This window comes from Pinus tabuliformis, chromosome 4_1 (genome assembly GCF_031772625.1).
Source record: "Pinus tabuliformis cultivar Carrire ecotype Pingquan chromosome 4_1, CPIR1, whole genome shotgun sequence".
NCBI lineage: Eukaryota > Viridiplantae > Streptophyta > Pinopsida > Pinales > Pinaceae > Pinus > Pinus tabuliformis.
Genome location: NC_142303.1, coordinates 230565619 through 230637707, shown reverse-complemented (window position 1 = coordinate 230637707; position 72089 = coordinate 230565619). Strand labels below are relative to the sequence as shown.

At 39.7% G+C, this 72089-nt stretch overlaps 2 protein-coding genes across 2 annotated transcripts; both read left to right on the top strand.

Moving 5' to 3' along the window:
- Positions 1-19722: 19722 nt before the first annotated feature.
- LOC149175084 (RING-H2 finger protein ATL60-like) lies at positions 19723-21610 on the top strand. Its single transcript, XM_089422758.1, has one exon. It carries the CDS (start codon positions 19771-19773, stop codon positions 20779-20781), a length of 1011 nt encoding a protein of 336 aa, XP_089278884.1. The 5' UTR covers positions 19723-19770; the 3' UTR covers positions 20782-21610.
- Positions 21611-49522: 27912 nt separating this feature from the next.
- LOC149175083 (RING-H2 finger protein ATL3-like) lies at positions 49523-51335 on the top strand. Its single transcript, XM_089422757.1, has one exon. The coding sequence runs from the start codon at positions 49697-49699 to the stop codon at positions 50705-50707; it is 1011 nt and encodes a 336-aa protein (XP_089278883.1). The 5' UTR covers positions 49523-49696; the 3' UTR covers positions 50708-51335.
- The last annotated feature ends 20754 nt before the right edge of the window (positions 51336-72089 follow it).

The following is a 72089-nucleotide window of genomic DNA, read 5'->3' as shown; positions in this document are numbered from 1 at the left end:
AGCCCTCGAGTGACAAAGGAACGCGATGATGGAAAACTTTGACCAGATCCTTCAATGGCTACCCAGGGGCGAGTCATCGGCTTCCAACAGATACTCTGGAAATGCCAAACCCTTTAAGGTACAAGTTAATTTTGAAATCCCCATATTCTAGGGTCAAATAGACGTAGATGCTGCAGATAAATGGTTAAATCTACTAGAAGGGTATTTTTTTGTTTATGATTTTTCCATTCAGGAAAAGATTATTTTCGCTCTTCTCAAAGCAGCCCCCCACATCAAGGATTGGTGGGAAACCTACTGTGACCAGAAGGATGAAATTACGGGCTCACTATTTTCAGCCGCACCCACTTGGAATGCATTCTGGGATGCCATGAAGGAGGAGTACTATCCCGTCAAAATCTATGAGGATAAATACATAAAGTGGACCACGCTGCGGCAGGGAAGGGACCAAGATGTGCCGGAGTTCACAAACATTTTTCATACCCTTCGTACACAGTTAGGTATCAAGGATTCTGAGCTGCATTTGGTGCTCAAATGTTGCGACTGCCTACACAGGTACATCCAAGACGAGATGGAGTTCCTGAACATCTCCTCACTAGGCACGGCATACCGATATGCTGTCAAAATCTAGCAGAAGTTTAAACAGAAGAAGCAAGACTTTGGATCTACGAATCGGAAGCAAGGGAAAGGATTCCCCAAATCACAGAACCAAAGACAAAGCCAAGACGAGGCAACCTAAGACAACCCGTGGAAGCCACAAGAAAAGAACAACACCACGAAGTCGAAGAAGGACATAGGAAAGTGGTGTGAGTTCCATAAGAGCCCCACTTACAAGACAATTGAGTGTTGGACCAAGCAATCGCTAGTGGCCAAGTTGAAGGCTTCAGAATCAGATGCATATTCCAACCCTCAGTCAGACCCCGACAAGGGGAATGGCAAAGGGAAGCAGATCATTGACATGGAACCCAACGCCACTGTTGCCACCGCCAAGATCCAGAAGAATGAGCCCGAAGATCCAGAGGAGGGGTAGCGTCTTTTCCACTCACAGATGTGGGTGAAGGGTTCGCCGCTGCAATTCATTGTTGACAATGGGAGACAAAAGAACCTCATCTCAGCAGAGGTCATGAAGCGGCTGGGACTACTGACAATACCACACCCGCAACCATATAGCATCAGGTGGCTTCACCAAGGACGAGATCTCCGAGTCCGCCAGCAGTGTCGCCTTCCCTATAGCGTCAAGCCCTTCACAGATGAGGTATTGTGTGATGTTGCACCTCTGGATGTTTGTGATGTATTATTAGGCCAGCCATACTTGTGGAGGCGACATGTTGTGTATGAGTCAAGGCCTCGTGTTGTTATTATTTCTTTGGATAATTCATTATACAAGATACCAGAGGTAGCCCCACCTATAGCCACTTCTTTGATCTCTGCTAAGAAATGCAGCAAGATCATCTCCCAGACTAGGAAATTCATTTTCTGTCTAGTTCACTCCCAAAGTAAGGGGAAGATTCTTCGCCACATCCATGACCCCTGCGAACGGTTCCTCCACGCAGTAGCAACAGCAGAGAGATACGGTCATGAAAGAAGACAGGGACATCTTCTCCTCACCCACAAGGGTACCATTGCACTGCCAGGTCAAGCATTCGTTTGATCTAACTTCTGAAGCACCTCTACCCAACGGGCCTATAGATCACCACTCCATTCTGGAAAATGCCAAGTACAAGTAGCGACATGACTAGCATCAACTACCACACAAGTTTCAAATAGGTGACAAAGTTTGGTTGCATCTGCAGAAATAATGCCTTACCAGAGCCCATCGGAAGCTCAAACCACTCCGATATGGTCCTTACACCATTACCAAGGCTATGGGAAACAATGCTTTGGAGCACAAAATTCTCCCATTCCTTTGCTTACACTGAGTGTTCAATGTGGACCGCCCTCGACCATGCTTCCCACCATTACTGGACACATCAGAGGTTACAAAACAGTGCACCAAGGACCAAGTTCAGCAGAAGTTTCCTCATCTCATAGAGGAACTCAACGCAATGGGGACCATTTCCTCTTAAGGGGGGAGGAATGATCTAGGTGGATGTTGGTGGCCGCCCACCAATTCCACTTGGACCCCCACAACTGTCTCTTTCAGTTTTTCAGTTTCCTTAATTGCAGCACACTTTACTATTTTTAGCAGTTTTTCGGGTCGTGAACTTCCGGAGCCGTTTTGAGGCCCTAAATGACATTTTTGGGAAAAATGGGAGCAACATGGGTCCATGGATTGATGTTGTTCTTCCCAAATTTGTATTCCTTGGATAGAACTTTCTAACGAGCTATGGTGCACGTCAAACGGAGATCGTATGCCAAAGTTACGACCCCCGGAAGTTGATGTACCAATTTACCCAAACAAGGCCCACAAATTGGCGTTTCATCTCCTAGGGTTAGGTTTTTAGATGTTTAGGGTTTTCCATTGTTTCTCAACAATAAATACGGCTTCGAGCCTCATTTTAACACAGTTCAGAGGCATGTAGCCCCCACATCTCTTCTAAAAAATATGCTACCATCACCCTAGCTGAATTATTTCCATTTCTGTTTGTAAGCATATTTTAGTATTTTACATTAATGAAATGAAGTATTATTTCCATTACATCTCTGTATTTATGGTTATTTTTGTACTTTATTGCGTTCTTGTATAAATCCGACTCATAAAAATTCAAAGTGTTCGAAAGAGTTCGAAACTTGTACGATTGGATAGATCTCGGCGATCTGAATCCAACGCAACTCGTTTCACTCAAAACATTTATCATATGCTCCCGATATCGTGTTTTGGTTGAATTCTCAAATAGTAAAAAATTTGTAGAATTGATAGGGTGACTGTACATTTTGGGCCAGTAGCATGTTGTCACTCAGCCACTCTTTATTAGTCCAAAAATTTGAAATTTGATTGGCTCATAATTTAATTTAATGTTGTGGATTCGAATTCTTTATTAATATAATTGGGCTAATTATGCAATTGGGTGGACCAATGGGGGAGAGCCACGTGGGCCAATTGGAGGCTACCACGTGGCCTGTTGTGATAGGTCAAAATTTGTTGAGGGGCCAAGCTGCCCACCGAATTCGAATCCGCGACCAAGCATCAAGCACAACAGGCCTCAACCAATGCGCCAACACATTGTTTCTTCATAACATAAGGTTTCAATTTTTATTTAAAATGGAGTGCAAATACATTTGGAGGTTGGGGTCGGGGTTAAGCCCCAGCCCTGGTCCCCACGCCCTCAGAACCAAGGGGCAGGACCAAGGGCTAGGGCTTAGCCCCAGCCCCATGGTCACAGTCCCAGCACCATACTAAACCATCACGAAGAACCGTGGTAAGTTAAATGGGGGCAACCCCAAGGGGCCAGCCCTGTGGTCACATGAACCTCAATAGAACCGTGGGCGGAGAGCAGAGGGGGGTCAGTTGCAAGCACTCCAACAAGGGGCCAAACAACAGTCACATGTGCATTCACATGACCAAGTGCATCAGAGATAAGCCCTCAGTGCTAGTTGGCAACAGGCTCGGGTTTTATGGGCATGATATGACCAAGCGCCAAGTGTTGGGGGCATGGCCAACGGGGGTAGGTAGTTAGCCCAACCCCTGGGCACATGGCCCCCATAAGACCGCGAATTTAAGAACTGGGGGGTTAATGAACAGTTTAACTATCTGATAATTTTACCCGTCGGGCGGGATTGTAGGGCAGGTTTGCGCGCTGGTTCCAGGTTTGGGGTGCTCAAGCCATATTTGGGTCGAATTGTAAAATGGTTAGCTATGGAATTGGGAAAAGCTTGTAACAAACATAACTTTCTTAATATTTGGTCAAATGAGGTGCAGAAAGAACCTAGATGGGGGTTTTTGACAGTTCTAGATCCATTAGAGACATTTGTATTGCATTCTGAGCATTGTAAAGCTATGAAAACACAAATTTGAGCACTTAATAAAAGAGGCCCTACATTGGAAGCTGGACCAAGAGATGTAACCTAAGAGAGGGGTGAACTCCTTTATCATGTTTGTTGTTATGTGTCTCTAATATGGTATTTTGTCTCTATTTTGGCTATTAATTGTGTTTGAAAATCAACTGTTTATGCGTTTAGTAACTTGATCCATTACCCAAAACACACATAAAATCTCACTTGCAATTTGTTCAAATCTTCAAGTTTTCAATTACAGATCATTTGGGTATTAGAGCATCAAGTTATTGTGAAGGTTTGATTTTGTTTGCAAGTGTTTTTTGGATGCTTACAAGGTTGAAGATTAAAATAGGAGAATGAGAACTTGTGGAGCCAAGATCTCAAACTGTTTCAAGGATAGAAAACACACCTCAAGCTTCAATAGTCATGGCACATGAAGAAGGTCTTGAAGGGATGTCTGAAGATGAAAGAACTTTCAGAAAATCATTCTTTGAGATGTCTGAAATGGTTAAGGTTCTTTATCAAGAGAGGAATTAAAGGTTATCTGGAGAGAGCTCAAAACCTCCAAAAGGATATGGAGAAAAAGGAGACAAACCTTCAAAAGGGAATGGAGGGGATGGTGACAAACCACCACCTTCACCTCCATCCTCATCCTCATCCTCTACTTCTTCTACCCTTTCACAAACACCTCTAAATTCTCCAAAAGGACATGTTAAAACTCCTTTGTTAAAGCTTGGCATTAAGTTTGAATTGCCTATGTATGATGGAGAGGTAGATGCTAAGAAATTAGATAATTGGATTAGTCAAATTGAAGTGTATTGCAGGTGACAAAGGATCAAAGATGATGAGACCAAGATTCAACTTGCTTCTCTTAGATTGGAAGGTGCAACACTAATTTGGTGGGAATCCAAAACTAAAGAGGACATGAAGAAACATGGTAAGATTTTATCCCATTGGAATGATTCTGTTGTCACAATAAAACAATAGTTTTATCCATTAGAATGCATGAAAAAAGCTATCATGGATTGGAAAACATTTAGGCAAGCTAAAGGTCAAAATGTGCAAAATTATACTCATGAATTCAGAAAAAGAGCTTTGATTTTGGGTATAGATTTGTCCTCTCAAGATACTTTGCTCAAATACATTGGAGGATTATATAATTACTTGAAACACATCATTCTCATGTTTAACCCTACAAAACTAGATGAAGTTTGTGTACAGGAAACTCGTTTAGAAGCAAGAGGGAAATTTTTTTATGAAGAAACTAGTGAGAAGTCATTCAAGTCTGGAGAAAAAGGAAAAGGGAAGTTTAAAGGCAAAGATAAGAAGAATGCTTCAGTCAAGAAATAAGGAGAAAATCTCACATGTAAACACTGTTCTAAAGAAGGCCATGATGAAGACCATTGTTGGAAACTTCATCCTAAGATGAGACCCAACAAGTTTAACAACAAGGAGAAAGAAAAGATTGTTGTAACTACACAACAAGATCTAGGATCTGATTCTGGAGATGAAACAAAAATCATAGCCATGGGATTGAAAGGTAAGGATTCAATTGCAAGTAATAGTTCTTCTAGCAAACCCATTGAAACTAAAAATGAAAGAGAAATAATAGAGTTGTTACATATTAGAATCATCACAAAACATAACAAGGTAGATGCTTTGTTTGAGAGTGGTTCACTAGAAAACCTCATTTCAAAAGGCATGTCAAGAAACTAAATTTGGAAACCATTCCTCATCCTAAACATTATCCTTTGGTTTGGGTATGTGACAATGCCAAGTTGCAAGTGACAATAAAATGCATACTTACATATTCCATCACCGCAAATTTTATTAATGAGGTAGAGCTTGACGTCGTACCACTTGACATTTGTGGGATTGTTTTGGGAAGCCCATACTCATATGTTAGAAAATCCATCTTTCATCACCATGAGAAAAAGTATCACTTGTTTAAATATGGGATTGCTTACATTGTTAGAGAACATAGCAAGAAGTTGAATTGATCTCTTGTGAATGCTAGACAAATGAAGAGGTTTTTAAATGCTAGTAAGATTTTTACATTATTGATGATTAAACATAAGATGTTGACGAATCTGAAGTATTTCAAGGATATGAATCAAGTTTGAAATATAATTTCATTGAGGTCACTAATCCATGTGATAAGATTTTTTATGAGTCTAACATGTTTCCTCCTAAAAGAGGAAAACAACATGAAGTTCATTTTCAACAGAGTGCATCATTGTTGAACATGGGTATGAACAAGATGCCAGTGTTAAAGAATGCAAAGATCAAGAAGCAAAAGTTATTTGACAAAGAGGACATTGGTTCTAAAATATCTTCTTGTGGGTTTCATAATGTTTTGGCATTGAAGAGGGATAGTGCATGGTGATGGTGATCACATTTGGCAAAGCGTTAAAGCCAAGTGCAAGGCTAGACATGCTAGCATCATTATGACTACAGTGTTCAAGGTGAAGTGAACTTGAAATTGAATAAGTCTCCTTTGATTGAATATCGAGGAGAGAATATTTAGATTTCTCTAACAAAATTTTTCTCATCTAAACATCTTGAAGAATTGCAACAAGGTCCTATCTTTGATAGAAAGAAAAAAACTTCAAAAGTGAAGTACCTTCATGAGGAGCTCAAAGAGACAAAAACAAACAAAGTCAAATGGATTGAAATTGGAGGGGTGAGGGAATTGTACCCTCATCTATTTGTTAACTGAAAATGAGATTTTGGAGTTCCAAAAGCTTCTGATGGGGAGGAGTGATCCAGGGCATCAGTTTAGTGCTCAAAATACAAAGTGCTTGAAAGAGATCGAATTCTCAAACAGGCAAAAATTTGCAGAATTGACAAGGAAACTATACATTTTGGGTTAGTGGCAGGTTGCTACTTGGCCACTCTTGATTGGTCCAAAAATTCAAAATTTGATTGGCTCATAATTTAATTTAATGTTATGTATTCAAATTTTTTATTAATATAATTGGGTTGACTGTGTAATTGGGTGGACCATTGGGGGAGAGCCACGCGGCCCAATTGGAGGTTGCCATGTGGCCTCTGGTGACAGGTCAAAATTTTGTTGAGGGGCTAAGTTGCCCACCAGATTCGAACCCGTGACCAAGCATCAAGCACCACAAGCCTCAACCAACGCGCCAACACAATGTTTCTTGATAACATAAGGTTTCAACTTTTATTTAAAATGAGGTGCAAATATGGTTGGAGGTTGGGGTCAGGGCTAAGCCCCGACCCTGGTCCCTTTGCCATCGGAACCCAAGGGCCAAGGCTTATCCCCGGCCCCATGGTCACAGTCCCAACACCATACTAAACCATCGCGGAGAACCGTGGCGAGTTAAATGGGGACCAGCCCCAAGGGACTAGCCCCATGGTCTCATGAACCTCAACAGAACTGCGGGCAGAGAGCGAAGGGGGACCATTTGCAAGCACTCCGACAAGGGGCTAAACCACAGTTGCATGCACATTCACATGACGACACGCATGGTTCTTAGTGCTAAAGAGAAGGCGCTAACGACGAGGGCCAGTCCCAGGGCCTATGGCCTGTCACATGACCAAGTTCACCGGAGATAACCCCTCAACATGCATTCGTACCATGCCCAGGTTTTATGGGTGGGGGTTAGTGATTAGCCCCAGTACCTAGGCACGTGGCCCCCATAAGACCATGATTTTTGGACCTAGGGGGTTAATGGACAGTTTAACTGTCCGAAAATTTCACCCATCGGGCGGGATTGTAGGTCAGGTTCACACACTGATTCCAGGTTTGGGGTGCTCAAGCCAGATTTGGGTCGAATTGTAGGATGATTAGCTATGGAATTTGGAAAAAAACTTGTAACATGCATAACTTTCTCAATTTTTGGCCAAATGAGGTGCAAAAAGAACCAAGATGGGAGTTTTGATAGTCTTGGATCCAATGGAGACATTTGTATTGCATTATGAGCATTGTAAAGCCATAAAAACACAAAATAGAGCTCTTAATGAAAGAGGCTCTGCATTGGAAGCTAGACCAGGAGATGTAGCCTAGGAGAGGGGTGAACTCCTTTATCATGTTTGTTGTTATGTGTTTCTGATATGGTATTTTGTCTCTATTTAGCTATTAATTGTGTTTAAAAATCAATTGTTTATGTGTTTAGTAACTTTATCCATTACCCAAAACACACATAAAATTTCACTTGCAATTTGTTCAAATCTTCAAGTTTTCAATTCTAGATCATTGAAAGAAGCTTAGACATGGATGAGAAGATTGTTTGTATGTCAGTGCAGAAGGAGGTAAATCTAAGTAGCCTTCAGCAACAAGACGAGAAAAAACGACCAAACTCTTCCATATAAAGATATTGGTCAAGAAGACAAAGATTGATGCTTTATTTGACTCAAGACCACAGGAAAATCTCATTGTAGCAGAGCTGGCCAAGAAGTTGGGGCTCGAAGTTCCTGATCATCTAAATCCATATCCACTAGGATGGGTAAATAAGGATGTAGAGCTAAAGGTACCAAAACAACACAAAATTAGATTTTCTATCAATGTTGATTTTATTAATGAAGTAGATATAGATGTGGTTCCCTTTAATGTGTGTGGAGTTGTGTTTGGACTCCATACATGTACACGTGCGATGCAATATTCATGAGGAGACCCAACCAACACCGGATAATCAAGGATGGAAAATCATTCATAATCAACACACATAAAGGCAAATCGAAAATTTCACTGGTAAGTGCCAACCATGCTGAGAAATTGATCAGTTCTAGTAAGAAGTATGTTTTAGTGTTTTTAAGAGAAATTTAGTTTGAAGGGGAGTCAATAAGAGGCACGACATCCCTGGAGGGGTGTACTAAGAAACATAAACAACAATTTGAGGAGTTGTTACAGAAATACATGGATGTGTTCCGAGAGACTAAAGGGTTACCGCCTAAGAGAGAAGTGGAGCACAAGATCCAACTATTTCCAGACTCCCCATTGCCAAATATTGGGCTATACATGTAGTTTGTTATAGAAGTAAGTGAGGTGAAGAAATAGTAGCAAAAATTTCTAGAACAAGGTGTCATTCAACAGAATACATCACCTTGTGGGTCATCCATCATCATTGTGCCAAAGAAGGATGGGACTTGGTGGATGTGTATAGATTACATGGTGTTGAAGAAAATCACGCTCAAGAACAGATAATCCCTGCCTAGAATATATGATCTGCTGGATCAATTGCAACAAGAAAAATACTTCACCAAGCTGGACTTGAAGTTTGGATATCACCAGGGTTGAGTCAAAGAAGAAGATATCTGGAAGACCGCCTTCAAAATTAGGCAAGGTTTGTATGAGTCGTTAGTCATGCCATTTGGCGTATGTAATGCACCAACTATGTTTATGAGATTGATGAATGATGTATTACGCCCTTTTATAGATTCATTTGTTATTTTCTATTTGGATGATATATTGGTATATAGTTATATTTGGGAGGAGAAAATTTGACATTTGACAGAGGTACTGAAAACATTGAAGGAGCACCAACTGCTAGAAAATCTTAAGAAGTGAGAGTTTGCGCAGTAGCCTTTAGTGTATCTAGGGTATGTGATCAGTGGAGGAAAATTGAAGATAAATCCATCCAAGATGAAGGCCATCATGAAATAATATGTGCCTACTAATGTTTATGAGGTCAAGAGTTTCATTGGGGTAGCATAGTACCCAAGGAAATTCATAGCCTCATTTTCAGTGGTAGCAACACCACTCCATGCCATAACAACAAGTGGAAAGAGTTTCCAGTGGGGAAAAGGTTAGTAGAAGGCTTTCGAGGAGCTAAAGAAGAAGATTAGTCAAGCACAAGTTATGGCATTACGAAACTTGCAGCAACCCTTTGAAGTGGAGATAGATGTGAGGGGGTATGCTATGAGAGTTGTCTTGATCCAGGGAGGAAGGCTTGTATGCTACCATTTTGAAGTATTTCATGGTGCAATTCCTTAACTACCCTACCTAAGAAAAGGAGCTCTATGCCATGGTGCAAGCTATGAAGAAGTGGAAGCATTAACTAATGGAAAAGGAGGCAGTAATCCACACAGATCACCAGTTGTTATAGTACTTGCAAGCCTAGAGTAAACTACAATAGACGAGGCATTACAAGTAGATGGGGTTTTTAATACAGTGTCATTTAGTGATCAAGTATAAGAAGGAAATCACAAACAAGTCGGCCAACATGCTTTCAAGGCCACCCACATCAAAGATCACAACTTTGGGGAATCTTATGCACATGGAGCCATTCACCCATGATGCATATAGAGAGGCATATTCAGAGGATGACGACTTCAAGGAGGTGTATCAGCAGTTGTATAGCCATAGTCATGTGCAGAATAGCAACAACATTGTTGTCTAACATCTCTAGGAAGGGTTACTCTTCAGGTTGGTTAAGCTATATGTTCCTAAAGGTTAGTGATTATAGCTCATTAGAGAGGCTCATACCTCCAAGGTTACAGGGCACTCTGGTGTAGGGAAGACCGTGGCTAACTTACAAAGGTATATTTATTGGCCCAAGATGCAAGAGAAGGTAGCTAGGTTCATAAGAGGATGCATATTTTGTTGTACCAACAAGCCTAGCAATAGGTAACGAGGTCTATATCATCCCTTACCTTTACCTACTCGTCCTTGGGAAAGAATTTCTATGGACTTTGTTTGAGGTTTACCAACAACCAGGAAGGGACATGACTACTTGTTCATGGTAGTTGACAGGTTCAACAAGATTTGTGTTCTAATGCCCTATAAAAAGACCATCAACGAGAAAGAAGCAACAAACTTGTTCATTGGATAGGTCTGCGTGCACTTTGGAATACCAAGGAGCATAATTTCAAATAGGGATACAAGATTTATCAGTGCATTATGTACTACATTGTGGGAGAAGATGGACACAAATTTGAAGAGATGTACAATATTTCATCCATATATAGATGGGTAGAAAAAAGTAGTCAATAGGACTTTAGTGCAACTTCTAAGGGGATATAACCAAAAGCATCCAAAAACCTGGGATGAAAATCTAATATATATACAACATCCTTACAATATAACAGTCCACACTTCTACATGATAGTCCCCATTTCAAATTTGTTTTGAATATTTTCCACCTTCACCTTTGGATATTACATATGGCTAGCAAGGAGAAGTGAGGGAAGATCTTACAGGACATGCTTTAAGGGCTGAAAAAAATATAAAGAAGATCAGGTAGATCCATCTACAGGTACAAGAAACATTACAGAAGTCGCATGAGAAGTATAAGGCCAGACGTGATCAACACGGAACAGAGGAATTGTTTAATGTTGAAAATGCAACAAGATGATGGAGCTTAGTGGAAAGGAGTCGCATTCACTAAGTGGGCCCGCAGGCTATTTTTGGCGCAAAGTCTATTTTTAGACTATGTCTATTTTTAGACATATGGATCATGGTCTATGAGTTGCAGGATGCTATTTGTGTATGATTGGTCATGTTGTTAAAAATAGATGGACTTCTATTTTTAGACATATGGGCGGAGTCTATTTTTAGACTGCCAGGCTAAAAATAGAACAATCAAATATTATTAGCTCTTAATAATATTTGGACTATAAACATTATCTTATCCTCTTGGAGCACTTCAGTTTGAGCTACGGATGTGGCACATGCAACTGCCAGAAGGAAATACGCTTTTCTTATGGGTCAGTTGAGCTATTGCATGATGGACTTCAGTTAGAACTCAAGTGATTGAGTTTGGTGGAGTTGATTGAGGAGTTGATGGAGTTGTGTTCAGTTTGACTTGGTTGAACTAGTTGTATTTAGTCTAACTGCAGAATACACTAGTGATGAGTGATGTGAATTAATTATTAATTAATTCACTAATTATTAACTCATAAATCAAGTAAAGAATACATCAGTTAACTCAGTGCATGGACAGTTCAGTGGAGACAAGTGTTAGAGGTGAGTGAAAGGGCAAGACAGCTGTCAGTTGTGACTATAGTTGTGCATGAGATTTGCACAATCAATGGATTGAGTATTGCCAATGAGGATTGCGTGGTTCAACCAAGGGGAATACGAGTTTGGATCAGCCATTCTCATTCATTCTTTCTTTGGATTGCGCAGTAGAGGCAGGCAGACAGCGGAGGAGATTTGACCCTGTGACTTGATTCAGATCTGAGCAAGTTTGTGTGTAGCAGGTGGAGATAGTACTGAGTACTTGTGAGGAGTATTGTACTATGTATTGTTACATGTTCTCAATCAATATAATATACAGATAGTTGGGGGTTTTCAGCTGTATGCTTTCCCCGTGATATACTGTGTTGATATGTGTGATTGATGCTTCAATGTGCGCATGCGATTGTTTCTGAATACTACAAATTGATGATCAATGGTAGAGGAGGTTATGTATTATGCATGCATTTTGCAAATAGTGTATAATCAGGATAATCTATGTGAATAAGTGTTATATTATTCAAAATTTCTACATGGTATCAGAGCAGAGTTGATCATCAGATATATTATTCAGAAAGTGGTTACATTTTATTTCTTCAGGCAAAGTCTGTAGTCGGGATTCATCCTTCCTTTGGAAGGTGAGATATCCGGTAAAAGCCCATACAGTCAATCTCTGTACGAGAAATACTTTGTTCTCACGAATTTTAGATCGGAAGCGGTTGATTTTTGAGCTGGTGGAATTCGAATTTGCAGCAGTTCTTTCTTGGTGTCAAAGTTGAAATGTCTTTCAACGGATTGCGATTGGAGTATGCTCTTGAGGGCAGCTCGAATTATATTGCATGGAAAGATAGGATGGAGGTGTTGTTAGATGACAATGGGCTGAAGGAGTTCATAGAGGCTGAGGTCCCAAAGCCTACTGATGCTGCTCACGTTGAGGTTTGGCAAAATAAGACAGCAAAGTGTCGAAGGATTCTGTTGGAGGGCGTGAAGGATCACATTGTATCTAGCCTGCATGGAAAGGCTTCTCCATACTTGATGTGGAAAGTGTTGACAGATTTATTCCAAAGCAAGAGCGACCAGAGGAAGTTGGCACTCGAGGATAAACTCAGAAACATTAAGTGTGAGAATGGAGACAGTATGCCCAAGTATCTCACGAAGTTCACCCAATGCCGGGATGAGCCGGGAAGTGTGGGGGTGACTGTCGATGATGAGGACTTGGTGAGCTTGGCTCTCCTTGGTCTTCCAAAGAGTTGGCATTCCTATCAGGACTCTGTCAATGGTCGGGATAAATTGCCAGGATGGGAGAGACTTTGGTCAGATCTTGTGCAAGAGGAGATCAGGCGAAATACTAGGGACGGATCTTCATCAAAGGCATCTGATGAAGAAAATTGCGCTTTGGCTGCCAAAGCAAAGAAGGGGAAGGAGAAGGGTTCTCTTCCTGAATCCAGTTCTTCCAATGATGGGAAGAAGGTTGACAAATCGAAAGTGCGATGCTTTCGTTTTCATGAGGTGGGCCATTATGCTGCAAATTGTCCACGGAGGAAATCCAAGAAGGGATCCGGGGAAGGATCTAAAGGTGAGGCACTTGCTTCACAGTTTGAGTTGGATTTCACACTCTTCGCATGCATGGTTTCATCCATGGTGGGAAGTGGTTGGTTTCTTGACAGTGGAGCTTCTTTCCACATGACCGGTGACAAGAGTTTGTTCAGTACTTTGGAGGAGAAAGATCTCCAGATACTCATAGCGATGGGTAATGATGAGAAGTATAGTGTCTCAGGTGTAGGCACGGTTATTTTTCAGAGGGAGCATGGAGCTCACCTTACCTTGACCGATGTCAAGTATGTACCAAGACTGAAGAGAAACTTGGTGTCGATCGCGATGCTAGAAGACGGAGGCTATGATGTAGTCTTCAGTAAGGGAAAGGTTTTCCTTAGACACATCATCACTAGATAGTTGAAGTAGGTTGGTTCACGGGTCAAGAACCTGTATTCTCTTGAGGTTCAAGATGCATGCAAAGCCTTGAGCAGCGAGGCAACTGATGGAGACTTGGTGGTTGAGAGGGAGCATATATTATCTCTCAACATGCAGAGCCAGAAGAAGTCTCAGACAATTGTGGAGGAGCCACGATTGGTGCAGCAGCTTCAGGAGGTTGTGGAGCAGCCACAACAACGGAAGCTGAGAGGAGATCGAGTAGAGACATCTACTCATGTAGAGAACTCCAGTAGGGGGAAACTTCGAGCCAGGTGGGTTGAGGGATCACATGCAGCCATACCTCTAGGTAGGAGGTGGGGTGATATAGAGTGATCATCCCAAGGAGGAGGGGCAGGATCCTTGAGGTACCCAACCTCTTGGATGAGACCTTGCTACAGGAGCCCCGATGTGGAGTAGCAGGAACTGGCTGATTGGGTAGAGACAGATGCGGATGGAGTGGCAGAGAGAGCGACAGTGTAGGGAATCCCAAGACAGTCCATAGCTAGCAGGCTACAGCAATGCGAGAGGCACAAGTGTTTTGCACAGTGCTAGGTGGCACAGAGAAGTGTGCAATGGTGCGAGATGCATGGAGATGTTGCAGTAGTGTAAATGTCAGAGAGGGAGCACTTGTCAGCAGCAGGTAGAGCTTCAGCATCAGAGTATGTTCCTAGCCCAACAGAGTGGTCAGTTGGGAGTGTTTTTGTTCCAAGTGTTGTTGGAGCAAGTGGACCGAGCAAATGTGTTGCATGCAGAACATTCCAGAATTGCAGGATAGGGGTTGCAGATAATCCATATCTTGTTGAGAGGGAGTGTTGAAAATGCAACAAGATGATGGAGCTTAGTGGAAAGGAGTTGCCTTCACTAAGTGGGCCCGCAGGCTATTTTTGGCGCAAAGTCTATTTTTAGACTATGTCTATTTTTAGACATATGGATCATGGTCTATGTGTTGCAGGATGCTATTTGTGGATGATTGGTCATGTTGGTAAAAATAGATGGAATTCTATTTTTAGACATATGGGCAGAGTCTATTTTTAGACTACCAAGCTAAAAATAGAACAGTCAAATATTATTAGCTCTTAATAATATTGGACTATAAACATTATCTTATCCTCTTGGAGCACTTCAGTTCAAGCTACAGATGTGGCACATGCAACTGCCAGAAGGAAATACGCTTTTCTTATGGGTCAGTTGAGCTATTACATGATGGACTTCAGTTAGAACTCAAGTGATTGAGTTTGGTGGAGTTGATTAAGGAGTTGATGGAGTTGTGTTCAGTTTGACTTGGTTGAACTAGTTGTATTTAGTCTAACTGCAGAATACACTAGTGATGAGTGATGTGAATTAATTATTAATTAATTTACTAATTATTAACTCATAAATCAACTAAAGAATACATCAGTTAACTTAGTGCATGGATAGTTCAGTGGAGACAAGTGTTAGAGGTGAGTGAAAGGGCAAGACAGCTGTCAGTTGTGACTATAGTTGTGCATGAGATTTGCACAATCAATGGATTGAGTATTGCCAATGAGGATTGCGTGGTTCAACCAAGGGAAATACGAGTTTGGATCAGCCATTCTCATTCATTCTTGCTTTGGATTGCGCAGTAGAGGCAGGCAAACAGCGGAGGAGATTTGAACCTGTGACTTGATTCAAACCTGAGCTAGTTTCTGTGTAGCAGGTGGAGATAGTACTGAGTACTTGTGAGGAGTATTGTACTATGTATTGTTACATGTTCTCAATCAATATAATATACAGATAGTTGGGGGTTTTCAGTTGTATGCTTTCCCCGTGATATACTGTGTTGATATGTGTGATTGATGATTCAATGTGCGCATGCGATTGTTTCTGAATACTGCAAATTGATGATCAATGGTAGAGGAGGTTATGTATTATGCATGCATTCCGCAAATAGTGTATAATCAGGATAATCTATGTGAATAAGTGTTATATTATTCAAAATTTCTACATTTAAGGCGGGAGACAGAGTATGGCTACACCTAAATAAGGATAGGTTGTGCAGGGACCTGGTAAGAAAATCAAGGCTTTGAGGTATGGTCCCTTTGAGATACTGGAAAAACTGGGTGATAATGCCTATCGACTTAATTCACCACCATATATGTGCATTTACTCAGTGGTGAATGTATAGAATTTAAAACTCCATGAGCTTTCCGTGTTAGATCAGGAAGAAGAACATGTCCTACCTTTTGTGGAGGATTTGGCACCATATGATTAGGCAGAGTTGAAAAAAATATAGTTTTGCAGAAGAGGTCCATAACTACAAGACATGGGAAACATGACCTTTGGCAGATTGGATTAAAGGGACAACTTATAGGCAAAGCTAAATGGAACATCAAAGAGAAGGTGGAGGAAACCTTTCCTCACCCCATTCAGTAGAAGCTTTGGGGACCAAAATCCTCCCAAAATTAGGAGGTGTGATCCCTATTGGATCATTATATTGTTTGGGATCCATCTCGATGCATTCATAGTGGAAAATGTGGAGGAATCATTTCACGGGAGCGTTTTTACCAACGAGACCCAGTTTAGCAAAATGGGGTTTGAAACCTTCCAGGAGCATTTTGAGGCATCAAACAACATTTTTTAGGGGTAAAACTTTGTTGTTTTAGATCTACACTTTTAAATGCTATTATGCACACATAAATATTTCCAATGGCACAAGAAGCATGTCAATCAAAGTCTATATGCAAAAGTTATACCACTAAAAAGTTGAAACTTCCTGGTTTCACCACCATGGTTTGAGAGGATGTCGCACCAGCACCCATTATTCATGGAAAAAGGGGCTAGTCACGTGATTGTGATGTAAAAGACTCTATAAGATTATATATTGTAACTCTGGTTAAGAGTTGATGCAGTCAAACTTAACCACTAGTAGACTATCAGGTTGTGTTATAACCGAGTCACTAGGAGGAAGAGGCACTTCACTCTTTTGAATGCATTTCTTCCATAACTGAGCAAAAATAGCCAAGAGGGATAGGAGGTAGAGAACACAAAGAGGAATTTTGCACTATATCAACCCACGGGCCACAAGCCATCCTTCTTTGTACATGTAGCCACATTTCCAAATAGAGAAAGAGAGCATAATGACTTCACCTTTCCATTTGGTTTTCTCCCGAAAGGGTTTCCTAGAGCATATCTTGTCTCTTATGTGTGTGTGAGCTTTTACTTTGTTGTTCTGTATTTTTTGCATCATTTCCATTCACATGCATGCACTAATTACAGTTAAATCTACAGATATAGAAATTTAATGAAACTGCAATAGAGTAGAATTTCAAACTTCTAATATAATATTATCAGATTTGTTGTGACGAACTGTCTTGTGGAATATCCATGATAATTTACAGATCAATATCATCTTCAAACACTTGTAACAAGTTCCTCCCTCTTGTCTTGATAACATTTAAATATTGTGAAAAGTGATCTTACCTCTCAAAGTTCTCAAATAGTGAAACGAATCGAAAGTTTCTAAATAGTTGTAAAGTTCTTTGATCTACATAAGTTGAAATTATCCAACATTAAAAAATCTATCCACACAAGAAAGTGAGTTCCATCATACACAATGGGAGTTCCATTTAAATATTATGCAAAGTGACATAACCTCTCAAAGTTCTCAAATAGTCATGAAACAAAGTGAAAGTTCCTAAATAGCTGTGAAGGTTTTTTATTTATAGAAGATGAAATTATCACCAAGATTAAAAAGCCCATCCACACATGTGAGAAATGTTTATCCAAAGAGAGTGAGTTTGGGAGTTCCATTTAAATACAATGCAAAGTGATATTACCTCTCAAAGTTCTCAAATAGTCATGAAACAAAGTGAAAGTTCCTAAATAGTTGTGAAGTTTTATACAGAAGACGAAATTATCACCAAGATTAAAAAGCCCATCCACAAATGTGAGAAATGTTTATCCAAAGAGAGTGAGTTCCACCATACTTAGTAAGAGTTCCTATTTAACACCGCTAGGAAGAATACTATCCACTTGGCTATGTAGCATTGAATGCAGTGATGGGTGGTATATAGATCATCAAATATGTTGTCTATTCAAATTTGATGGCCTACAAACCACTTATCTCAACATTCAATGATGTGTAGTTGAGTGAATAGTGTTTACCCACCACTAAGCATAATGCTTAAATGTCCCCCCACAACTTAAAAAGTTTGGCCAAAAGATGTGAAACCCATTCTCCATTCTCTTGTCTTCACAGTTATTTTTGCTAATAACTCCACTTATTGATAAACAAATAAAGCTAAAATTATGTACTATCAATTTTTTTATAATGTTAAATTAATAATTTGCATTAACTTAGGATAAATAACGCTTGAATATTTTTTTTTAAACGATGGGAAAACCTATCATAATTCAGTTGTATAGTGGGACAACCATCACTAGCTGCGAACAATAAACGTAGTTTGACAACTAGGCTTTCACTCCTGGAACGATCTCGGGTCATTATCTTGTTTCCTTATGTACAAAGAAGATCAGCGCTTAGTGAAACAAAAACAATTTTAAAACATACCCAAACCTAAACACTCATATTATATTACTTATTTACTTAAAATTTATTTTAAATACAACTAGAATTATATAAAAATAATATTTTTTTTTTTTTTTTATTTATACCCAAATTATTAACGGAGTTGTCTTTAGTGCAACTTTTTGGAAGCTTTTCTGGTGGGTTTTTCCGGTTTAATTTCTCTAAAATCTGGCAGGAATTTATTGAAATCACAAGCTTGATGACTAACTTTTGCACAATCGAAGTGCCCTAGGGGTTTTTCAGCTTGCCAAATCTACATATACAATAAAAAAAACCAGTTTAAATAATACAAATCATAATTTCACCTCAAATTTCTCTACCAGATTCCGATACTAAAAAGTCCAAAAAATACACTAAAAACAACTCCCTATCAAAAAAAATATAAAACTAACTCTATGGAAAAAATAAAAAGACAATAAAACTTTGACTAGGTGGAATAATGATCGACACAAAAACATGGAAACTTGATTCCGGATACAACATTTACATCCAACAACGCCCCTCATTAAATACACGGTCGCAAGGCTTACCGGAGATATCCACAAATATTTGACATTAAGCCGAAGGTTCACATGTGTGTGACTCAGCACAAAATTTCGTTCAAATCGTGTACCATTGTGGGATTTAATATTTCGTCATGAGTGCGGTCAAGGAAATCAATAAGAAAATATCAGAATGTCAACATCATGAGAACGTAACATGGGAGTTTCGTTTAGTTGACCAATATAATCATGATGTTTTAATTTTTTGAGTAATATTTTTGAATTAGTTTGGTTTAAAATTTATAAAGAATTTTTTTAATGATAAGTTTAAAATTAGTTATTTAAACCTTTTAAGTGTTTTCTTTTTTTATAATAATAATAAAGGCAGTGTTTTTAGGTTAAGTGAATTTTTAATTTGGTTAAATAAAAATAAATATATATATATATATATATATATATATATATATATATATATATATTTGAGTTTCAGATTTTAAAAAATATAATTTTTACTTCCAATTTTATATTTACATATTGAAAAAATATATTTGATTAATCCGAAATTAAAATAAATTAAAATTAATTTATAAATTCAAAAATACGAATTGAATGTTTTAGTAGCCGCGTCGAACATCACAGCTGGAAGTTGCGGCGAATCGCGATTCGCAATGGAGTGTCGTAATGTGGGCGGAATAGTCAGAATCGAATTCGATTTCCAGGAAGATAGAGACCATGATCAGCGGTCAGCGAGGATCGAAGAAAAAGAACGGTTGGGGCACACGGCTCACAGCCGCCTTCTTGGAATTTCACTCTGCCTTTCAACCTATTGACGCCCGGCACCTTTCTTTTGCATATAAGGCGGCCTCTGAGTCGACTCGAGCATTACAGAATCACAGCAATCACCGAGAACGCTTGTAATGTCCAGTTCGCATCCGGCCATGGATTCTTACGATAACTTCAACAGGAACGATAACTATTACGGGGATAATGCAGCTAATTACTCAACGGCGATGGCCATTGGCAGCAAAATCATGATTGTCGCCATTCTACTTCTGTTCGCGATCGTTTTCTTCGCTTTCGGTTTCTTGATCTACGCGCGCCACTTCTTGTGGCGCAGGGGTTCTTCCCGACGCCGCCGTCTTGAATTTGTTGAACAGCAGGATCCCCTGAGGCTCCAAAGAGTCGGCCTCAGCAAGTCGGCTATAGAAGCGATTCCCGTGTTCGTCTATCAGTCGGAGAGTCACAAAGAGGGGCTTGAATGCGCCGTCTGTTTGTGCGAATTTGAGGAGAACGAGAAGGCGAGACAGCTCCCCAAATGCCACCACAGTTTCCACATCGATTGCATAGACATGTGGCTGCAATCGCACTCGACTTGTCCGCTGTGTCGATCCAGTGCCCTGCCCGACACGGCCGCCGATTCTGTCGTGGTTCTAGTAGGCAATGAGGAGGCAGCGTCGGGGGGCGCCTCTGAAACAAATCATCAGGTGTCTCTGCCCACCGTTTCAGAGGGCAACGCATCGATTACCATGGAACCCGACCTCTGCCCTTCGTGTAGACATGAAGAGGTTCTGCAGTCTCCAACTTATCCCACCCACATGCTTTTCTGGGCAACCCAAAACAGGGTTTCTTCCATGTCGAACTCCGTGGTCTTCGACCAAGGGGCGGCATCGACTTCTCGTAAAACCCTCGACAAAATCGTCATTGATATACCCCGAAGAATGGACAGTTTTTCTTCTCCCAGGCTACTCTGCAGCGATGACCAACAGATGTCTTCGCCAAATGGGCAATCGCTTAAATCCCCCAGCATTCGGCTCCGTTCATTCAAAAGGCTCTTAAGCAAAGGCAAGGTGGTCATTCCACCGAGTCCAGATGATGGTAGAAGAAATATTCACATTGAGCAAGCGGATTCATCCGAGAGCCAGGGATAGTTGAAAGCTAGGGTTTATTGGTTTCTACTTCAATGAGCATTAGCATCGGAGGAATTGTATAAACATATTAGTCAGAGAGTTATGCAAAACTTTGCCCTGCCAAGGATTGATTTTACAGCTGATATGGACTGGTGGAATACAGTGGCTGTATTCTCCATGAAACGAGGGGTATTTCTTATCTCTGTGTCTAGTTGTCTCACAAGGTGATTCTGTGAAAGCCAAATAGACCTCTATGTTTTATCTAACTTGGGTTGCCTGTTGTTTCCGAAGAATCACTGGGAATGAGAACCCAACAACAAACAGGGGCGTGGAAGAGTCTCGAGGCTTTCAAAGTCCCTGTTGTTTCCGAAGAATCATCGGGAATGAGAACCCAACAATCTCCGGGGCAAGAGCTAACCAGCTTGCCATAGGGGCATTGAATCATCTGAGAACCCAACAATTCCCGGGGCAAGAGCTAACCAGCCTGCTATAGGGCAATAAATGCCCCTATGATGCAGATTTCTGAAATTGTCTATAAAATTTTCACCTCTGAGTTAAGAAAACATCAAAATTACCAATTGGTGACCTGAAACTCAGAAAACAGGGGAATGCTGAGAGAGCTTAAACTGTCAAAAAAAAAAAAAAACGAATCTGAACTGTGTTCCATACAAACTTATTATAACATTTATGTTCGGTATAAGTCAAGAGCAATGGAGATGGATTTTTGATTTTTCGAATGAGATTGCTTTTAAATGTTTGAACGGTGCGTTTTTGCTTTAACTTTTATGTGAAAGTCTTCGCTGAGTTCAAGAGAAATGAATGTGCAATGGATTCGTGCTTTTCAAAGACACTTTGCCCGCGTTTTCCCCAGTGAATTCGCACTTTCCTTGGAAACGCTTTTATTTGTTTCCTCCCTCACTGTATTCTGGAGTAGTTTAAATTATTTTTTATATGATAGCAGGTTATTTGTTGCCGGTTGCCATAACCTGGGAGTGAACTCGATAACACTGTCAATAGTTACTTCAAAATTTTCATTTTTACTGTGTGTTTGCACTTTTACTTTACTGCGTGAGGCATGAGATCGCAGTGGGCTTGTTTATTAATTTTCATTTAAAAAACAATATGTAATAACCCAATGTGTAAAAAAATTGTTTAACTATTAAATTAAAAAAATTAAAAATATATTTTATTAAATATAACTTAATATTTAAATATAAAAATTAAAAACATATTTTATTAAATATAAATTAATATTTAAATATAAAAATTAAAAATATATTTTATTAAATATAAATTAATATTTTAATATATTTAATAGACTGAAATTTTCATTTTTACAAAGTATGCCTAAATTTTTTAAATGAGATTAGTTCTTTAATGAAAAAAATAAAAAACAAAACAAACACATTTAACTACACTGAAATTACATTTCCATCTTTTATTATTAATTTAATGGAATCTTTACATGTAAATAATAATAAGTTTATATAGCATATAGAATTTATTCAAGATTAAATGAAATTAAAATTTATGATATATAAATAATATTAACTTTATATTATTGGAATTTATTAAGATTAAAAATATGTTCTTTTTAAATTATATTTTATGAAGGTAAAAAATAAGTGTTTTTTAAATGATATATTTTATTAAGGTTGAAAATAAATGTTTTTAAATAATCTATTTGAAATTGTGATAGTAAATTTTGAAATTGTAAAAGTAAATTATATATTTTATGTAAAATTTAATAATATTATTTTTAATAAAAAAAATTATAGATGTATATGTGTGGGGAGAGGATTTAATTTAATTAAATTTTATGTTTAGTAGGTTTTGGTATAGATTGCAAATTTTTATGAGGCAAAAAAGTTCCACATTTGGAGGACTATAACTATTTGTGGATTCGATAAATAGAAAGGCTGAAATTTTCACTCCATATTTTTTTTAGATTGAAAGCGAAATCAAGAGACGAGAATGGTTCAATTCTCATCACATATATAAAGAGTTGAACACTCTAGTTGATCTGTCGTTCATGATTGTTAGGCAATTTTGGAAATCCATGAGTACTTTGAGGGATAGGCCTTGGAGGTAGTAGCATTAGAAATATGATGATATTATGAGTTAAAATGATAATGAAGAATTGAGGACCTTTTTGTTTTGTGTAGATTAATCTTTCTTGATCTTTTGAAGCTTTATGCAAATATACTTTGCATGATGTATATTTTGATATGAAATGTAACACACACATACATATATATATAGAGAGAGAGAGAGAGAGACAGAGAGAGTTGCTTTTTAATTTAATATGATAAATTGCATTTTCTTTTCAAAAGTAGATTAGAAAATTGTTTATTATCACAAAAGTATGAGTTATAATAACAACAAAATATAATTGTTGGTCATCATTGTAAAGATTAGAATAAAAAACTTGTCAACCATAAATTTTTAATAGAGAAGGTGTCTTCTGACAAAGGTGAAAATGCTCGGGGACTTTTATAGATCTCTCATTACCCTGACACTAACTATCACGCACCTCCTCTTTGTAGATGGCATTCTCATCTTTTATAATGGGTCTCTATGAGAGACAAACGTACTATTGAAGACTCTCTCCTTATATGGAAAAGCCATAGGTATGTCCATAAACAACCTCAACTCTCTAATATCCTACCACCACTCCATTTCAACCAGATCCTCCCTTTTGAATCTAAATCTCTAGGGAAAGGCGTGAAGTACTTGGCGTTTCAACTTAAACCAAATTGTTATAACAAGGAAGATTAGCAGTGGCTCATTGTAAAAGTGGAAAAACAATTGAAAATTTGGTGTCTAAGATGGCTTTCTAAGGTTGGTCATATATTCTTGACCAAATCTGTCTTAGAATCCTTCCTCGTTTGTTGGACATCTCTTGCATGGATTCCCGAATGTATCCTAGAAAAAATCAAAAGAATCTAATAAAATTTTCTTTAAGCTAGGAAGCAGGAACATGGGTGTTACCTTGGGTCAAATGGGATAATTTGCTATGCCAAAACTCTTGGGAGGTTGGTGCCTAAAGAAAATCTTCTTATTTTCAAAAGTCTTGAGTTCCAAATGTGGATGGAGGCTAATCCCGATGCAAAATGTTTATGAACATCGATATTCATCTAAAAATAAATAGCCCCATGCTCATTGGAAGATTAGATAAGAAGGGTTGACAAGCCAAGGGCCAATATCTCAGTAGTCTAGAGGGTTGTCCTCAATTATTTTGATATCATTGGCAAAGGGTTGGCATGGAGGGTTAACAGAGGCGACATAGTGAGACTTAGACTCAATCCCATGCCTAGTAGTGCGCCTCAATCCCATGCCTAGTAGTGCCCAAAGTCACTCATTACTCCTTCCTCTAATAGAAATTCTAAGCGACAAAGGATACTCAAAACTCCGATATAATTAATTTCGACGATGACGTGTTGGTTGTGTCATTTGCTCCTGTAGCAAGATATTGATGAATGTTATTTATTGTGGCAGACGATTTCGCCTGGATCACTGCTGCAAGTTGTCAACTGTTACACATGTAACAACAAATACAATATCTAACACTATTTCTACAACAGATTCTTATTTACACTACTCTTACAGATACTTACAAAAGTTTAAAAAGAACAAGAAAAGACCAAACATTGTTTCAACATATTGTAAGGTGTGCATGAGATAAATGATGTTATAAAAAGAAAAGAATGTGTAACAGCCGCCACTTGGTGGTTTTAAACTGTCACAATTTGTCTGCCTGCGCCCCTATAAGAGATTTTCACAGTCATATTCTTATTTACATTTTTTTATGCTTTTTTTGTTTTTTTTTTTTACTGGGTGTAACAGCTGCCAACAAAAGTTGTCTTTCGATTGTTACACTTATTGGAAATTTAAAAATTTGGCAGCGCGAGAGAATTTTCCCCCACTGTTGTAATATAAAGGTTAGAATCTACGACAATGTTGACGAATGAATCCTTTAAAGCTAGTTTGTGATATAGCCGAATACGGTCACCATTAGCAAGTAATGGTGTCCTAGCACTGTTAATGGTAACTAAATTCACAGTCCCATTGTCAAATATTGTGTCAACTTCATAAGGACCTAGCCACCTGGTGCAGAGCATCCCCTTGAAATCCTTGAATCTCGAATCATATAATAGAGCCCAATCTCCTTTTTGAAACTTCTTCTTTTTAATGAATCTATCCTTCCACTTAGCCCTTTGTTGTTGAATGATGTATGTTTGTTGAGTAGCAGCTAGCCTTTTCTCATCTAGCTCATTGAGTTGATTCAACCATTGCTTCTATGATGTTTCCATATCCAAGTTCAACTGTAGCATCGTTCTTAATGTCTTGATTTTGAACTCTATGGGAAATAAAGGATTTTTGCCATACACTAATTCGTATGGTGAGAATATTGTAGTATTCCTCCATGTCGTCCTATATGCCCACATCACCTTTAGAAGTTTATCAGTGTAATTCCTTCAATGGCTGGCCATAATCTTGGTAAGAATTCCCTCAATAACCTTGTGGGTGCTCTCCACTTGGCCATTCACTTGTGGATGATAAGGTGAAGTAATCCTATGACATATTTTGTATTTTTCAACTAGCTTCTAAATCAAATGAGGTGTGAATTGGGGCCCTCCATCTGTCACTATTTCTCTGGGTATCCTAAAGCGAACAAAAATGTCTTCAAACAAAAATTTTGAAACAACCTGCTCTGTGGCTCTCATCAATGCCTTCGCCTTGACCCATTTTGTGACATAGTCTGTGCAGACCAGGATGTAGGACTTTTGCTGGGATGAAGGGTTAATTGGTCCTACAAAATCTAGGGCCCATTTCTCAAATGGATCTAAAATTATTTGAGGTTGTAATGGCATCTCATATGACTGTAACGATTGACCCATTCTAGAAGCTGTGACATCCCTTCACAAATTTCTTAGCATCCTGAAATATTGTGGGCCAATAGTATCCTGTTGAGAGCACCTTGTATCATGTCCTCTTATCTGCAAAGTGTCCTCCACAAGGTTCCTCGTGACAAGATCTAAGGATATCAAATATTTCATCCTCCCTCACACAGCGCCTGATCTGATGATCTGGCCCAGTGTGATAGAGATTTCCCTCAATCCAAGAATATCTAGCACTTTGCTGGATAATTCTTTTCTTTTCTCTGGAGGATAGGTATTGTGGAAATCTTCCTGCAGCAAGATAATTAGCTATGTCTGCATACCACGATGAGTGAGTTGAAATAGAAAAAAGGTATTCATCAGGAAAAGAATCTTCAATAGGCATGAATTCATCACCAACAGTTAGCCTAGAAAGAAAATTAGCAACTACATTATCTTTCCCAGGTTTATCTAGGATTGTTATAGCAAATTCCTCTAACAACAATAACCACCGTGTAATCCTACCATTAGTGATTGTTTTATTCATTGAAAAGTGAATGACATAGTGGTTAGTGGGTACAAACACTTGATATCCTGTGATGTAGTGTCGAAATTTGTTGATGGCATGCAATACCGCAAGGAACTCTTTTTTCGTCACCGTGTAATTGAGTTCAGTTGGAGTCAAGTTCTTGCTTATGTAATAGATAGCATACAACTTTTTGTCCTCCAGTTGGTCCAATAAAACTCCCACAGTAGTATTAGATGCATTTGTCACTCTATGAAACGGAAGACTCCGGTTTGGTCCTCGCAAAATAGGAGCTATTGATACACAGTTCTTTAATTCCATAAAAGCCTACTCACACTTACCTATCCATACAAATTCCACAGCGTTCGTAAGCAAGGAGAATAAAGGAGATGCAATCTTTGAAATTTTTTCTATAACCCTCCTATAGTACCCTGCATGACCAAAAAAACTATGTACCTCTTTCCGTGTCTTGGCAATTGGGATTTTCAATATTACCTCTATCTTAGCAAGTTCTACTTTAATCGCGTCAACAGAAATAAGATGTCCCAGTTCAATCCCTTCATTCATCATCACATGAAACTTTACAGTACTTAAAGCAACATTATTCTGCACACATCGTTCTAATACTTTTTCTAAATTAACTAATGTTGTTTCAAAGGCATCATCGTAAGGTGTAAAGTCATCCATGGAGATTTCTAGACAGTCTTTCAACAGATCTGAGAAAATTCCCAATATTGCCCTTTGGAAAGTTGCTAGCGCATTATATAGTCAAAAAGGAAGAACCCTGTATGTGAAGGTTCCCCAAGGGCAGGTAAAGGTCATTTTATCCTCATCTTTCAGGACAATCTATATCTGGTTGTAACCACTAAACCCGTACAAAAATGAAAAATAATTCTTCCCGGACAAGGTATCAAGGACCTGATCTATGAATGGAAAAGGGAAATGGTCCTTTTGGGTGGCTTTGTTGAGTTCTCTATAATCTACACAGACTCTCCACTTGTCATTCTTTTTAGGGACAATGACAAGTGGGGATACCCATTGACTATCAAAAATTGGATAAATGAAGTTGGCATTCAAGAGTTTTTGCAGTTCTTCTTTCACTACCTCCTTTAGTGCAGGGTTCATACGTTGCTGCAGTTGTCTAACTGGATTGCAACCATCCTTTAAATAGATGTGGTGAGTGCACAGGCTGGGATGGATCCCTTTCATGTCTGTATAATCCCATGCAAATGCCTTTTTGTACTTTTGTAACAGTTGTAACAACAATCTGTTTTTCTCAGCAGTCAGGTTTGGATTGACATTTAGATATTTACTTGGTTCTATTTCAACTGGACTGTTGTTGATGTTTGGAGTGGTCTTCATCTGTTCAAAGCTCAGGTCTTCTACAACATCTTCCTCCCCCGAGTCCTCAATAGAAGTAACAGAAAGTGAATTACTAATAAAACTATTTATGATATTATCTTCTGTCTCATCCTTGAAGTATTGGGCTTTCCTGAGGGTGAGAAGTGGCTAGGAGTAATCTGATTTGGGTGCGAATTCATCCCACAAGGTGTTTCCTAAATCCATACTTGGTTTTGCTAGGGGTTAGAGACTAAGGCTCTTTGTGGCCTGGCCATCTGAAATTATCATAGACCCAGGCTTGCATCCTATGAATGTGTCTGCAGTGGCTAGCCAAGGTCTCCCTAGAATCAAAGGATGCCCCCAAGGTTTGATTCAGTTTGTAAAATAAGGAAGTCTATTAGATATCTCCAAGAATCCACTATGATAACTACATCTTTGAACACTCCCTCAGATTTGACACAGGACATGTATGTTAATTCCAACACCGTAGGTGTGTGTCTTAGTCTGTGTAACCCTAAGGTGGTGAAGATCTCCTTAGTCATTACATTAATGGTTGCCCCTAAATCAATCAATGTATTGGTAATGGGCTTGTCATCGATGTAAATAGTGACCATGGGATTTCTTGGATCATTATATTTGGTTAAGAGAGGTTGATTAGTCATCAATTCAGACAAATTTCCCATCACATGAATAGTAGCGGGGTCCTTAGGCTTCCTCCCAGGCTTTTTAACACACATATCTCTTACTGTTTTTGCATAAATAGGTACATATTTAATAGCCTGCAGTAGAGGAATCCGTATGTGTAAATTTTTTAACTCCCTAAGGAAAACATATTTTGGTTGTGAAGTCGTCCCAATTTCGACTAATCTTTGGGGATGCTAAGGAACCTTAATTATCATAGTCGAGTCAATTGTTATAGGTGTATTAGCTTTACTCGAATTGGCTATTACAAGCACAACAATCCTTTCCGAGTTAGATGTTACAGGTGTGACAACATATTCAATATTTGTGGTGTCTTCTCTGGGTGACTCACACTCTTCTTTAGTGATAATGGGAGAGTGTTTTGGGTTAATCACTTTCCATGAATGAAGATGAATTTCATTACATCTGACAAGAGTGATGTAATAAGTCTAGAAGGTAGTCGAAGAATCCATGTTCTAGGTTGCCTTACTGTTTGGGTTAGGGTTAGGTTGCACAGGTAATTGGGGTCGTATAGGAGGTGTAACAGCAGGTGTTTGAAGAGGTGGCAGCTGTAATTGTTGTTGCATTGGCATTGCAGGAGGGGCTGGACCTAGGGAATTTCCTCTCCAATTCTGAGTCCAAGGATATGGCTGAGATGGAGGGTATTGGAAAGGTGGAGAGGGAGACCATTGGTTCCAAGGTGAAGGAAATTGTGCTGGAGGAGGTGTAGAATACTACCAAGGGAATTGTTGAGCATTATATATTATTCCATGGATTAAAAGAAGAGAAGTATTGAGACATACCTGGGGGCCGTGGTTTCCATGGTTTCCTGGATCCAATGAAATAGGAACACTGAACTTCCTATCTTGATTCTTTGAGCACTGCTTTTAGTCTGGGAAGCTCCGGGCAATAGCATGTAGAATGCTCTATATCACAAATGTTGCACAAGTTGATGATGTTTACTCTGCATTCCTTCAAGTAATGCTTCTCCCTACATTTCAGGCAGAACACAGCTAAAGTTGTGTAAACTTCATCATGTGCTTTGTTCACTTGTGTCGTCGTTATTTGAGTAGATAAGGTACTGAGGAGATCAGTTTTAAGGTTTTCGAACAAATTTTCGATCTCAGCTCTAGTCACACCTCAATGCTTCTTCCTCTCGATGACCCTATCGAGCATCTTAGGTAGAGCTTTATTATCTCATCAAATGATTCTTGAGATATGTCTCCCTTTCCTAGTAGATTCAGGGTATCAAGGCAGTGATCTCTCATTCCCCTTATGAATATGGTTTTCAAGATTTCTGGATCTAAATCACTATGTTTAGATCTCTGCAAGTTATAATGGAATCGTTCCACATTATCCTCTAATCTTTCTTCCTCCTTATGTGTCATCCTGAATATTTCTTCCCTCGGGTCCCTGGTTCGACAATAGTCCTGATACTTGGATAGGAATGTAACTTTCACATCGCCCCATGTCTGAATAGTAGCAGAGCCTAGTCCCATAAACCATCTCAGTGTTGCTCCTTTTAGAGTAGCAAGGAACAATTTCAGCTTTTGAACATCTTGAGTATAATCATAGCTCCTGCACAAGACATCAAATTCAAACAAGAAGGTGTCAGAGTCTTCTACAGTCATTCCTTGAAAAGGTGGAAGAGCTAACAAAGGAATGTTTTTCATGGGAGCTTTTCCCCTTATATCACCAACTCAAAGATGGTAATGGTGTCATCGATTTTTTTGTTGTTGTTGTTTTTATTGTTATTGTTATTTTCCCCCCATTGTTGATCCTCCTGACTTTTGTTGTGATGAGTATCCTTCTTCAAACCGTATAGGTGACTGTCATGTGGGTGAAGATTCATGAGATGATGGTTCAGGATGCTCCGGGGCTGGTTGTTTCACCGTGCTACTTGAATCTGGATATTGATAAGTAAATGAATGTTCTTCTGATTCACACCCTTGGTGTTCCCACGGGTTTCCCTTGGCCTTCAAACCTAAGGTCTTGACCACTAGTTACCCCCAGCTGTTCTTGAATTGAGTCTACGGTTTTGGGAGTGGTTACACTAGTTTGAGGATGATGAGGTCCGGAGACAGAGGAACCAGATGCTTCTACCCTTACTATGGGGGTAGTGTTTTTTGTGGCCTTGTTTTTCTTGTATCCATCTGTGAGTTTGACTGTTATTTCTTTTGAGATTAGCTTCTGAATAAATGTTTTTCTCCCGAAATATGCGCTCTTCTTGTTCCTTTTATGACCCATTTTTCCTGTGATTTATTAGAGTCGCTGTGTTTTGGTATCTTTGCTACTCCTACACCTTACACATGGACCCTATGTGTGTTTATTTCACACCACAAGTGTCTCAGCTTCTACAGTGGTGAGCCCATTTAGATATATTAGAGTGATGCACAGGTTCTTACCTCTCATCTTACCACCTAGAGCCAGTAAAGCTAAAAACACGTCTAAAGAAAATCCAAAAATTTCACACACACTAAGTGTCCTAATGATCACAGTGGTGAGCCCACCTAGGTATGTTAGAGCGATGCACAGGTTCTTACCTCTCGTCTTACCTCCCATCACTTGTGCACTAGAAACACTATATTAATGAAACACACTTAGTTGATAGTACCGTCAACTGCCTTCCCCGGTAATGGCGCCAAAATTTTGTGTCGGTTTAATAATTGTTTAATTGACTGAACCACAACCATTTAATTGTCAACCAGGGTAGGCATGTTTATCTCAAAGGTATCTGCACTATCTGTGCCGATACATAACAACCAAGGATAGAAATAAAGAACGAAAATAAATGTCACTGAACCAATTGCAGAAATTAAACACTCATGCAGAAATAAAAAAGCATTCTACAAGAATGAAATCACACTTCATGTTTTACCAAGAAACGGGCATGCCACAGACAATATCAATGACTGAACTAGCTGATCAAATATTACAACTTAAATCAATCTTGTGTAATAGGCCTTCGAGCTTCATTGTAACACAGTTCAGAGGCATGTAGCCACCACATCTCTTCTAAGAGATAAGCTACCATCGCCCTAGCTGGTTTATTTCCATTTCTGTTTGTAAGCATATTTTAGTATTTTACATTAATGAAATGAAGTATTATCTCCGCTACATCTCTATATTTATGGTTATTTCTATACTTTATTGTGTTCCTGTATAAATCTGGATCAATGGTATCAGAGTGGTCTACTCTTTCTCTGTTTTTTTTTCATGTCCCCAACAAGGTCGGGATAGAAGGAGTTAGGGCTTGAACTAGTCGAACCTTTGCAAGACCAACCTCGCAAATCCCGATGGCCTCCCATGGCGGATGAAAAGAAAGACGAGGGGGCAGGAGATCCTATCAAAATGTTGCTCGAAGAAGCCCTCGAGTGACAAAGGAACGCGATGATGGAAAACTTTGCCCAGATCCTTTAATGGCTACCCAGGGGCGACGCATCGGCTTCCAACAGCTACTCTGGAAATGCCAAACCCTTTAAGGTACAAGTTAATTTTGAAATCCCCATATTCGAGGGTCAAATAGACGTAGATGTTGTAGATAAATGGTTAAATCTGCTAGAAGGGTATTTTTTTGTTTATGATTTTTCCATTCAGGAAAAGATTATTTTCGCTCTTCTCAAAGCAGCCCCCCACGTCAAGGACTGGTGGGAAACCTACTGTGAGCAGAAAGATGAAATTACGGGCTCACTATTTTCAGCCGCACCCACTTGGAATGCATTCCGGGATGCCATGAAGGAGGAGTACTATCCCGTCAAAATCTATGAGGATAAATACATAAAGTGGACCACGCTGCGGCAGGGAAGGGACCAAGATGTGCCGGAGTTCACAAACATTTTTCATACCCTTCACACATAGTTAGGTATCAAGGATTCTGAGCTGCATTTGGTGCTCAAATGTCGCGGCTGCCTACACAGGTACATCCAAGACGAGATGGAGTTCCTGAACATCTCCTCGCTAGGCACGGCATACCGATACGTTTTCAAAATCTAGCAGAAGTTTAAACAGAAGAAGCAAGACTTTGGATCTACGAATCGGAAGCAAGGGAAAGGATTCCCCAAATCACAGAACCAAGGACAAAGCCAAGACGGGGCAACCTAAGACAACCCGTGGAAGCCACAAGAAAAGAACAACACCACGAAGTCGAAGAAAGACATAGGAAAGTAGTGTGAGTTCCATAAGAGCCCCACTCACAAGACAAGTGAGTGTCGGACCAAGCAGTCGCTAGTGGCCGAGTTGAAGGCTTTAGAATCAGATGCATATTCCGACCCTCAGTTAGAACCCGACAAGGGGAATGGCAAAGGGAAGCAGATAATTGACGTGGAACCCAACGCCACTGTTGCCACCGCTAAGATCCAGAAGAATGAGCCCGAAGATCCAGAGGAGGGGGAGCATCTTTTCCACTCACAGATGTGGGTGAAGGGTTCGCCGCTGCAATTCATTGTTGACAATGGGAGCCAAAAGAACCTCATCTCAACAAAGGTCATGAAGCGGTTGGGACTACCGACAATACCACACCCGCAACCATATAGCATCAGGTGGTTTCACCAAGGACGAGATCTCCGAGTCCGCCAGCAGTGTCGCCTTCCCTACAGCATCAAGCCCTTGACAGATGAGGTATTGTGTGATGTTGCACCTCTAGATGTTTGTGATGTATTATTAGGCCAGCCATACTTGTGGAGGCGACATGTTGTGTATGAGTCAAGGCCTCGTGCTATTATTATTTCTTTGGATAATTCATTATACAGGATACCAGAGGTAGCCCCACTTACCGCCACTTCTTTGATCTCTGCTAAGAAATGCAGCAAGATCATCTCCCAGACTAGGAAATTCATTTTCTGTCTAGTTCGCTCCCAAAGTAAGGGGAAGATTCTTCGCCACATCCATGACCCCTGCGAACGGTTCCTCCACGCAGTAGCAGCAGCAGAGAGATACGGTCATGAAAGAAGACAAGGACATCTTCTCCTCACCCACAGGGGTATCATTTCACTGTCAGGTCAAGCATTCGTCTGATCTAACTTTCGAAGCACCTCTACCCAACGGGCCTATAGATCACCGCTCCATTCTGGAAAATGCCAAGTACAAGTAGCGACATGATCAGCATCAGCTACCACACAAGTTTCAAATGGGTGACAAAGTTTGGTTGCATCTGTAGAAAGAACGCCTTACTAGAGCCCATCGGAAGCTCAGACCACTCCGATACGGTCCATACACCATTACCAAGGCTATGGGAAACAATGCTTTGGAGCACAACATTCTCCCATTCCTTTGCTTACACTGAGTGTTCAATGTGGACCTCCCTCGACCATGCTTCCCACCATTACTGGACACATCAGAGGTTGTAGAACAGCACACCAAGGACCAAGTTCAACAGAAGTTTCCTCATCTCATGGAGGAACCCAGCGCAATGGGGACCATTGCCGCCTAAGGGGGGAGGAATGATCCAGGTGGATGTTGGTGGCCACCCACCAATTCCACTTGGACCCCCACAACTGTCTCTTTCAGTTTTTCAGTTTCCTTAATTGCAGCACACTTTACTATTTTTAGCAGTTTTTCAGGTCTTGAACTTCCGGAGCCGTTTTGAGGCCCTAAATGACATTTTTTGGAAAAATGGGAGTAGCATGGGTCCATGGATTGATGTTGTTCTTCCCAAATTTGTAGTCCTTGGATAGATCTTTCTAACAAGCTATGGTGCACGTCAAACGGAGATCGCATGCCAAAGTTACGACCCCGGGAAGTTGATGTACCAATTTACCCAAACAAGGCCCACAAATTGGCGTTTCATCTCCTAGGGTTAGGTTTTTGGATGTTTAGGGTTTTCCATTGTTTCTCAACAATAAATAGGCCTTCGAGCCTCATTGTAACACAATTCAAAGGCATGTAGCCACCACATCTCTTCTAAAAAATAAGCTACCATCACCCTAGCTGGTTTATTTCCATTTCTGTTTGTAAGCATATTTTAGTATTTTACATTAATGAAATGAAGTATTATTTCCATTACATCTCTGTATTTATCGTTATTTCTGTACTTTATTGCGTTCCTGTATAAATCCGGCTCATAAAAATTCAAAGTGTTCGAAAGAGTTCGAAACTTGTACGATTGGATAGATCTCGGCGATCTGAATCCAACGCAACTCGTTTCACTCAAAACATTTATCATATGCTCCCGATATCGTGTTTTGGTTGAATTCTCAAATAGTAAAAAATTTGTAGAATTGATAGGGTGACTGTACATTTTGGGCCAGTAGCATGTTATCACTCAGCCACTCTTTATTAGTCCAAAAATTTGAAATTTGATTGGCTCATAATTTAATTTAATGTTGTGGATTCGAATTCTTTATTAATATAATTGGGCTAATTATGCAATTGGGTGGACCAATGGGGGAGAGCCACGTGGGCCAATTGGAGGCTACCACGTGGCCTGTTGTGATAGGTCAAAATTTGTTGAGGGGCCAAGCTGCCCACCGAATTCGAATCCGCGACCAAGCATCAAGCACAACAGGCCTCAACCAATGCGCCAACACATTGTTTCTTCATAACATAAGGTTTCAATTTTTATTTAAAATGGAGTGCAAATACATTTGGAGGTTGGGGTCGGGGTTAAGCCCCAGCCCTGGTCCCCACGCCCTCAGAACCAAGGGGCAGGACCAAGGGCTAGGGCTTAGCCCCAGCCCCATGGTCACAGTCCCAGCACCATACTAAACCATCACGAAGAACCGTGGTAAGTTAAATGGGGGGCAACCCCAAGGGGCCAGCCCTGTGGTCACATGAACCTCAATAGAACCGTGGGCGGAGAGCAGAGGGGGGCCAGTTGCAAGCACTCCAACAAGGGGCCAAACAACAGTCACATGTGCATTCACATGACCAAGTGCATCAGAGATAAGCCCTCAGTGCTAGTTGGCAACAGGCTCGGGTTTTATGGGCATGATATGACCAAGCGCCAAGTGTTGGGGGCATGGCCAACGGGGGTAGGTGGTTAGCCCAACCCCTAGGCACGTGGCCCCCATAAGACCGCGAATTTCAGAACTGGGGGGTTAATGAACAGTTTAACTATCTGATAATTTTACCCGTCGGGCGGGATTGTAGGGCAGGTTTGCGCGCCGGTTCCAGGTTTGGGGTGCTCAAGCCATATTTGGGTCGAATTGTAAAATGGTTAGCTATGGAATTGGGAAAAGCTTGTAACAGACATAACTTTCTTAATATTTGGTCAAATGAGGTGCAGAAAGAACCCAGATGGGGGTTTTTGACAATTCTAGATCCATTGGAGACATTTGTATTGCATTCTGAGCATTGTAAAGTTATGAAAACACAAATTTGAGCACTTAATAAAAGAGGCCCTACATTGGAAGCTGGACCAAGAGATGTAACCTAAGAGAGGGGTGAACTCCTTTATCATGTTTGTTGTTATGTGTCTCTGATATGGTATTTTGTCTCTATTTTGGCTATTAATTATGTTTGAAAATCACTTGTTTATGCGTTTAGTAACTTGCTCCATTACCCAAAACACACATAAAATTTCACTTGCAATTTGTTCAAATCTTCAAGTTTTCAATTACAAATCATTTTGGTATTAGAGCATCAAGTTATTGTGAAGGTTTGGTTTTGTTTGCAAGTGTTTTTTGGATGCTTACAAGGTTGAAGACTAAAATAGGAGAAGGAGAACTTGTGGAGCCAAGATCTCAAACTGTTTCAAGGAGAGAAAACACACCTCAAGCTTCAATAGTCATGGCACATGAAGAAGGTCTTGAAGGGATGTCTGAAGATGAAAGAACTTTCAGAAAATCATTCTTTGAGATGTCTGAAATGGTTAAGGTTCTTTATCAAGAGAGGAATTAAAGGTTATCTGGAGAGAGCTCAAAACCTCCAAAAGTATATGGAGAAAAAGGAGACAAGCCTACAAAATGGAATGTAGGGGATGGTGACAAACAACCACCTTCACCTCCATCCTCATCCTCATCTTCTACTTCTTCTACCCTTTCACAAACACCTCTAAATTCTCCAAAAGGACATGGTAAAACTCCTTTGTTAAAGCTTGGCATTAAGTTTGAATTGCCTATGTATGATGGAGAGGTAGATGCTAAGAAATTAGATAATTGGATTAGTCAAATTGAAGTGTATTGCAGGTGACAAAGGATCAAAGATGATGAGACCAAGATTCAACTTGCTTCTCTTAGATTGGAAGGTGCAACACTAATTTGGTGGGAATCCAAAACTAAAGAGGACATGAAGAAACATGGTAAGATTTTATCCCATTGGAATGATTTTGTTGTCGCAATAAGAAAATAGTTTTATCCATTAGAATGCATGAAAAAAGCTATCATGGATTGGAAAAAAATTAGGCAAGCTAAAGGTCAAAATGTGCAAAGTTATACTCATGAATTCAGAAAAAGAGGTTTGATTTTGGGTATAGATTTGTCCTCTCAAGATACTTTGCTCAAATACATTGGGGGATTATATAATTACTTGAAACACATCATTCTCATGTTTAACCCTACAAAACTAGATGAAGTTTGTGTACAGGAAACTCGTTTAGAGGCAAGAGGGAAATTTTTTTATGAAGAAACTAGTGATAAGTCATTCAAGTCTGGAGAAAAAGGAAAAGGGAAGTTTAAAGGCAAAGATAAGAAGAATGCTTCAGTCAAGAAATAAGGAGAAAATATCACATGTAAACACTGTTCTAAAGAAGGCCATGATGAAGACCATTGTTGGAAACTTCATCCTAAGATGAGACCCAACAAGTTTAACAACAAGGAGAAATAAAAGATTGTTGTAACTACACAACAAGATCTAGGATCTGAATCCGGAGATGAAACAAAAATCATAGCCATGGGATTGAAAGGTAAGGATTCAATTGCAAGTAATAGTTCTTCTAGCAAACCCATTGAAACTAAAAATGAAAGAGAAATAATAGAGTTGTTCCATATTAGAATCATCACAAAACATAACAAGGTAGATGCTTTGTTTGAGAGTGATTCACTAGAAAACCTCATTTCAAAAGGCATTGTCAAGAAACTAAATTTGGAAACCATTCCTCATCCTAAACCTTATCCTTTGGGTTGGGTATGTGACAATGCCAAGTTGCAAGTGACAATAAAATGCATACTTATATATTCCATCACCGTAAATTTTATTAATGAGGTAGAGCTTGACGTCGTACCACTTGACATTTGTGGGATTGTTTTGGGAAGCCCATACTCATATGTCAGAAAATCCATCTTTCATCACCATGAGAAAAAGTATCACTTGTTTAAAGATGGGATTGCGTACATTGTGAGAGAACATAGCAAGAAGTTGAATTGATCTCTTGTGAATGCTAGACAAATGAAGAGGCTTTTAAATGCTAGTAAGATTTTTACATTATTGATGATTAAACATAAGATGTTGATGAATCTGAAGTATTTCAAGGATATGAATCAAGTTTGAAATATAATTTCATTGAGGTCACTAATCCATGTGATAAGATGTTTTATGAGTCTAACATGTTTCCTCCTAAAAGAGGAAAACAACATGAAGTTCATTTGCAACAGAGTGCATCATTGTTGAACATTGGTATGAACAAGATGCCAGTGTTAAAGAATGCAAAGATCAAGAATCAAAAGTTATTTGACAAAGAGGACATTGGTTCTAAAATATCTTCTTGTGGGTTTCATAATGTTTTGGCATTGAAGAGGGATAGTGCATGGTGATGGCGATCACATTTGGTAAAGTGTTAAGCCAAGTGCAAGGCTAGACATGCTAGCATCATTATGACTACAGTGTTCAAGGTGAAGTGAACTTGAAATTGAATAAGTCTCCTTTGATTGAATATCGAGGAGAGAATATTTAGATCTCTTTAACAAAAGTTTTCTCATCTAAACATCTTGAAGAATTGCAACAAGGTCCTATCATTGATAGAAAGACAAAAACTTCAAAAGTGAAGTACCTTCATGAGGAGCTCAAAGAGACAAAAACAAACAAAGTCAAATGGATTGAAATTGGAAGGGTGAGGGAACTGTACCCTCATCTATTTGTTAACTGAAAATGAGCTTTTGGAGGTCCAAAAGCTTCTAATGGGGAGGAGTGATCCAGGGCATCAGTTTAGTGCTCAAAATACAAAGTGCTTAAAAGAGCTCGAAACCTATATGATTGGATAGATCTCGATGATCTGAATCCAATGCATCTCGGTTCACTCAAAACTGATATTGTATGCTCCCGATATCATGTTCTGATCGAATTCTCAAAGAGGCAAAAATTTGCAGAATTGACAAGGAAACTATACATTTTGGGTCAGTGGCAAGTGGCTACTTGGCCACTCTTGATTGGTCCAAAAATTCAAAATTTGATTGGCTCATAATTTAATTTAATGTTATGTATTCAAATTTTTTATTAATATAATTGGGTTGACTGTGTAATTGGGTGGACCATTGGGGGAGAGCCACGCGGGCCAATTGGAGGTTGCCACGTGGCCTCTGGTGATAGGTCAAAATTTTGTTGAGGGGCTAAGTTGCCCACCAGATTCGAACCCGTGACCAAGCATCAAGCACCACAAGCCTCAACCAACGCGCCAACACAATGTTTCTTGATAACATAAGGTTTCAACTTTTATTTAAAATGAGGTGCAAATATGGTTGGAGGTTGGGATCAGGGCTAAGCCCCGACCCTGGTCCCTATGCCATCGGAACCCAAGGGCCAAGGCTTATCCCCAGCCCCATGGTCACAGTCCCAACACCATACTAAACCATCGCGGAGAACCATGGCGAGTTAAATGGGGGCCAACCCCAAGGGACTAGCCCCATGGTCTCATGAACCTCAACAGAACCGCGGGCAGAGAGCAGAGGGGGACCATTTGCAAGCACTCCGACAAGGGGCTAAACCACAGTTGCATGCACATTCACATGACGACATGCATGGTTCTTAGTGCTAAAGAGAAGGCGCTAACGACGAGGGCCAGTCCCAGGGCCTATGGCCTGTCACATGACCAAGTTCGTCGGAGATAACCCCTCAACACGCATTGGTACGAGGCCTAGGTTTTATGGGCAGGGGTTAGCGATTAGCCCCGATACCTAGGCACGTGGCCCCCATAAGACCGTGATTTTCGGAACTAGGGGGTTAATGGACAGTTTAACTGTCCGAAAATTTCACCCATCGGGCGGGATTGTAGGTCAGGTTCACACACTGACTCCAGGTTTGGGGCGCTCAAGCCAGATTTGGGTCAGATTGTAGGATGATTAGCTATGGAATTTAGAAAAAAACTTGTAATATGCATAACTTTCTCAATTTTTGGCCAAATGAGGTGTAGAAAGAACCAAGATGGGAGTTTTTGATAGTTCTGGATCCAATGGAGACATTTTTATTGCATTATGAGCATTGTAAAGCCATAAAAACACAAAATTGAGCTCTTAATGAAAGAGGCTCTGCATTGGAAGCTAGACCAGGAGATGTAGCCTAGGAGAGGGGTGAACTCCTTTATCATGTTTGTTGTTATGTGTTTCTAATATGGTATTTTGTCTCTGTTTTGGCTATTAATTGTGTTTAAAAATCAATTGTTTATGTGTTTAGTAACTTGATCCATTACCCAAAACACACATAAAATTTCACTTGAAATTTGTTCAAATCTTTAAGTTTTCAATTATAGATCATTGAAAGCAGCATAGACATGGATGAGAAGATTGTTTGTATGTCAGTGCAGAAGGAGGCATTACAAGTAGATGGGGTTTTTACTACAGTGTCATTTAGTGATCAAGTATAAGAAGGAAATCACAAACAAGTCGGCCAACATGCTTTCAAGGCCACCCACATCAAAGATCACAACTTTGGGGAATCTTATGCACATGGAGCCATTCACCCATGATGCATATAGAGAGGCATATTCAAAGGATGAGGACTTCAAGGAGGTGTATCAGCAGTTGTATAGCCATAGTCATGTGCACAATAGCAACAACACTGTTGTCTACCATCTCTAGGAAGGGTTACTCTGCAGGTTGGTTAAGCTATGTGTTCCTAAAGGTTAGTGATTATAGCTCATTAGAGAGGCTCATACCTCCAAGGTTACAGGGCACTTTGGTGTAGGGAAGACCGTGGCTAACTTACAAAGGTATATGTATTGGCCCAAGATGCAAGAGAAGGTAGCTAGGTTCATAAGAGGATGCATATTTTATTGTACCAACAAGCCTAGCAATAGGTAACAAGGTCTATATCATCCCTTACCTTTACCTACTCGTCCTTGGGAAAGAATTTCCATGGACTTTGTTTGAGGTTTACCAACAACCAGGAAGGGACATGACTACTTGTTCATGGTAGTTGACAGGTTCAACAAGATTTGTGTTGTAATGCCCTATAAAAAGACCATCAACGAGAAAGAAGCAACAAACTTGTTCATTGGATAGGTCTGCGTGCACTTTGGGATACCAAGGAGCATAATTTCAAATAGGGATACAAGATTTATCAGTGCATTATGTACTACATTGTGGGAGAAGATGGACACAAATTTGAAGAGATGTACAATATTCCATCCATATACAGATGGGTAACAAAAAGTAGTCAGTAGGACTTTAGTGCAACTTCTAAGGGGATATAACCAAAAGCATCCAAAAACCTGGGATGAAAATCCAATATATATACATCATCCTTACAATATAACAGTCGACACTTCTACATGAAAGTCCCCATTTCAAATTTGTTTTGAATATTTTCCACCTTCACCTTTGGATATTACATATCGCTAGCAAGGAGAAGTGAGGGAAGATCTTACAGGACATGCTTTAAGGGCTGAAAAAATATAAAGAAGATCAAGTAGATCCATCTACAGGTACAAGAAACATTACAGAAGTCGCAGGAGAAGTATAAGGCCAGACGTGATCAACACGGAATAGAGGAATTGTTTAATGTTGAAAATGCAACAAGATGATGGAGCTTAGTGGAAAGGAGTCGTCTTCACTAAGTGGGCCCGCAGGCTATTTTTGGTGCAAGGTCTATTTTTAGACATATGGATCATGGTCTATGAGTTGCAGGATGCTATTTGTGGATGATTGGTCATGTTGGTAAAAATAGATGGATTTATATTTTTAGACATATGGGCGGAGTCTATTTTTAGACTGCTAGGCTAAAAATAGAACAGTCAAATATTATTAGCTCTTAATAATATTTGGACTATAAACATTATCTTATCCTCTTGGAGCACTTCAGTTCGAGCTACGGATGTGGCACATGCAATTGCCAGAAGGAAATACGCTTTTCTTATGGGTCAGTTGAGCTATTGCATGATGGACTTCAGTTAGAACTCAAGTGATTGAGTTTGGTGGAGTTGATTAAGGAGTTGATGGAGTTGTGTTCAATTTGACTTGGTTGAACTAGTTGTATTTAGTCTAACTGCAGAATACACTAGTGATGAGTGATGTGAATTAATTATTAATTAATTCACTAATTATTAACTCATAAATCAACTAAAGAATACATCAGTTAACTCAGTGCATGGACAGTTCAGTGGAGACAAGTGTTAGAGGTGAGTGAAAGGGCAAGACAGCTGTCAGTTGTGACTATAGTTGTGCATGAGATTTGCACAATCAATGGATTGAGTATTGCCAACGAGGATTGTGTGGTTCAGCCAAGGGAAATACGAGTTTGGATCAGCCATTCTCATTCATTCTTGCTTTGGATTGCGCAGTAGAGGCAGGCAGACAGCGGAGGAGATTTGAACCTGTGACTTGATTCAGATCTGAGCTAGTTTGTGTGTAGCAGGTGGAGATAGTACTGAGTACTTGTGAGGAGTATTGTACTATGTATTGTTACATGTTCTCAATCAATATAATATACAGATAGTTGGGGGTTTTCAGCTGTATGCTTTCCCCGTGATATACTGTGTTGATATGTGTGATTGATGCTTCAATGTGCGCATGCGATTGTTTCTGAATACTGCAAATTGATGATCAATGGTAGAGGAGGTTATGTATTATGCATGCATTCCGCAAATAGTGTATAATCAGGATAATCTTTGTGAATAAGTGTTATATTATTCAAAATTTCTACATGGTATCAGAGCAGAGTTGATCATCAGATCTATTATTCAAAAAGCGGTTACATTTTATTTCTTCAGGCGGAGTCTGTAATCGGGCCAGGTAGCCTTTGGATTCATCCTTCCTTTGGAAGGTGAGATATCCGGTAAAAGCCCATACAGTCAATCTCTGTACGAGAAATACTTTGTTCTCACGAATTTTAGATCGGAAGCGGTTGAGTTTTGAGCTGGTGGAATTTGAATTTGCAGCAGTGTTTTCTTGGTGTCAAAGTTGAAATGTCTTTCAACGGATTGCGATTGGAGTATGCTCTTGAGGGCAGCTCGAATTATATTGCACGGAAAGACATGATGGAGGCGGTGTTAGATGACAATGGGCTGAAGGAGTTCATAGAGGTTGAAGTCCCAAAGCCTACTGATGTTGCTCACGTTGAGGTTTGGCAAAACAAGACAGCAAAGTGTCGAAGGATTCTGTTGGAGGGCATGAAGGATCACATTGTATCCAGCCTGCATGGAAAGGCTTCTCCATACTTGATGTGGAAAGCGTTGACAGATTTATTCCAAAGCAAGAGCGACCAAAGGAAGTTGGCGCTCAAGCATAAACTCAGAAACATTAAGTGTGAGAATGGAGACAGTATGCCCAAGTATCTCATGAAGTTCACCCAATGCCGAGATGAGCTGGGAAGTGTGGGGGTGACTGTCGATGATGAGGACTTGGTGAGCTTGGCTCTCCTTGGTCTTCCAAAGAGTTGGCATTCCTATCAGGACTCTGTCAATGGTTGGAAGAAATTGCTAGGATGGGAGAGACTTTGGTCGGATCTTGTGCAAGAGGAGATCAGGCGGAATACCAGGGACGGATCTTCATCAAAGGCATCTGATGAAGAAAATTGCACTTTGGTTGCCAAAGCAAAGAAGGGGAAGGAGAAGGGTTCTCTTTCCGAATCTAGTTCTTCCAATGATGGGAAGAAGGTTGACAAATCGAAAGTGCGATGCTTTCGTTGTCATGAGGTGGGCCATTATGCTGCAAATTATCCACGGAGGAAATCCAAGAAGGGATCCGGGGAAGGATCTGAAGGTGAGGCACTTGCTTCACAATTTGAGTTGGATTTCACACTCTTCGCATGCATGGTTTCATCCATGGTGGGAAGTGGTTGGTTTCTTGACAGTGGAGCTTCTTTCCACATGACCGGTGACAAGAGTTTGTTCAGTACTTTGGAGGAGAAAGATCTCCAGATACTCATAGCGATGGGTAATGATGAGAAGTATAGTGTCTCAGGTGTAGGCACGGTTATTTTTCAGAGGGAGCATGGAGCTCGCCTTACCTTGACCGATGTCAAGTATGTACCAGGACTGAAGAGAAACTTGGTGTCGATCGCGATGCTGGAAGACGGAGGCTATGATGTAGTCTTCAGTAAGGGAAAGGTTTTCCTTAGACACATCATCACTAGACAAGTGAAGCAAATTGGTTCACGGGTCAAGAACCTGTATGCTCTTGAGGTTCAAGATGCATGCAAAGCCTTGAGCAGCGAGGCAATTGATGGAGACTTGGTGTTTGAGAGGGAGCGTATATTACCTCTCAACATGCAGAGCCAGAAGAAGTCTCAGACAATTGTGGAGGAGCCACGATTGGTGTAGTAGCTTCAGGAGGTTGTGGAGCAGCCACAATAAGGAAAGCCAAGAGGAGATCGAGTAGAGACATCTACTCATGCAGAGACCTCTAGTAGGGGGAAACTTCGAGCCAGGTGGGTTGAGGGATCACATGCAGCGATACCTCCAGGTAGGAGGTGGGGCGATATAGAGTGATCGTCCCAAGGAGGAGGGGCAGGATCCTTGAGGTACCCAACCTCTTGGATGAGACCTTGCTACAGGAGCCCCAATGTGGAGTAGCAAGAACTGGCTGATTGGGTAGAGACAGATGCGGATGGAGCAGCAAAGAGAGCAACAGTGTAGGGAATCTCAGGACAGCGCATAGCTAGCAGGCTGTAGCAATGCGAGAGACACAAGTGTTTTGCACAGTGCTAGGTGGCACAAACAAGTGTCCAATGGTGCGAGATGCATGGAGATGTTGCAGTAGCACAGATGTCAGAGAGGGAGCACTTGTCAGCAGCAAGTAGAGCTTCAACATCAGAGTATGTTCCTAGCCCAACAGAGTGGTCAGTTGGGAGTGTTTTTGTTCAAAGTGTTGTTGGAGCAAGTGGACCGGGCAAATGTGTTGCATGCAGAACATTCCAGAATTGCAGGATAGGGGTTGCAGATAATCCATATCTTGTTGAGAGGGAGTGTTGAAAATGCAACAAGATGATGGAGCGTAGTGGAAAGGAGTCACCTTCACTAAGTGGGCTCGCAGGCTATTTTTGGCGCAAAGTCTATTTTTAGACATATGGATCATGGTCTATGAGTTGCAGGATGCTATTTGTGGATGATTGGTCATGTTGGTAAAAATAGATGGACTTCTATTTTTAGACATATGGGCGGAGTCTATTTTTAGACTGCCAGGCTAAAAATAGAACAGTCAAATATTATTAGCTCTTAATAATACTTGGACTATAAACATTATCTTATCCTCTTGGAGCACTTCAGTTCGAGCTACGGATGTGGCACATGCAACTGCCAGAAGGAAATACACTTTTCTTATGGGTCAGTTGAGCTATTGCATGATGGACTTCAGTGAGAACTCAAGTGATTGAGTTTGGTGGAGTTGATTGAGGAGTTGATGGAGTTGTGTTCAGTTTGACTTGGTTGAACTAGTTATATTTAGTCTAACTGCAGAATACACTAGTGATGAGTGATGTGAATTAATTATTAATTAATTCACTAATTATTAACTCATAAATCAACTAAAGAATACATCAGTTAACTCAGTGCATGGACAGTTCAGTGGAGACAAGTGTTAGAGGTGAGTGAAAGGGCAAGACAGCTGTCAGTTGTGACTATAGTTGTGCATGAGATTTGCACAATCAATGGATTGAGTATTGCCAATGAGGATTGTGTGGTTCAGCCAAGGGAAATACGAGTTTGGATTAGCCATTCTCATTCATTCTTGCTTTGGATTGCATAGTAGAGGCAGGCAGACAGCAGAGGAGATTTGAACCTGTGACTTGATTCAGATCTGAGCTAGTTTGTGTGTAGCAGGTGGAGATAGTACTGAGTACTTGTGAGGAGTATTGTACTATGTATTGTTACATGTTCTCAATCAATATAATATACAGATAGTTGGGGGTTTTCAGCTGTATTCTTTCCCCGTGATATATTGTGTTGATATGTGTGATTGATGCTTCAATGTGCGCATGCGATTGTTTCTGAATACTGCAAATTGACGATCAATGGCAGAGGAGGTTATGTATTATGCATGCATTCCGCAAATAGTGTATAATCAGGATAATCTCTGTGAACAAGTGTTCTATTATTCAAAATTTCTACATTTAAGGCGGGAGACAGAGTATGGCTACACCTAAATAAGGAGAGGTTGTGCAGGGACCTGGTAAGAAAATCAAGGCTTTGAGGTATGGTCCCTTTGAGATACTGGAAAAAGTGGGTGATAATGCCTATCGACTTAATTCACCACCATCTATGTGCATTTACTTAGTGGTGAATGTAGAGAATTTAAAACTCCATGAGCTTTCCGTGTTAGATCAGGAAGAGGAACATGTCCTACCTTTTGTGGAGGATTTGGCACCATATGCTTAGGCAGAGTTGAAAAAAATATAGTTTTGCAGAAGAGGTCCATAACTCCAAGACATGGGAAACATGACCTTTGGCAGATTGGATTGAAGGGACAACTTATAGGCAAAGCTAAATGGAACATCAGAGAGAAGGTGGAGGAAACCTTTCCTCACCCCATTCAGTAGAAGCTTTAGGGACCAAAATCCTCCCAAAATTAGGAGGTGTGATCCCTATTGGATCATTATATTGTTTGGGATCCATCTCGATGCATTCATAGTGGAAAATGTGGAGGAATCATTTCATGGGACCGTTTTTACCAACGAGACCCAGTCTAGCAAAATGGGGTTTGAAACCTTCCGGGAGCATTTTGAGGCATCAAACAACATTTTTTAGGGGTAAAACTTTGTTGTTTTACATTTACACTTTTAAATGCTATTATGCACACATAAATCTTTCCAATGGCACAAGAAGCATGTCAATCAAAGTCTATATGCAAAAGTTATACCACTCAAAAGTTGACCTTCCTGGTTTCACCACCATGGTTTGAGAGGATGTCGCACCAGCGCCCATTATTCATGGAAAAAGGGGCTAGTCACGTGATTGTGATGTAAAAGACTCTATAAGATTATATATTGTAACTCTGGTTAAGAGTTGATGCCGTCAAACTTAACCACTAGTAGACTATCAGGTTGTGTTATAACCGAGTCACTAGGAGGAAGAGGCACTTCACTCTTTTGAATGCATTTCTTCCATAACTAAGCAAAAATAGCCAAGAGGGATAGGAGGTAGAGAACACAAAAAGGAATTTTGCACTATATCAGCCCACGGGCCACAAGCCATCCTTCTTTGTACATGTAGCCACATTTCCAAACAGAGAAAGAGAGCATAATGACTTCACCTTTCCATTTGGTTTTCTCCCGAAAGGGTTTCCTAGAGCATATCTTGTCTCTTATGTGTGTGTGAGCTTTTATTTTGTCGTTCTGTATTTTTTGCATCATTTCCATTCACATGCATGCACTAATTACAGTTAAATCTACAGATATAGAAATTTAATGAAACTGCAATAGAGTAGAATTTCAAACTTCTAATATAATATTATCAGATTTGTTGTGACGAACTGTCTTGTGGAATATCCATGATAATTTACAAATCAATATCATCTTCAAACACTTGTAACAAGTTCCTCCCTCTTGTGTTGATAACATTTAAATATTGTGAAAAGTGATCTTACCTCTCAAAGTTCTCAAATAGTGAAACGAATCAAAAGTTTCTAAATAGTTGTAAAGTTCTTTGATCTACATAAGGTGAAATTATCCAACATTAAAAAATCCATCCACACAAGAAAGTGAGTTCCATCATACACAATGGGAGTTCCATTTAAATATTATGCAAAGTGACATAACCTCTCAAAGTTCTCAAATAGTCATGAAACAAAGTGAAAGTTCCTAAATAGCTGTGAAGGTTTTTTATTTATAGAAGATGAAATTATAACTAAGATTAAAAAGCCCATCCACACATGTGAGAAATGTTTATCCAAAGACAGTAAGTTTGGGAGTTCCATTTAAATACTATGCAAAGTGATATTACCTCTCAAAGTTCTCAAATAGTCATGAAACAAAGTGAAAGTTCCTAAATAGTTGTGAAGTTTTCTAATTTACAGAAGACGAAATTATCACCAAGATTAAAAAGCCCATCCACAAATGTGAGAAATGTTTATCCAAAGAGAGTGAGTTCCATCATACATAGTAAGAGTTCCTATTTAACACCGCTAGGAAGAATACTATCCACTTGGCTATGTAGCATTGAATGCAGTGATGGGTGGCATATAGATCATCAAATCTGTTGTCTATTCAAATTTGATGGCCTACAAACCACTTATCTCAACATTCAATGATGTGTAGTTGAGTGAATAGTGTTTACCCACCACTAAGCATAATGCTTAAATGGCCCCCCACAACTTAAAAGTTTGGCCAAAAGATGTGAAATCCATTCTCCATTCTCTTGTCTTCACAATTATTTTTGCTAATAACTCCACTTATTGATAAACAGATAAATCTAAAATTATGTTTATAATGTTAGATTAATAATTTGCATTAACTTAGGATAAATAACACTTATATTTTTTTTTAAACGATGGGAAAACCTATCATAATTCAGTTGTATAGTGGGGCAACCATCACTAGCTGCTAACAACAAAGTAGGTTGACAACTAGGCTTTCACTCCTTGCATGATCTCGGGTCATTATCTTGTTTCGTTATGTACAAAGAAGATCAGCGCTTGGCGAAACAACAACAATTTTAAAACATACCAAGACCTAAACACTCATATTATATTACTTATTTACTTAAAATTTATTTTAAATACAACTAGAATTATATAAAAATAATATTTTTTTATTTATACCCAAATTATTAACGGAGTTGTCTTTAGTGCAACTTTTTGGAAGCTTTTCTGGTGGGTTTTTCCGGTTTAATTTCTCTAAAATCCGACAGGAATTTATTGAAATCACAAGTTTGATGAATAACTTTTGCACAATCGAAGTGCCTTATGGGTTTTTCGGCTTGCCAAATCCATATATACAATAAAAAACCAGTTTAAATAACACAAATCATAATTTCACCTCAAATTTCTCTACCAAAAAGTCCAAAAAATACACTAAAAACAACTCCCTATGAGAAAAATAACAACTAACTCTATGAGAAAACTAAAAAACAAAAAAACTCTGACTCGGTGGAATAATGATCCCCACAAAAACATGGAAACTTGATTCAGGATACGGCATTTACATCCAACAACGCCCCTCATTAAATACACGGTCGCAAGGCTTACCGGAGATATCCACAAATATTTGACATTAAGCCGAAGTTTCACATGTGTGTGACTTGGCACAAAATTTAGTTCAAATCGCGTGCTATTGTGGGATTTAATATTTCGTCATGAGTGCGGTCAAGGATATCAATAAGGAAATATCAGAATGTCAACATCATGAAAACGTAACATGGGAGTGTCGTTTAGTTGACCCATAGAATCATGATGTTTTAATTTTTTGGGTAATATTTTTGAATTAGTTTGGTTTAAAAATTATAAAGAATTTTTTTAATGATAAGTTTAAAATTAGTTATTTAAACCTTTTAAGTGTTTTCCTTTTTTATAATAATAATAAAGTCAGTGTTTTTAGGTTAAGTGACTTTTTAATTTGGTTAAATAAAAATAAAATTATATATATATATATAAAATAAAAAATGTGTTGAGAGTTTCAAATTTTCAGAAATACAGTTTTTTTTTTAAATTTTACATTGAAAAATTATATTTGATTAATCCGAAATTAAAATAAATTTATAAATTAAAAAATATTTTTAAAATAAAATAAAAATATATATAACATTAAAAAATAAAAAATACATAAACACAAGAAAAATACATGAGGTCACAAAAATGAGAAAAATAACCATAAAAACTCATAGAGTACACTGCTCCGATAAAGACAGCCAAAAGACACCCTCCAAAAATATTAAAATAATATCCTTTACCTCGCTCGTGATGAATTGAATGTTGTAGTAGCCGCGTCGAACATCACAGCTGGAAGTTGCGGCGAATCGCGATTCGCAATGTAGTGTCGTAATGTGGGCAGAATAGTCAGAATCCAATTCGATTTCCAGGAAGATAGAGACCATGATCAGTGGTCCGCGGGGATCGAAGAAAAAGAACAGTTAGGGCACGCGGCTCACAGCAGCCTTCGTGGAATTTCCCTCTGCCTTTCAACCTATCGACGCCCGACGCTTTTCTTTTGCATATAAGGCGGCCTCTGAGTCGGCTCGAGTATTACAGAATCACAGCAATCACCAAGAACGCTTGCAATGTCCAGTTCGCATCCGGCCATGGATTCTTACGATAACTTCACCAGAAACGATAACTATTACGGGGATAATGCAGCTAATTACTCGACGGCGATGGCCATTGGCAGCAAAATCATGATCGTCGCCATTCTATTACTGTTCGCGGTCGTTCTCTTCGTTTTCGGTTTACAGATCTACGCGCGCTACTTCTTGTGGCGCAGGGGTTCTTTCCGACGCCGCCGTCTTGACTTTGTTGAACAGCAGGATCCCCTGAGACTCCAAAGAGTCGGCCTCAGCAAGTCGGCTATAGAAACGATTCCAGTGTTCGTCTATCAGTCGGAGAGTCACAAAGAGGGGCTTGAATGCGCCGTCTGTTTGTGCGAATTTGAGGAGAACGAGAAGGCGAGACAGCTCCCCAAATGCCACCACAGTTTCCACATCGATTGCATAGACATGTGGCTGCAATCGCACTCGACTTGTCCGCTGTGTCGATCCAGTGCCCTGCCCGACACGGCCGCCGATTCTGTCGTGGTTCTAGTAGGCAATGAGGAGGCAGCGTCGGGGGGCGCCTCTGAAACAAATCATCAGGTGTCTCTGCCCACCGTTTCAGAGGGCAACGCATCGATTACCATGGAACCCGACCTCTGCCCTTCGTGTAGACATGAAGAGGTTCTGCCGTCTCCAACTTATCCCACCCACATGCTTTTCTGGGCAACCCAAAACAGGGTTTCTTCCATGTCGAATTCCGTGGTTTTCGACCAAGGGGCGGCATCGACTTCTCGTAAAACCCTCGACAAAATCGTCATTGATATACCCCGAAGAATGGACAGTTTTTCTTCTCCCAGGCTACTCTGCAGCGATGACCAACAGATGTTTTCGCCAAATGGGCAATCGCTAAAATCCCCCAGCATTCGGCTCCGTTCATTCAAAAGGCTCTTAAGCAAAGGCAAGAAGGTCATTCCACCGAGTCCAGATGATGGTAGAAGAAATATTCACATTGAGCAAGCGGATTCATCCGAGAGCCAGGGATAGTTGAAAGCTAGGGTTTATTGGTTTCTACTTCAATAAGCATTAGCATCGGAGGAATGGTATAAACATATTAGTCAGAGAGTTGATGCAAAACTTTGCCCTGCCAAGGATTGATTTTATAGCTGATATGGACTGGTGGAATACAGTGGCTGTATTCTCCATGAAACGAAGGGTATTTCTTATCTCTGTGTCTAGTTGTCTCACAAGGTGATTCTGTGAAAGCCAAATAGAATCACTGGGAATGAGAACCCAACAACAAACAGGGGCGTGGAAGAGTCTCGAGGCTTTCAAAGTCCCTGCTGTTTCCGAAGAATCATCGGGAATGAGAACCCAACAATCTACCGGGCAAGAGCTAACCAGCCTGCCATAGGGGCATTGAATCATCGGAAATGAGAACCCACCAATCCCCAGTGTGCAATAAATGCTCCTGTAGTGTAGATTTCTGGAATTGTCTATAAAATTTTCACCTCTGAGTTAAGAAAACATCAAAATTACCAATTGGTGACCTGAAACTCAGAAAACAGGAGAATGCTGAAAGAGCTTAAACTGTAAAAAAAAAAAAACGAATCTGAACTGTGTTCCGTACAAACTTATTATAACATTTATGTTCGGTATAAGTCTGCAATGGAAATGGATCTTTGATTTTTCGAATGAGATTGCTTTTAAATGTTTGAACGGTGCGTTTTTGCTTTAACTTTTATGTGAAAGTCTTCGCTGAGTTCAAGAGGAATGAATCTGCAATGGATTGGTGCTTTTCAAAGACACTTTGCCCGTGTTTTCCCCCGTGAATTCGCACTTTCCCTTGAAACGCTTTTATTTGTTTCTTCCCTCACTGTATATTCTGGAGTAGTTTAAATAATTTTTTATATGATAGCAGGTTATTTGTTGCCGGTTCCATAACCTGGGAGTGAACTCGATAACACTGTCAATGGTTACTTCAAAATTTTCATTTTTACTGTGTTTGCACTTTTACTTTACTGCGTGACGCATGAGATTGCATTCGGCTTGTTTATTAATTTTCATTTTAAAAACAATATGTAATAATCCAATGTGTAAGAAAAATTGTTTAACTATTAAATTATAAAAATTAAAAATATATTTTATTAAATATAAATTAATATTTAAATATAAAAATTAAAAACATATTTTATTAAATATAAATTCATATTTAAATATAAAAAATTTAAAATATATTTTATTAAATATAAATTAATATTTTAATATATTTAATAGACTGAAATTTTCATTTTTACAAAGTACCCCTAAATTTTTTAAATGAGATTAGTTCTTTAATGAAAAAAATAAAAAACAAAACAAACACATTTAACTACACTGAAATTACATTTCCATTTTTTATTATTAATTTAATAGAATCTTTACATGTAAATAATAATAAGTTTATATAACATATAGAATTTATTCAAGATTAAATGAAATTAAAATTTATGATATATAAATAATATTAACTTTATATTATTGGAATTTATTAAGATTAAAAAGATGTGCTTTTTAAATTATATATTTTATGAAGGTAAAAATAAGTGTTTTTTTAAATGATATATTTTATTCAGGTTGAAAATAAATGCTTTTTAAATGATATATTTGAAATTGTGATTGTAAATTTTGAAATTCTAAAAGTAAATTATATATTTCAAGTAAAATTTAATAATATTATTTTTAATAAAAAAATTATAGATGTATATGTGTGGGGAGAGGATTTAATTTAATTAAATTTTATGTTTTGTAGGTTTTGGTATAGATTGCAAATTTTTATGAGGCAAAAAAGTTCCACATTTGGAGGACTATAACTATTTGTGGATTGGATAAATAGAAACGCTGCAATTTTCGCTCTATATTTTTTTTAGATTGAAAGCGAAATCAAGAGACTAGAATCGTTCAATTCTAGTTGATCTGTCGTTCATGATTGTTAGGCACTTTTGGAAATCCATGAGTACTTTGAGGGATAGGCCTTGAGAGGTTGTAGTATTAGAAATATGATGATATTATGAGTTAAAATTATGATGGAGAATTGAGGATCTTTTTGTTGTGTAGATTAATCTTTCTTGATCTTTTGAAGCTTTATGCAAATATACTTTGCATGATGTATATTTCGATATGAAATATAACACACACACACACATATATATATAGAGAGAGAGAGAGAGAATTGAGGACCTTTTTGTTTTGTGTAGATTAATCTTTCTTGATCTTTTGAAGCTTTATGCAAATATAATCTGCATGATGTATATTTCGATATGAAATATAACACACACATACATATATATATATATATATATATATATATATATATAGATATATATATATATAGATAGATAGAGAGAGTTGCTTTTTAATTTAATATGATAAATTGCATTTTCTTTTCAAAAGTAGATTAGAAAATTGTTTATTATCACAAAAGTATGAGTTATAATAACAACAAAATATAATTGTTGGTCATCATTGTAAAGATTAGAATAAAAAACTTGTCGACCATAAATTTTTAATAGAGAAGGTGTCTTCTGACAAAGGTGAAAATGCTCGGGGACTTTTATAGATCTCTCATTACCCCGACACTAACTATCACACACCTCCTCTTTGTAGATGCCATTCTCATCTTTTATAATGGGTCTCTATGAGAGACAAACATACTATTGAAGACTCTCTCCTTATATGGAAAAGCCACAGGTATGTTCATAAACAACCTCAATTCTCTAATATCCTACCACCATTTGGAAGATGAAGAGATTCTCCATTTCACCCAAACCCTCCCTTTTGAATCTAAATTCTAGGGAAAGGCGTGAAGTACTTGGGGTTTCAACTTAAACCAAATTGTTACAACAAGGAAAATTAGCAGTCACTCATTGTCAAAGTGGAAAAACAATTGAAAATTTGGTGTCTAAGATGGCTTTCTAAGGTTGGTCATATATTCTTGATCAAATCTGTCTTAGAATCCTTCCTCGTTTGTTGGACATCTCTTACATGGATTCCCGAATGTATGCTAGAAAAAATCAAAAGAATCTGATAAAATTTTCTTTAAGCTAAGAAGCAGGAACATGGGTGTTACCTTGGGTCAAATGGGATAAATTGTTATGCCAAAACTCTTGGGAGGCTGTTGCCTAAAGAAAATCTTCTTATTTTCAAAAGTCTTGAGTTCCAAATGTGGATGGAGGCTAATCCCGATGAAAAATGTTTATGAACATCGGTATTCATCTAAAAATACATAGCCCCATGCTCATTGGAAGATTAGATAAGAAGGGTTGACAAGCCAAGGGCCAATATCTCAGTAGTCTATAGGGTTGTCCTCAATTATTTTGATATCATTGGCAAAGGGTTGGCATGGAGGGTTAATAGAGGCGATATAGTGAGACTTAGCCTCAATCCCATGCCTAGTAGTGCCCAAAGTCACTCATTGCTACTCCCTCTAATAGAAATTCTAAGCGACAAAGGATACTCAAAACTCCGATATAATTAATTTCGGCGATGACGTGTTGGTTGTGTCATTTGCTCCTGTAGCAAGATGCTGATGAATGTTATTTATTGCGGCAGACGATTTCGCCTGGATCACTGCTGCAAGTTGTCAACTGTTACACATGTAACAACAAATACAATATCTAACACTATTTCTACAACAGATTCTTATTTACACTACTCTTACAGATACTTACAAAAATTTAAAAAGAACAAGAAAATACCAAACCTTGTAACAACATATTGTAAGGTGTGCATGAGGTAAATGATGTTGATATAAAAAGAAAAGAATGTCTAACAGCTACCACATGGTGGTTTTAAACTGTCACAATTTGTCTGCCTGCGCCCCTATAAGAGATTTTCACAGTCATATTCTTATTTACATTTTTTTATGCGTTTTTTTGTTTTTGTTTTTTTTACTGGGTGTAACAGCTGCCAACAAAAGTTGGCTTTCGGTTGTTACACTTATTGGAAATTTAAAAATTTGGCAGCGCGGGAGAATTTTCCCCCGTTGTTGTAATCTAAAGGTTAGAATCTGCGATAATGTTGACGAATGAATCCTTTAAAGCTAGTTTGTGATATAGCCGAATATGGTCACCATTAGCAAGTAATGGTGTCCTAGCACTGTTAATGGTAACTAAATTCACAGTCCCATTGTCAAATATTGTGTCAACTTCATAAGGACCTAGCCACCTGGTGCAGAGCTTCCCCTTGAAATCCTTGAATCTCGAATCATATAATAGAGCCCAATCTCCTTTTTGAAACTTCTTCTTTTTAATGAATCTATCCTTCCGCTTAGCCCTTTGTTGTTGAATGATGTATGTTTGTTGAATAACAGCTAGCCTTTTCTCATCTAGCTCATTGAGTTGATTCAACCATTGCTTCTATGATGTTTCCATATCCAAGTTCACCTGTAGCATTGTTCTTAATGTCTTGATTTTGAACTCTATGGGAAATAAAGGATTTTTACCATACACTAATTCGTATGGTGAGAATATTGTAGTATTCCTCCATGTCGTCCTATATGCCCACATCACCTTTAGAAGTTTATCAGTGTAATTCCTTCAATGGGTGGCCATAATCTTGGTAAGAATTCCCTCAATAACCTTGTGGGTGCTCTCCACTTGGCCATTCACTTGTGGATGATAAGGTGAAGTAATCCTATGACATGTTTTGTATTTTTCAACTAGCTTCTGAATCAAATGAGATGTGAATTGGGGCCCTCCATCTGTCACTATTTCTCTGGGTATCCCAAAGCGAACAAAAATGTCTTCAAACAAAAATTTTGAAACAGCATGCTCTGTGGCTCTCATCAACGCCTTCGCCTTGACCCATTTTGTGACATAGTCTATGCAAACCACGGTGTAGGACTTTTGCTGGGATGACGGGTTAATTGATCCTACAAAATCTAGGGCCCATTTCTCAAATGGATCTAAAATTATTTGAGGTTGTAATGGCATCTCATATGACTGTAACAGTTGACCCATTCTAGACGCTGTGACATCCCTTCACAAATTTCTTAGCATCCTGGAATATTGTGGGCCAGTAGTATCCTATTGAGAGCACCTTGTATCATGTCCTCTTATCTGCAAAGTGTCTTCCACAAGGTTTCTCGTGACAAAATCTAAGGATATCAAATATTTCATCCTCCCTCACACAGCGCCTGATCTGATGATCTGGCCCAGTGTGATAGAGATTTCCCTCAATCTAAGAATATCTAGCATTTTGCTGGATAATTCTTTTCTTTCTCTAGAGGATAGGTATTGTGGAAATCTTCCTGCAGCAAGATAATTAGCTATGTCTGCATACCATGATGAGTGAGTTGAAATAGAAAAAAGGTATTCATCAGGAAAAGGATCTTCAATAGGCATGAATTCATCACCAACAGTTAACCCAGAAAGAAAATTAGCAACTACATTATCTTTCCCAGGTTTATCTAGGATTGTTATAGCAAATTCCTCTAACAACAATAACCACCGTGTAATCATAGTATTAGTGATTGTTTTATTCATTGAAAAGTGAATGACATAGTCGTCAGTGTGTACAAACACTTGATATCCTGTGATGTAGTGTCGAAATTTGTTGATGGCATGCACTACAGCAAGGAACTCTTTTTTCGTCACTGTGTAATTGAGTTCAGTTGAAGTCAAGTTCTTGCTTATGTAATAGATAGCATACAACTTTTTGTCCTCCAGTTGGTCCAATAAAACTCCCACAGTAGTATTAGATGCATTTGTCGCTCTATGAAATGGAAGACTCCGGTTTGGTCCTCAAAAAATAGGAGCTATTGATACACAGTTCTTTAATTCCATAAAAGCCTACTCGCACTTACCTATCCATACAAATTCCACATCTTTCGTAAGTAAGGAGAATAAAGGAGATGCAATCTTTGAAATTTTTTCTATAAACCTCCTATAGTACCCTGCATGACCCAAAAAACTATGTACCTCTTTCCGTGTCTTGGGAATTGGGATTTTCAATATTACCTCTATCTTAGCAGGTTCTACTTTAATCGCATCAACAGAAATAAGATGTCCCAGCACAATCCCTTCATTCATCATCACATGACACTTTACAGTACTTAAAGCAACATTATTCTGCACACATCGTTCTAATACTTTTTCTAAATTAACTAATGTTGTTTCAAAGGCATCACTGTAAGGTGTAAAGTCATCCATGGAGATTTCTAGATAGTCTTTCAACAGATCCGAGAAAATTCCCAATATTGCCCTTTGGAAAGTTGCTAACGCAATATATACTCCAAAAGGAAGAACCATGTATGTGAAGGTTCCCCAAGGGCAGGTAAAGGTCGTTTTATCCTCATCTTTCGGGACAATCTATATCTGGTTGTAACCACTAAACCCGTCCAAAAATGAAAAACAATTCTTCCCGGACAGGGTATCAAGGACCTGATCTATGAATGGAAAAGGGAAATGGTCCTTTTAGGTGGCTATGTTGAGTTCTCTATAATTTACACAGACTCTCCACTTGTCATTCTTTTTAGGGACAATGACAGGTGGGGATACCCATTGACTATCAAAAATTGGATAAATGAAGTTGGCATTCAAGAGTTTTTGCAGTTCTTCTTTCACTACCTCCTTTAGTGCAGGGTTCATACGTTGCTGCAGTTGTCTAACAGGCTTGCAACCGTCCTTTGAATAGATGTGGTAAGTGCACAGGCTGGGATGGATCCCTTTCATGTCTGTATAATCCCATGCAAATGCCTTTTTGTACTTTTGTAACAGTTGTAACAACAATTTGTTTTTCTCAACAGTTAGGTTTGGATTGACATTTAGATATTTACTTGGTTCTACTTCAACTGGACTGTTGTTGATGTTTGGAGTGGCCTTCATCTGTTCAAAGCTCAGGTCTTCCACAACATCTTCCTCCCCCAAGTCCTCAATAGAAGTAACAGAAAGTGAATTACTAATAAAACTATTTATGATATTATCTTATGTCTCCTCCTTGAAGTATTGGGCTTTTCTGAGGGTGAGAAGTGGCTAGGAGTAATCTGATTCGGGTGTGAATTCATCCCACAAGGTGTTTCCTAAATCCATACTTGGTTTTGCTAGGGGTTAGAGACTAAGGCTCTTTGTGGCCTGGCCATATGAAATTATCATAGACCCAGGCTTGCATCCTATGAATGTGTTTGCGGTGGCTAGCCGAGGTCTCCCTAGAATCAAAGGATGCCCCCGAGGTTTGATTCAGTTTGTAAAATAAGGAAGTCTATTGGATATCTCCAAGAATCCACTATGATAACTACATCTTTGAACACTCCCTCAGATTTGACACGGGACATGTCTGTTAATTCCAACACCGTAGGCTTGTGTCTTAGTTTGTGTAACCCTAAGGTGGTGAAGATCTCCTTAGTCATTACATTAATGGTTTCCCCTAAATCAATCAATGTATTGGTAATGGGCTTGTCATCGATGTAAATACTCACCATGGGATTTCTTGGATCATTATATTTGGTTAAGAGAGGTTGATTAGTCATCAATTCAGACAAATTTCCCATCACATGAATAGTAGCGGGGTCCTTAGGATTCCTCCCGGGCTTTTTAACACACAAATCTCCTACTGTTTTTGCATAAATAGGTACATATTTAATAGCCCGCAGTAGAGGAATCCGTATGTGTAAATGTTTTAACCCGCTAAGGAAAACATATTTTGGTTGTGAAGTCGTCCCAATTTCGACTAATCTTTGGGGATGCTAAGGAACCTTAATTATCATAGTCAAGCCAATTGTTATAGGCGTATCAGCTTTACTCGAATTGGCTATTACAAGCACAACAATCCTTTCTGAGTTAGATGTTACAGGTGTGACAACATATTCAATATTTGTGGTGTCTTCTCTGGGTGACTCACACTCTTCTTTAGTGATAATGGGAGAGTGTTTTGGGTTAATCACTTTCCATGAATGAAGATGAATTTCATTACATCTGACAAGAGTGATGTAATAAGTCTAGAAGGTAGTCGAAGCATCCATGTTCTAGGTTGCCTTACTGTTTGGGTTAGGGTTGGGTTGCACAGGTAATTGGGGTCGTATAGGAGGTGTAACAGCAGGTGTTTGAAGAGGTGGCAGCTGTAATTGTTGTTGCATTGGCATTGCAGGAGGGGCTGGACCTAGAGAATTTCCTCTCCAATTTTGAGTCCAAGGATATGGCTGAGATGGAGGGTATTGGAAAGGTGGAGAGGGAGACTATTTGTTCCAAAGTGAAGAAAATTGTGCTAGAGGAGGCGTAGAATACTACCAAGGGAATTATTGAGCATTATATATTATTGCATGGATTAAAAGAAGAGAAGTCTTGAGACATACCTGGGGGCCGTGGTTTCCATGGTTTCCTGGATCCAATGAAATAGGAATACTGAACTTCCTATCTTGATTCTTTGAGCACTGCTTTCAGTTTGGGAAGCTCCGGGCAATAGCATGTAGAATGCTCTATATCACAAATGTTGCACAAGTTGATGATGTTTACTCTGCATTCCTTCAGGTAATGCTTCTCCCTACATTTCAGGCAGAACACAGCTAAAGTTGTGTAAACTTCATCATGTGCTTTGTTCACTTGTGTCGTCGTTATTTGAGTAAATAAGGTACTGAGGAGATCAGTTTTAAGGTTTTCGAACAAATTTTCGATCTCAGCTCTGGTCACATCTCAATGCTTCTTCCTCTCGATGACCCTATCGAGCATCTTAGGTAGAGCTTTATTATCTCATCAAATGATTCTTGAGATATGTCTCCCTTTCCTAGTAGATTCAGGGTATCAAGGCAATCATCTCTCATTCCCCTTATGAATATGATTTTCAAGATTTCTGGATCTAAATCAATATGTTTAGATCTCTGCAAGTTATAATGGAATCGTTCCACATTATCCTCTAACCTTTCTTCCTCCTTATGTGTCATCCTGAATATTTCTTCCCTCGGGTCCCTGGTCCGACAATAGTCCTGATATAGGAATGTAACTTTCACATCGCCCCATGTCTAAATAGTAGCAGAGCCTAGTCCCATAAACCATCTCAGTGTTGCTCCTTTTAGAGTAGCAGGGAATAATTTCAGCTTTTGAACATCTTGAGTATAATCATAGCTCCTGCACAAGACATCAAATTCAAACAAGAAGGTGTCAGAGTCTTCTACAGTCATTCCTTGAAAAGGTGGAAGAGCTAACAAAGGAATGTTTTTCATGGGAGCTTTTCCCCTTATATCACCTATTGGGAACTCAAAGATGGTAATGGTGTCATCGATTTTTTTGTTGTTGTTGTTTTTATTGTTATTGTTATTTTCCCCCCATTGTTGATCCTCATGACTTTTGTTGTGATGAGTATCCTTCTTCAAACCGTCTAGGTGACTGTCATGTGGGTGAAGATTCATGAGATGATGGTTCAGGATGCTCCGGGGCTAGTTGTTTCACCGCGCTGCTCGAATCTGGATATTGATAAGTAAATGAATGCTCTTCTGATTCACACCCTTGGTGTTCCCATGGGTTTCCCTTGGCCTTCAAACCTAAGGTTTTGACCACTAGTTACCCCCAGCTGTTCTTGAATTGAGTCTACGGCTTTGGGAGTGGTTACACTAGTTTGAGGATGATGAGGTCTGGAGACAGAGGAACCAGATGCTTCTACCCTTACTATGGGGGTAACATCTTTTTGTGGCCTTGTTTTTCTTGTATCCCTCTATGAGTTTGACTGTTATTTCTTTTGAGATTAGCTCCTGAATAAATGTTTTTCTCCCCAAATATGTGCTCTTCTTGTTCCTTTTATGACCCATTTTTCCTGTGATTTATTAGAGTCGCCGTGTTTTGGTATCTCTGCTACTCCTACACCTTACACATGGACCCTATGTGTGTTTATTTCACACCACAAGTGTCTCAGCTTCTACAGTGGTGAGCCCACTCAGATATATTAGTGATGCACAGGTTCTTACCTCTCATCTTACCATCTAGAGCCAGTAAATCTAAAAACACGTCTAAAGAAAATCCAAAAATTTCACACACACTAAGTGTCTTAATGATCACAGTGGTGAGCCCACCTAGGTATGTTAGAGCGATGCGCAGGTTCTTACCTCTCGTCTTACCTCCCATCACTTGTGCACTAGAAACACTATATTAACGAAACACACTTAGTTGACAATACCGTCAACTACCTTCCCCAGTAATGGCGCCAAAATTTTGTGTCAGTTTAATAATTGTTTAATTGACTGAACCACAACCATTTAATTGTCAACCAGGGTAGGCATGTTTATCTCAAAGGTATCTGCACTATCTGTGCCGATACATAACAACCAAGGATAGAAATAAAGAACGAAAATAAATGTCACTGAACCAATTGCAGAAATTAAACACATGCAGAAATAAAAAGCATTCTACAATAATGAAATCACACTTCATGTTTTTCCAAGAAACGGGCATGCCACAGACAATATCAATGACTGAACTAGCTGATCAAATATTACAACTTAAATCAATCCTGTGTAATAGGCCTTCGAGCTTCATTGTAACACAGTTCAGAGGCATGTAGCCACCACATCTCTTCTAAGAGATAAGCTACCATCGCCCTAGCTGGTTTATTTCCATTTCTGTTTGTAAGCATATTTTAGTATTTTACATTAATGAAATGAAGTATTATCTCCATTACATCTCTATATTTATGGTTATTTCTATACTTTATTGCATTCCTGTATAAATCTGGATCAATGGTATCAGAGCGGTCTACTCTTTCTCTGTTTTTTCTTTTTCATGTCCCCAACGAGGTCGGGATAGAAGGAGTTAGGGCTTGAACTAGTCGAACCTTTGCAAGACCAACCTCGCAAATCCCGATGGCTTCCCATGGCGGATGAAAAGAAAGACGAGGGGGTAGGAGATCCTATCAAAATCTTGCTCGAAGAAGCCCTCGAGTGACAAAGGAACGCGATGATGGAAAACTTTGCCCAGATCCTTCAACGGTTACCCAGGGCGATGCATCGGCTTCCAACAGCTACTCTGGAAATGCCAAACCCTTTAAGGTACAAATTAATTTTGAAATCCCCATATTCGAGGGTCAGATAGACGTAGATGCTGCAGATAAATGGTTAAATTTGCTAGAAGGGTATTTTTTTGTTTATGATTTTTCCATTGAGGAAAAGATTATTTTCGCTCTTCTCAAAGCAGCCCCCCACGTCAAGGACTGGTGGGAAACCTACTGTGAGCAGAAGGATGAAATTACGGGCTCACTATTTTCAGCCGCACCCACTTGGAATGCATTCCGGGATGCCATGAAGGAGGAGTAATATCCCGTCAAAATCTATGAGGATAAATACATAAAGTGGACCACGCTGCGGCAAGGAAGGGACCAAGATGTGCCGGAGTTCACAAACATTTTTCATACCCTTCGTACACAGTTAGGTATCAAGGATTCTGAGCTGCATTTTGTGCTCAAATGTCGCGGCTGCCTACACAGGTACATCCAAGACGAGATGGAGTTCCTAAACATCTCCTCACTAGGCACGACATACCGATACGCCGTCAAAATCTAGCAGAAGTTTAAACAGAAGAAGCAAGACTTTGGATCTATGAATCGGAAGCAAGGGAAAGGATTCCCCAAATCACAGAACCAAGGACAAAGCCAAGACAGGGCAACCTAAGACAACCCGTGGAAGCCACAAGAAAAGAACAACACCACGAAGTTGAAGAAGGACATAGGAAAGTGGTGTGAGTTCCATAAGAGCCCCACTCACAAGACAAGTGAGTGTCGGACCAAGCAGTCGCTAGTGGCCGAGTTGAAGGCTTCAGAATCATATGCATATTCCAACCCTCAGCCAGAACTCGACAAGGGGAATGGCAAAGGGAAGCAGATCATTGACGTGGAACCCAACGCCACTGTTGCCATCGCCAAGATCCAGAAGAATGAGCCCGAAGATCCAGAGGAGGGGGAGCGTCTTTTTCACTCACAGATGTGGGTGAAGGGTTCGTCGTTGCAATTCATTGTTGACTATGGGAGCCAAAAGAACCTCATCTCAGCAGAGGTCATGAAGCGGCTGGGACTACCGATAATACCACACCCGCAACCATATAGCATCAGGTGGCTTCACCAAGGACGAGATCTCCGAGTCCGCCAGCAGTGTCGCCTTCCCTACAGCATCAAGCCCTTCACAGATGAGGTATCGTGTGATGTTACACCTCTGGATGTTTGTGATGTATTATTAGGCCAACCATACTTGTGGAGGCGACATGTTGTGTATGAGTCAAGGCCTCGTGCTGTTATTATTTCTTTGGATAATTCATTATACAGGATACCAGAGGTAGCCCCACCTACCGCCACTTCTTTGATCTCTGCTAAGAAATGCAACAAGATCACCTCCCAGACTAGGAAATTCATTTTCTGTTTAGTTCGCTCCCAAAGTAAGGGGAAGATTCTTCGCCACATCCATGACCCCTGGGAACGGTCCTCCACGCGGTGGCAGCAACAGAGAGATACGGTCATGAAAGAAGATAGGGACATCTTCTCCTCACCCACAGGGGTACCATTGCACTGTTAGGTCAAGCATTCGTTTGATCTAACTTCTGAAGCACCTCTACCCAACGGGCCTATATATCACCCCTCCATTCTAGAAAATGCCAAGTACAAGTAACGACATGATCAGCATCAGCTACCACACAAGTTTCAAATGGGTGACAAACTTTGGTTGCATCTGTAGAAAGAACGCCTTACCAGAGCCCATCGGAAGCTCAGATCACTCCGATATGGTCCTTACACCATTACCAAGGCTATGTGAAACAATGCTTTGGAGCACAACATTCTCCCATTCCTTTGCTTACACTGAGTGTTCAATGTGGACCTCCCTCGACCATGCTTCCCACCATTACTGGACACATCAAAGGTTGCAGAACAGCACACCAAGGACCAAGTTCAACAGAAGTTTCCTCATCTCATGGAGGAACTCAACGCAATGGGGACCATTGCCTCTTAAGGGGGGGGGGGGGGGGGGGGGGGATGATCTAGGTGGATGTTGGTGGCCACCCACCAATTCCACTTGGACCCCCACAAATTTCTCTTTCAGTTTCCCTAATTGCAGCGCACTTTACTATTTTTAGCAGCTTTTTCGGGTCCTAAACTTCCGGAGCCGTTTTGAGGCCCTAAATGACATTTTTTGGAAAAATGGGAGCAACATGGGTCCATGGATTGATGTTTTTGTTCCCAAATTTGTAGTCCTTGGATAGATCTTTCTAACAAGCTATGGTGCACGTCAAACGGAGATCGTATGCCAAAGTTACGACCCCGGGAAGTTGATGTACCAATTTACCCAAATAGGGCCCACAGATTGGCGTTTCATCTCCTAGGGTTAGGTTTTTGGATGTTTAGGGTTTTTCATTGCTTCTAAACAATAAATAGGCCTTCGAGCCTCATTGTAACACAGTTCAGAGGCATGTAGCCGCCACATCTCTTCTCAAAAATAAGCTACCATCACCCTAGCTGATTTATTTCCATTTCTGTTTGTAAGCATATTTTAGTATTTTACATTAATGAAATGAAGTATTATTTCCATTACATCTCTGTATTTATGGTTATTTCTGTACTTTATTGCGTTCTTGTATAAATCTGGCTCAAGAAAATTCAAAGTGTTCGAAAGAGTTTGAAACTTGTACGATTGGATAGATCTCGGCGATCTGAATCCAACGCAACTCGTTTCACTCAAAACAGTTATCATATGCTCCCGATATCGTGTTTTGGTTGAATTCTCAAACAGTAAAAAATTTGCAGAATTGATAGGGTGACTGTACATTTTGGGCTAGTAGCATGTTGTCACTTGGCCACTCCTGATTAGTCCAAAAATTCGAAATTTGATTGGCTCATAATTTAATTTAATGTTGTGGATTCGAATTCTTTATTAATATAATTGGGCTAATTATGCAATTGGGTGGACCAATGGGGGAGAGCCACGTGGGCCAATTGGAGGCTACCACGTGGCTTGTGGTGATAGGTCAAAATTTTGTTGAGGGGCCAAGCTGCCCACTGAATTCAAATCCGCGACCAAGCATCAAGCACCACAGGCCTCAACCAATTCGCCAACACATTGTTTCTTGATAACATAAGGTTTCAATTTTTATTTAAAATGGAGTGCAAATACATTTGGAGGTTGGGGTCGGGGTTAAGCCCCAACCCTGGTCCCCACGCCCTCAGAACCAAGGGGCAGAACCAAGGGCTAGGGCTTAGCCCCAGCCCCATGGTCACAGTTGATCCAGGTGGATGTTGGTGGCCACCCACCTATCCCATTTGGACCCCCACAACTGTCTCTTTCAGTTTTTTCTGTTTCCTTTATAGCACAATTTACTATTTTTAGCAGTTTTTCGGGTCTTAAACTTCCGCAACCATTTTGAGGCCCTAAACGACGTTTTTTGGGAAATCCACCACTAGCGATTTTTCCTCGGAGAGAACTTTCCAACGGGCTATCATGCGCGTCAAATGGAGATAGTACGACCAATTCGCGACCCCAGGAAGTTGATGTACCAACTTACCCAAAAACGGGGCCCACAATTTGGCGTTTCATCTTCTAGGGTTAGGTTTTGGAATGTGAAGGGTTTTCCATTGTTTCTCAACAATAAATAGGCCCTCGAGCCTCATTGTAATACAGTTCGAAACAGTTCAGAGGCATGTAGCCGACACATCTCTTCTCAGAGATAAGCTACCATCGCCCTAGCTGGGTTATTTCTATTTGTAAGCATATTTTAGTATTCTCCATTAATGAAATGAAGTATTATTTCCGCTGCATCTCTGTTTTTATGGTTATCGCATCTCTGTATTTATGGTTATCTCTGTAATCTATTGCGTTCCTGCTTAAATCCGGATCAGTGGTATCAGAGCAGTCTGCTTTTTCTCTGTTTTTCTTTGCATGTCCCCAACGAGGTCGAGATATAAGGAGTTAGGGTTTGAATTGGTCGAACCTTTGCAAGATCAACCTCGCAAATCTTGACAACCTCCCATGGCGGATGAGAAGAAAGACGAGGGGGCAGGAGATCCTATCAGAATCTTGCTCGAAGAAGCCCTTGAGCGGCAAAGGAACGCGATGATGGATAGCTTTGTGCAGATCCTTCAGCGTCTACCCAGAAGCGACGCATCGGCTTCCAACAGCTACCCTGGAAATGCCACACCGTTTAAGGTACAAGTTAATTTTGAGATCCCCATCTTCGAGGGTCAAATAGACATAGATGCCGTAGATAAATGGTTAAATCTGCTTGATGGGTATTTTTCTGTTCATGAATTTTCAAGTCGGGAAAAGATTGTTTTCGCTCTTCTCAAAGCATCCCCCCACGTCAAGGACTGGTGGGAAACATACTGCGAACAGAAGGATGAAAGTACAGGCTCATTGTTTTCAGCCGCACCCACTTGGAATGACTTCCGGGATGCCATCAAGGAGCAGTACTACCCTGTCAAAAGCTATGAGGACAAATACATCAAATGGACCACACTGCGGTATGGACGAGACCAAGATGTGCCGGAGTTCACAAACATTTTTCATACCCTTCGCACACAATTGGGTATCAAAGATTCTGAGCTGCATCTGGTACTCAAATACCGCGGCTGCCTACACAGATACATCCAGGAAGAGATGGAGTTCTTGAACATCTCCTCACTCGGCACAGCATACCGATATGCTGTCAAAATCGAGCAAAAGTTCAAACAGAAGAAGCGAGACTTTGGATCTGCAAATCCAAAGCCCAAAGGACAAAGCCAAGGTGGGGTGATCCAAGACAACCCGTCGAAGCCGCAAGAAAAGAACAACACCACGAAGCCGAAGAAGGACACAGGAAAGTGGTGTGAGTTCCATAAGAGTCCCACTCATAACACAAGTGAGTGTCGGACCAAGCAGTCGCTGGTGGCCGAGTTGAAGGCGTCCGAATTAGATGCATGTTCAGACTCTGAGTCAGAACCCGACAAGGGGAATTACAAAGGGATGCAGATCATTGATGCAGATCCCAGCGCCACTGTTGCTACTGCCAAGATCCAGAAAAATGAGCCCGAAGATCCAGAGGAGGGGGAACGTCTTTTCCACTCACAGATGTGGGTGAAGGGTTCCTGCTGCAATTCATTGTCGATAGTGGCAGCCAAAAGAACCTCGTTTCAGTAGAGGTCATGAAGCAGTTGGGCCTACCAACTACGCCACACCCACAACCGTACAGTATCGGGTGGCTTCACGAAGGACGAGATCTCAAAGTTCACCAGCAGTGCCACCTTCCCTACAGCATCAAGCCCTTCACAGATGAGGTATTGTGTGATGTTACACCTCTGGATGTTTGTGATGTACTATTAGGCCAGCCATACTTGTGGAGGCGACATGCTGTGTATGAGTCAAGGCCTCGCGCTGTCATCATTTCTTTGGATAATTCATTATACAGGATACCGGAGGTAGCCCCACCTACTGCCACCTCTTTGCTCACTGCTAAGAAAGGCAGCAAGCTCATCTCACAGACTAGGAAATTTATTTTTTGTCTGGTTCGCTCCCAAAGTAAGGGGAAGATCGTTGCTACATCCATGACCCCCGCGAACGGTTCCTCCACACAGCAGCAGCAACAAAGGGATACAGTCGTGACAGAACACATGAACAACTTCTCCTTACCTGGAGGGGTACCACACAAGTTTCAGGTGGGCGACAAAGTTTGGTTACATTTGCAGAGGGAGCGCCTTACCAGAACCCATCAGAAACTCAGACCACTTCGACATGGTCCTTACACCAGTAACAAGGCTATGGGAAACAATGCTTTGAAGCACAACATTCCTCCATTCCTTCGCTTGCACCGAGTGTTCAATGTGGACTGTCGCCAACCATGCTCCCCACCATTTCTGGACACATCAGAGATTGCAGAACAGCTCACCAGAGACCCAGCTCAGCAGAAGCTTCCTCATCTCAGGGAGGAACTCAACGCAATGGGGACCATTGCTTCCTAAGGGGGGAGGAATGATCCAGGTGGATGTTGGTGGCCACCCACCTATCCCATTTGGACCCCCACAACTGTCTCTTTCAGTTTTTTCTGTTTCCTTAATTATAGCACAATTTACTATTTTTAGCAGTTTTTCGGGTCCTAAACTTCTGGAGCCATTTTGAGGCCCTAAACGACGTTTTTTGGGAAATCCACCACTAGCGATTTTTCTGACTAAAAATCGTCTTTTCCGTTGTAGTCCTCGGAGAGATCTTTCCAACGGGCTATCATGCACGTCAAACGGAGATAGTACGACCAATTCGCGACCCCAGGAAGTTGATGTACCAACTTACCCAAAAACGGGGCCCACAATTTGGCGTTTCATCTTCTAGGGTTAGGTTTTGGAATGTGAAGGGTTTTCCATTGTTTCTCAACAATAAATAGGCCCTCGAGCCTCATTGTAATACAGTTCGAAACAGTTCAGAGGCATGTAGCCGAGACATCTCTTCTCAGAGATAAGCTACCATCGCCCTAGCTGGGTTATTTCTATTTGTAAGCATATTTCAGTATTCTCCATTAATGAAATGAAGTATTATTTCCGCTGCATCTCTGTTTTTATGGTTATCGCATCTCTGTATTTATGGTTATCTCTGTAATCTATTGCGTTCCTGCTTAAATCCGGATCAACAGTCCCAGCACCATACTAAACCATCACGAAGAACCGTGGTAAGTTAAATGGGGGCAACCCCAAGGGACCAGCCCTGTGGTCACATGAACCTCAATAGAATTGTGGGTGGAGAGCAGAGGGGGGCCAGTTGCAAGCACTCCAACAAGGGGCCAAACAACAGTCACGTGTGCATTCACATGACCAAGTGCATCAGAGATAAGCCCTTAGTGCTAGTTGGCAACAGGCTCGGGTTTTATGGGCATGATATGACCAAGCGCCAGGTGTTGGGGGCATGGCCAACGGGGGTAGGTGGTTAGCCCAACCCCTGGGCACGTGGCCCCCAAAAGAGCAGGAATTTCAGAACTGGGGGGTTAATGAACAGTTTAACTATCTGATAATTTTACCCGTCGGGCGGGATTGTAGGGCAGGTTTGTGCGCTGGTTCCAGGTTTGGGGTGCTCAAGCCATATTTGGGTCAAATTGTAAAATGGTTAGCTATGGAATTGGGAAAAGCTTGTAACAGACATAACTTTCTTAATATTTGGTCAAATGAGGTGCAGAAAGAACCTAGATGGGGGTTTTTGATAGTTCTAGATCCATTGGAGACATTTGTATTGCATTCTGAGCATTGTAAAGCTATGAAAACACAAATTTGAGCACTTAATAAAAGAGGCCCTACATTGGAAGCTGGACCAAGAGATGTAACATAAGAGAGGGGTGAACTCCTTTATCATGTTTGTTGTTATGTGTCTCTGATATGGTATTTTGTCTCTATTTTGGCTATTAATTGTGTTTGAAAATAACTTGTTTATGCGTTTAGTAACTTGATCCATTACCCAAAACACACATAAAATTTCACTTGCAATTTGTTCAAATCTTCAAGTTTTCAATTACAGATCATTTTGGTATTATAGCATCAAGTTATTGTGAAGGTTTGATTTTGTTTGCAAGTGTTTTTTGGATGCTTACAAGGTTGAAGATTAAAATAGGAGAAGGAGAACTTGTGGAGCCAAGATCTAAAACTGTTTCAAGGAGAGAAAACACACCTCAAGCTTCAATAGTCATGGCACATGAAGAAGGTCTTGAAGGGATGTCTGAAGATGAAAGAACTTTCAGAAAATCATTCTTTGAGATGTCTGAAATGGTTAAGGTTCTTTATCAAGAGAGGAATTAAAGGTTATCTGGAGAGAGCTCAAAACCTCCAAAAGGATATGGAGAAAAAGGAGACAAGCCTCCAAAAGGGAATGGAGGGGATGGTGACAAACCACCACCTTCACCTCCATCCTCATCCTCATCTTCTACTTCTTCTACCCTTTCACAAACACCTCTAAATTCTCCAAAAGGACATGGTAAAACTCCTTTGTTAAAGCTTGGCATTAAGTTTGAATTGCCTATGTATGATGGAGAGGTAGATGCTAAGAAATTAGATAATTGGATTAGTCAAATTGAAGTGTATTGCAGGTGACAAAGGATCAAAGATGATGAGACCAAGATTCAACTTGCTTCTCTTAGATTGGAAGGTGCAACACTAATTTGGTGGGAATCCAAAACTAAAGTGGACATGAAGAAACATGGTAAGATTTTATCCCAATGGAATGATTTTGTTGTCGCAATAAGACAATAGTTTTATCCATTAGAATGCATGAAAAAAGCTATCATGGATTGGAAAAAATTTAGGCAAGCTAAAGGTCAAAATGTGCAAAGTTATACTCATGAATTCAGAAAAAGAGCTTTGATTTTGGGTATAGATTTGTCCTCTCAAGATACTTTGCTCAAATACATTGGAGGATTATATAATTACTTGAAACACATCATTCTCATGTTTAACCCTACAAAACTAGATGAAGTTTGTGTACAAGAAACTCGTTTAGAAGCAAGAGGGAAATTTTTTTATGAAGAAACTAGTGATAAGTCATTCAAGTCTAGAGAAAAAGGAAAAGGGAAGTTTAAAGGCAAAGATAAGAAGAATGCTTCAGTCAAGAAATAAGGAGAAAATCTCACATGTAAACACTGTTCTAAAGAATGCCATGATGAAGACCATTGTTGGAAACTTCATCCTAAGATGAGACCCAACAAATTTAACAACAAGGAGAAAGAAAAGATTGTTGTAACTACACAACAAGATCTAGGATCTTATTCCGGAGATGAAACAAAAATCATAGCCATGGGATTGAAAGGTAAGGATTCAATTGCAAGTAATAGTTCTTCTAGCAAACCCATTGAAACTAAAAATGAAAGAGAAATAATACAGTTGTTCCATATTAGAATCATCACAAAACATAACAAGGTAGATGCTTTGTTTGAGAGTGGTTCACTAGAAAACCTCATTTCAAAAGGCACTGTCAAGAAAATAAATTTGGAAACCATTCCTCATCCTAAACATTATCCTTTGGGTTGGGTATGTGACAATTCCAAGTTGCAATTGACAATAAAATGCATACTTATATATTCCATCACCGCAAATTTTATTAATGAGGTAGAGCTTGACGTCGTACCACTTGACATTTGTGGGATTGTTTTGGGAAACCCATACTCATATGTCAGAAAATCCATCTTTCATCACCATGAGAAAAAGTATCACTTGTTTAAAGATGGGATTGTGTACATTGTTAGAGAACATAGCAAGAAGTTGAATTGATCTCTTACGAATGCTAGACAAATGAAGAGGTTTTAAATGCTAGTAAGATTTTTACATTATTGATGATTAAACATAAGATGTTGATGAATCTGAAGTATTTCAAGGATATGAATCAAGTTTGAAATATAATTTCATTGAGGTCACTAATCCATGTGATAAGATGTTTTATGAGTCTAACATGTTTCCTCCTAAAAGAGGAAAACAACATGAAGTTCATTTTCAACAGAGTGCATCATTGTTGAACATGGGTATGAACAAGATGCCAGTGTTAAAGAATGCAAAGATCAAGAAGCAAAAGTTATTTGACAAAGAGGACATTGGTTCTAAAATATCTTCTTGTGGGTTTCATAATGTTTTGGCATTGAAGAGGGATAGTGCATGGTGATGGCGATCACATTTGGTAAATCGTTAAGCCAAGTGCAAGGCTAGACATGCTAGCATCATTATGACTACAGTGTTCAAGGTGAAGTGAACTTGAAATTGAATAAGTCTCCTTTAATTGAAAATTGAGGAGAGAATATCTAGATTTCTTTAACAAAAGTTTTCTCATCTAAACATCTTGAAGAATTGCAACAAGGTCCTATCTTTGATAGAAGGACAAAAACTTCAAAAGTGAAGTACCTTCATGAGGAGCTCAAAGAGACAAAAAAAAACAAAGTCAAATGGATTGAAATTGGAAGGGTGAGGGAACTGTACCCTCATCTATTTGTTAACTGAAAATGAGCTTTTGGAGGTCCAAAAGCTTCTAATGCGGAGGAGTGATCCAGGGCATCAGTTTAGTGCTCAAAATACAAAGTGCTTGAAAGAGCTCGAAACCTATATGATTGGATAGATCTCGATGATCTGAATCCAATGCATCTCGGTTCACTCAAAACTGATATTGTATGCTCCCGATATCATGTTCTGATTGAATTCTCAAACAGGCAAAAATTTGCAGAATTGACAAGGAAACTGTACATTTTGGGTCAGTGGCAGGTTGCTACTTGGCCACTCTTGATTGGTCCAAAAATTCAAAATTTGATTGGCTCATAATTTAATTTAATGTTATGTATTCAAATTTTTTATTAATATAATTGGGTTGACTGTGTAATTGGGTGGACCATTGGGGGAGAGCCACGCGGGCCAATCGGAGGTTGCCACGTGGCCTCTGGTGACAGGTGAAAATTTTGTTGAGGGGCTAAGTTTCCCACTAGATTCGAACCCGTGACCAAGCATCAAGCACCACAAG

Coding starts and splice junctions, on each gene's coding strand:
- LOC149175084 (XM_089422758.1), top strand. CDS start 19,771: ATGTCCAGTTCGCATCCGGCCATGGATTCTTACGATAACTTCAACAGG.
- LOC149175083 (XM_089422757.1), top strand. CDS start 49,697: ATGTCCAGTTCGCATCCGGCCATGGATTCTTACGATAACTTCACCAGA.